This window comes from Engystomops pustulosus, chromosome 4 (genome assembly GCF_040894005.1).
Source record: "Engystomops pustulosus chromosome 4, aEngPut4.maternal, whole genome shotgun sequence".
NCBI classification, from domain to species: Eukaryota; Metazoa; Chordata; class Amphibia; order Anura; family Leptodactylidae; genus Engystomops; species Engystomops pustulosus.
Window position 1 is genome coordinate 191,968,668 of NC_092414.1, and position 59,125 is coordinate 192,027,792.

Here is a 59,125-nt window from a genome sequence, read left to right on the forward strand (position 1 = left end):
CACCATCACCCCTTGGCATGGAGGTGGCGTGGTCGCACAATAATGGCAAGAAAACTGGAGTAGAAGCAGTGATAATTTCCCCCATAGTCTTTATACACCCTATAATATACACATACATACAGTATTAAAACATCATATACTGACATACTGTATATACATACATATAGCATATACACACATACGTACAGTATAAAACCACATTACATACATTATATACATACCTTACATCATATACACACACTTACAGAACATACATACAGTATATAGACATCGTACACACATACTGTAAATATAGTATACACACATCATATACACACTTACACATGTACACACAACATAAATCATATACACACATACAGTATATACACGCACAACATAAATCATATACACTTATACAGCATATAAATAATCACACACATACAGAATATAGACACACACACAGCCAGGGCAAGATTAAGGTTGGTGTTGGTGGGGGCCCCTGGTTGCAAAATCTGGGGGGGGGGGGGGGGCATTGAATGTAGTCCTGACAGGGAATAGAAATTGCTATATACTGCTACCCAGCAATCACTAAATACAGCTCCCCCAGAAATCACTATATACAGTCCCCTATAATAACTACATACAGCTTCCCTATAACTATATACAGCCCCCTATAACTATATATTCCCCTATAACTATATACAGTACCCCTATAACTATATACAGCCCCCTATAACTATATATACAGCCTCAATACAAATATACACAGCCCCCTATAATAACTATATACACCCCCTCTTAAACTATATAACTATATACAGATTCCAATAATAACTATATATAGTACCCTAAGATAACTATATACACCCCCTATAATAATTATATACAGCCCCCCTGTAATAACTATATACACCCACATATATACATATATAGATGCCAGGTCTGTGCCGCCAGTGAGGACCCACAAGGCTGATCCTGCGTGAGAAAGGGGGGAATCGAAAGCGGAGCACACACTACCTCCTCCTCTTCACCGGGCCCCTGTAATAAAGTTGTGACGCAGTGGCACAGTCATGGCCACTCGGGAGCACTGCAATTCGCCCGTGCGCCACAGCCTTTGGTCATTCTATAGGAAACTTCAATGTTTACAATGGTCACACAGGTGCACGGCTCGTTATATAACACGGCTATGATTACTCTCTGTGATATAACGAGCCGTGCACCTGTGTGACCATGGTCAGATATCTGTCCACTGGAAATAAACAAAGAAGCTTCCTATAGAATGACAGCAAGCAGAGATCTAGAAAGCCGTGAGTAATTGATACAGAAAGTATATTGGAAAATTGTATAACTTTTCATTATTCAAACAATAACATTCATTTGTTGAAATCGGAACACTCCTTTAACTGTAATTTGTATGTAAGTCAGAACATGTATATTTTATAATTGTAACTCCAGACATTTTTTTTGTCCGTGTTACAATTGGATTTTCCAAATTTTGTGCTGTCATGGGAACAAGGATTACTAATAAAGCTTTGTTCACCAGAGGTCACGGTGGCTAGAGGGGTCCGTCTGTAACTAGGAGTTTGGTTGTCCCTGTATATAAGACTTTTGCTATAGTGTTGTATACTGTTGTAGATTGCTTTTTTTTATACTGAGGGTTGTTTTGGAGGAGCCGGGTTTCCTGCTCCAGGCCTTTAACATCTGAGGCTGATTTTTAATCCTTTGTCCATTTTATTGCCTTTTTTGTATTGATGATTTATATGCATTAATACAGATACATATTTTTTCTTGTTTTGTTGCTCATCATTGCTCCAGTGTCTGTGATTACTGAGGGCATAGATTGACAACAGCAGAGTCTTGCATCTGGATGAATATATAGAACTTTCCACTGGCCAGGCCCCTAGGTTTTACTAGAAGATAACCTGTGTAAAGTAGCCCTAGATTATCCACAAGCTGGTAACACTGAGCTGGTACAACATCTGACCCATGTCTCATTGCACCTACTGCAGGGGTGTAACTACAGTGGTGGCAGCCATCGCAACTGCTATGGGTCCCGCAGTTTAAGGGGGCCCTGGCATCTGACCTGACACACTCAAGAATGCAAGATGTGCACCATTATATACATATCATACTGCACATTGTACATCATTATACGTATTAAAAAGTGCACATCTTTCACAATACACAACTGAGCCGACAGTACAGATATGAAATGTTGGGGGAAATGGAGAGGACAACAGAACATCAGGATTAGGGATCTCTCATCTCTAATTCCTGCCGTGTATTTCCCCCATGTGATCAGCAGCTACTGCGAAAGATCCGTGTAAGTGTATAAACGTATATATCACTGTATAAATGTGTGAGTATACACATTTATATGTGTCTGCTATGGGGCCCTGACTCTCCTAGTTACGATGCTTACCTACTGTCACTGCCTTAGTATAGATCTTGTGTACTCACAAAAGGCTTTATACATTCAGCCTTCTCTTGATAACATTTGGGGCCTTCCTGTATCTATCTGCAGCACTTTTTTTCTTTTGGAGTGGTCACATTATCTGTCCAGGTCTTATCTGAGCACAGTCACCATCCATAGTGCTGGTCTCTTCATTTTACCACTGTCAGACTTTGTTAGATCTTATGAACATAGTAAATCTATAGGCAGCCATACTGTACAATTTAGATGCTGTTGTCCTAATGCCTATTTGCCCTACCTCTATTTCCCCAGTCCTCACCATATACATACAAACTCATCTCTGAAGCATAATATAGGACTATGATGCATGCAGTCTGGTTCCTGGGGAAAAATTATAGTGAAGTTCCTATGTTTTTCCGTCTGAAAATGTATAATTATTTAGAGAACATCTACCACCAGGATGAAGGATTGTAAACCAAGCACACTGACATACTGGTGTGCGCCTCCTCTGGCAGGATCCACTTTTGTTTTAGCTTGTTATGCCCTTGTTTTTATGAATAAAAGGCTTTAAAATATGCAAATGAGTCTGAGGGGCTCCAGGCTTCATTAAAACCTATAGAGCCTGGAGCCCCTCATGCTGATTTGCATAATTTTAAAAATCCTTTTTGTAAAAACCGGGGAATTAGAAGCTATAAAATGAACTGATCCTGCCAGAGGGGACACACACCAGTATGTCAGTGTGCTTGGTTTACAATCCTTAGTCCTGGTGGTAGATGTCCTTTAAATAACTGTCTGCCTCTATCCTATGCTGACAGCATCAGACACACAACCTATTGACAAAGGGAATGGCAGCATCCAGGTATATATTCCTAATTCATATGGTTACGTGAATAATCCTGATCTGGAACACAACACACATGACCCATTGAAAGCTGTGAAAATGTCAGACAGAGCCTTGGGAATGTGTTAATCCTAAACTAGATCCTATCCAGGGATATTACAGGGAAATTCCACTTTCACTTTTGAGTGGAATTTCCAGAAAAGCGAAACTTAAACCCGACGATCATGCTAGATGCATAAAGGATCAAGTCCGAAGCTGCGGATCCTATGTGTGCCATGCGTTCATTCCAAGAAATCCAGATTTACGGCTAATCACACGTAACAAAGACTCCTTTCATGACCGGCTACCACATCACCGGGACCCAGCCCTGTCAGAGCCTAATAAGAGGGTTTTCACATTAATAAAATGCGATGGACATGATGTCAATAACAGAAAATGATTTAGATCATTGTAAATGTGTTTGTGTTCACAGATGGTGTGCAGAGTTGTGCGCTTCCATGGTAACAGACCACAGACAAACCCTGCGTAGTCTGATACTACACCCATCTGTGCCATACTTTTTGGGAGCCTACCAAATACATTTTAGTGCTGCGAAAGGGCCAGCTGAAAACGGGGAATAACAGCGCAACATTTTAACGAATCCATTAAAATCTAGTACATGCCCTCGTTAGATATGTTTTCACGGATCAATCACTCGTTGACTACAGTTTATGAGGATATTTTTAAAAAAAGACATCAAACTGATGCAAATCGTCCGTTTTTCGTAATGTTTTTGTGCAGGAATCTTAAAACTAAGCTATGACCCCCCGACCCCCCCCCCCACCTCTATATAGGTACATGGGCAGCATTTAAAGGTGCACTTACGTCTCAACACAACATGTGACCCCTAAGTGCCCTCCTGCCATTGCCTACAAACTGATCACATGTCCTAAGGAAAGCGAACGCAAGTATTATGAACTCTCCCGCATTCCATCCCAGAGCGATTCTCCGGCGTGCTCACGTGACCTCCACGTTCCACAACCACGATTGGGCGTGGCCGCGGCTGAAGTTGTAACTTGCCTCGAGCCAATCAGCAGCGCCCATCTCACTTCGGTCTCCTAGGCAGAGGGACGCTGCGCGGACTGGCAGGTAGCCCCGCCCCTACCCCTCCGTGACGTAACCGCGGTGTAGTAGGCTGGAGAGGAGAGTTTGGCTTCAGTCGGCGGGCAGAGCTTGGCCTGCTCGCTACACCGGGGGGGAGGGGCTCACGCGCGCGTGTCTGTCAACTTCATGGAGCTGCGGAGCCCTGGTCTCTCAATGGAAGCAAGGGAGGGAGTTCCCGCCCTGCCCGGGGAAGGGGATGAATACGAGAGCCTGCCGGAGGGAGTCTCGCCGCTGACGCACATGACGGCTGGTGCTGTGGCAGGAGTCCTGGAGCACACGGTCATGTATCCGGTGGACTCGGTCAAGGTGAGAGCCCGGGAGGGGGCGGGGCCGTGTGACAGGTGTCATGGCGCTGTGCATGGAGCATGGTATGGCTCTGATATGGGGACAGAACCATCATTACTGTCGAGTTGCCTCCGCAATGTCACCTCCCAGGGGCCCCATTATCACCCTATTATAGTCTCCAGCCTGTGGCAAGACTACAACTCCCAACGTGCACCACACACAATGCTAAGGGGTCTTGCTGGGAGTTGTAGTTTCACAATAATTTTAGGGGCATAGGTTGTAACCTCTGCAGAACTACAACTCCCAGCTTTCCCCCACGTGATATGATATAATGGCTTGCTGGGAGTTGTAGTGTAGCAACAAGTGGACAGTAACAGGTGATACTGCGCCAGCTTGGGCAGCTGGTGCAATAACTATAGGTCACAGGTTGGAGGTCAGTGCTTCCCTGCCCTTTAGATCTGTAACCTCTGCAGAATTACAGCTCCCAGCTTGCCCTAGTGTCTACAATATAATGGCTTGCTGGGAGTTGTAGTGTCGTAACAGGTGATTAATACTGCTCCAACCTGTGCATCTGCAGCTGTTGCTAAACTACAACTCCCAGCATGCCATATAGTCTATGCTGTCATGACTTTCTGGACAAGCAGACAGTAACAGGCAGGAGTTCAATGGAGTTCAACAAGCTCTGCTACAGGTGAAGAGCCACAGGATAGAGAATGATGCTTCTTGAGAGCCTGCCAATCATGGGTCATGCCGGGTTGTAGTTTTGCAAGAGCTGCAGATCCACTCGTTGGAAAGCAATACTATGATAATTGTGGATTATGAAAACTGCAAATCCTGGTATGCCGCAAGCACCTGACCATATCAAGGAATGCTGGGAGTTGTAGTATCTTAAAAAAAACTCAGGCTGGAGATCAGGGCTTTTGGAACTGAAGCTGCTGCAACACTACCGCTCCTAGGATGTCTTGGGTTATCTGAGACTATAGGAAGAGTGAGAAGGTGCAGACAGGATTGGATTATCATTGGAGATCCAGCTCTAGACCCTATGATTCTTTCTGTTCAGGGGCTGCAATTATAATCCACATTTCCCCTATGTTTCAAACGCATTCACTTGAGTGAATATGAAGCCCGCCCTTACATATTCCCTGGATGACCGATCAGAAAGTGGCACATTGTAAGGACATGTAATAATAACTTTCTATAATTTGTTTTTGTCTGTTGCGGAAGTGGATAGTCCCTGGTAAGGTTGGCATGACACACAGTACCCAGGTGCTGCTCTCACCTGTTAGGTAACTATGCACAGTGCTATCATTGTTCCTGAGCTCAATTGTAGTCTTAAAGGAGTTGACCCAAGTTTCATTTTATCTTTTCTACATGCTGACTGCTGAGAACCCCTCCAACCCTGATAATGGGGTTCCCATTCCTCACATAAATCAGATTTCCACTCATCAGCATGCTATCTCTTAGGTCTGATACACACGAACGTGTAATGGGGATGAGTGATAGCTAAATCATTCATTTCTATGTGCTCATGTCCTGGGTCAATTTTAGACAAAGTGGGGTGGCTCCTTTAGCCCTGCACAATAACAACACTTTGTAGTTTACACACAGTAGTAAGGTAAGGCAATATGGCACTGTAGGAGAATTTTATAGAACAGATGATCGATTATAGACGGATAGATAATAGGAGATAAATACGTAGAAGATATATAAAGAAAAGGCTAGACAGACAGATATATAGATAGGAAATAGACAAATTATAGGAGATGGATAACTAGACATATGTTTATTTTCAACCAAGGGGTATTAAGGGAGCAATACATCCTCTGCCCACAAAAGTCCACATGCAGGGGGCCCTGGGCAAATGCCGAGTTTGCCTCCCCCCCTAATACCGCCCCTGCCCACGCACTGCGATGTAGACAAACTGTCTTCCTGCACAGTAATATTTCTGCCCATCTTTACAGCACAGGCATTCATTTTCTATTGATATTGGCACGTGAGCAGTTCTTGTGGGGCAAGCCGAAAACAATGGATCACAATCCCCTGTTTGCGGCCTGTAAACTGTACACGTTTGTGTGCATGAGGTCTTATGTTGTGGATTGACGTGAACATTGAATGTCAGGAAAACTACTTTAGAGGTGAAGAAACCCCCAGTGTGATTTTGGACACCACTTTTCGATCTACAGTTCTGGAGAATACAGGCGGTCCCCTACTTAAGGACACAATTGACTTACAGACAACCCATAGTTACAGACGAACCCCTCTGCCCACTGTGACCTCTGGTGAAGCTCTCTGGATGCTTTACTATAGTCCCAGACTGCCATTATCAGCTGTAATGTGTCTGTAATGAAGCTTTATTGATAATTCTTGGTCCAATTACACCCAAAATTTTGAAACTCCAATTGTCACTGGGGCAAAAGAAAAAAAATTGTCTAGAACTTCCATTATAAAATATACAGTTTCGACTTGCATACAAATTCAACTTAAGAACAATCCTCCGGACCCTATCTTGTATGTAACACGGGGACTGCCTGTAATTACCCTCACAAGCATTATAGATAGTGTTGTATAAGGGTGTGTCCCACTCAGGGTAAATTAGGATTGGGCATGTTGAATTTAACATGTCCTCTCCTTTCGTTCTCTGGTTAAGTGCCTGCCAGGGGAATAACAGGTCAGAACTCGTGCAAACTAAGAATGCATGTGTGTGGAGGATGCAAGAGGAATAGCTGTGGGTTGGACAAGACAGTGAAGGTGTATGGGCCCTATGTGGAAGTAACAACTTCTTCTGTAACATTTCTCAATTCTTTATTACATAAGTTGAAAAGCTTGAAAAGAAGTCAGTCCATCACGTCTGACCTGTAATCCTACAGTGTTGATCCCCAGGAAGGCCAAAAATTCCTATAAGGTGGAGACCAGTTTACTAGGGGAAATTTCTTCCTTAATTGAATCCTAGCAGAAAGATTTGATGATGGTGAAAGCACTTTCCTGTAGGTGTCATAGTGTAGAGGTATCTCTGCCCAGTCATATCTATACACTATATCATGGCAGCCAGGCTCTTCTGTGTGACCGTATAGCGCCCCCATCTGAGCAGTGCTATATAGTTTCATAATTCTCAGGGTCTTAATACATTTTCTGCATGTCATTTAACGGAGAGTTTATCACATTTGGCGGATTGTGAAGTCTCGTGTGAAGCTTTGTAGGTAGCAGGTCATGGTTGTGCCCTGTGCCCCCTCCCTCCCTCCCTCCCATTGATCTTTGTCCTTAGCTTTCCTCTTTTACTCTTCTATCTGCTGTGACATATATAAAGGTTTGGTATTACACGTGCAGGGGGAGTCCTCTTCTATCACTAGTATATGTACAGTGTAGTATTTGTAGTGGGTGGCACACTAGTATTGTACTGGCAATGCACAATGAATCTGATCACCAGTGCTTTTTTTTTTTTTTTGGTCCCTTGGAAGGTAGCAGAGGTCTATGCTCTGCTTTTTCCGTCTCTCTTAGACCCTTACAGCAAGTATAGATTTCCTGTAAATGATATTGCAACAATTATATCCCTTCTGACATGTCTGGATTCCAGATTGATATATTTTACTACCAATACAATGTAGCAAATTATCAGGGAACAAGATATACTTTGGCTGCGTTCACACAACCTTTGGGGGTTGTATATACGGCCGTCGTATATATGTCCCCCATCGGCTGGCAATGGGTGCACAGAGCTGTACGGAGTGGTGTGCGGCACCTTACCGTTCTATACGCGGGGAAAAGCGAGGACATGTCCTATCTTTTCCCATATTACGGCACCAAGTGCCATGCATCTCTATGGAGAGGGGCGAGCAGAACTCACCACCTCCTCCTCTCCTGTGCGCCGATGTGTGCCCGCCATGTTACGGTACGGCGGGCACACGTTAGTCTGAATGTAGCCTTAGGCCCATTTCACATCTCCGTTAGGTGTTCAGTTGTGAGCCAGAACCTGGACATACACAACACAGAGATAAGTCTTTCCTTTATACATTACCTGTGTGTAGTTGCCGGAAAGACCTGTGCTGTGTATTTGACCACTCCTGGTGTTGAAGTAATTGAAGATCTAACATAGATGTGAACTGGGCCTAAACAATATTCTTTTTTTTTTTTTCCCCTGATGGTTTGCTACATTGTATTGGTTGTAAAGTATATCAATCTGGAATTCATATGGGAAACGACTATAGCAATTTCCGTTAAAGAATAAATCTCCAAGTCAAAGCTTGTTTATTGAATAACACATGGTGCAGGGTCTGAAGGGAGGAGCGCGACTCATTCCTAGAACCTTGCTAGAACCTAGAGTCGTGCTCCTCCCTTCAGGCCCTGCTCAATGGACAATTCAATGAATCGGCTGTGAATGTGGGGTTCCTTTTAAGTGGTGCGGGTAGTTGGGTACCTGTACCAACAGCTATATTGCATGTAACTCAACTTTTCCAGAAACTGATATGACTAAATAGAAGTTAATATGATAAGTCTAGCTGATGTGTATTTATATACTGGAGGGAGGGTCCTGGTGGTCTGCTAGGATTATGACAGGATCTTGCTGACTGTCTGTTCTTTTTACATCCTCCTTCCTTATATGTCTTCTGCCTTTATCATCATTGTAAAACTTGTAATTACATAGCCTGGTGTGGAATACTGAGTGACTACCATCATGGCTTCCCATACGGAACTCTGGTAGTTGTTAGATCTAAGTAAAAACTCTTTTAGCCTTTGTCACTAATAAAATGAAGATCTAAGTTAATAATTTCACAACTCGAGAGAAGAGAACTACTCATGAACACCTCATGTTGTTTTGGTAGTATTAATAGGACTATCCTGGCAGTGTGGCACTAGATGCCAGGCCTTTTGAAATCCCCAAACTTCCTCAGAAGGCTTGTGGTAAATTGCCTGAGTCTTGTAATGCTGAGGATTTCCAGAATTGCAGGGAAAGTATTCATCACGTGGCGGGCACGGTTTATACAAATGATCGCTGGCACACATCTGCCATTCAGTGGTTACATATACAGCGAGTTCATAAACCAGCGGCACTGCCCGGGCGGCACTTCACCTCACAAGTGTCTGATATCAGGATCTTACTAAACGCTCGTATAACTTCCCCACCCTGAATGTCTGAGGTAAAAGTGCCAAGTCATTCCTGGCGCGGACTGATGAATATTGTGAAATGATATCTGTGCGGGGCAGGAGGGCAGCCCCGGGGGTAGAACCTGGTAGACCCTAAGCTGCTTACAGATATGGCAGAGGTGGATTGAACTACTTTCTGAATAAACACATTTGGTACTCCCCGTATCCTATGTAGAAGCACACAAAGATGTTATATTTTACCAATGTTATTATTAACCCCTGTTCCCTTTTCTGTAATTCTTTTTCCATTTTTTTTTTTTTTTTTGCTTCCCTCTTCACAGAATACAGAACTTTTTCTGTTTTTTATTTTGAGTGTTGTATGAGGGCTTGTTAAAGGGAACCTGTCATCAAAAACTGGCCTAATAAACTCCTACCAGTATTTGTCTAGCAACTCATGTTTCTTTCATAGCCCAGGATGGCTCCATCACCCAGAAAATCAACTTTGAAGTCAACTGTAAACTGCTAGTATAAAGTCAAGGAGGTGGAGAGTTTAACAATGAAGTCAAGCTCTCCCTGCCTCACAACACCACTTTCATGAACCAGACTTCACATGATCTGGGTGCAGGACGGTCAGTTACAGTAAAGGGGGCTTTCTGAGACAGGGGACTTTATACAACAAATTTACATTCACTTCACAGTTGATTTTCTGGATGATCACACTGGGCCATGAAAGAAATATGATCTGGAAGGTGTTCAGCTGCTTCACAACATACATGTAGTGGTTTATTAAGTGTATTTCTGCTGACATGTTCCCTTTAAGGGGAACCTGTCACCAGGGAAACTGCTTATAAACCAGCAAATGTATTTTGTAGGTCCTTTTTTTGTGCACATGTGTTTATCAATGCCCAATTCTACCTTTATGGTGAAATAAATAGTTATATCTTTGGACAGTAACCAGTCATGGGGGAGGGGTTCGGGGTACAGTAGTCAAGCATTCATCCACCCTCCCAGCCGGCTTGTCAGGTAAGTCCCACCTCCTTACAAGTGTGGAGCTGGTGCCAGCCCTGCCTCCTTGTTCTTAGTCTCCTCCCCATCCTCCCGCGGTCTTGTCTCAAAACTCGCGCATGCGCAGTGCACATGTCATCTCCCCTTTAGTCTCCCAGAGGGAGAAACCCACAATGTGCATGCAGGTTTTGAGACTAGATCCCAGGAGAACGGGGAGAACAAGGAGACGGGGCTGGTACTAGCAACACGCTTGTAAGGAGGCGGGAATTACCTCACCAAGCGCTGTTCCTACTCCATGCACAACGAGCGTTGGCTGCATAATGTTGGCACTGATTGCGGGGTTTAACCTCTTAAATGCCACCATCAAATGCAATGGCGGCACTTAAGTGATGGTGTCCCTAAAAGCCTGATCTATCAATATATAAAAATGGTTATTACCCGCAGTGAACGCCGTAAGAGAAAAAAAAATGCCCAAATGTCCAAAACGCCACTTTTTGCATTTCATAAATTTTTTTTTTTATAAAACGTGATCATATGGTGCAACGGTCCAAAAAATTGTAGCCATGTAAAATTAAATTGGTTACGGAGAAAACAAGCCCTTGTAAAGCTCTGTACATGGAAAAAGAAAAAAGCAAGCGCAAAATCGAAGGGGTAAAAGAAGATGTGCAGTAATAATAATACATTCCCTTTAGAATGCATTTTGTGTTTTGTATATCTACTGTATACATATATCTCTCCATCCCATAGAGGAAATTATAATACATAGACACAAGGTCTATCGTAGTAGCAGCTCAAAACTTTTACATGTTGGGTAATGGCAAAAATATGTGGCCAATCGCATTAATGCCTAAAAATGGCACTACATTTGTCAGAAGTTTTTTTTTTTTTTTTGCAGAAGGAAGGAATGAGGAAGGAGCCCACGCAATCTTATCTGGGCTCTGATAGGCTGTTTACATAGCCGTGCATAGTTACCACACAGGACGGATTACTTAATCGATACATGTTGCGTCTATGCTTTTTCCCTATGAATGTGCCCACCCGGGTTCATTGGAGGAATATCCCTCATATCTACTGTATTTTTCAGACTATAAGGCGCACCATCAATAAACGCCTGCTAAAATGTCTAGGTTCATATATAGGGCGCACCTGATTATAAGGATGAATGACCAGCAGGTGGCAGACCTGTGCACAGTTCATGGCAGCTGTTGTCTGTAAGTACGGTTCAAATATAAGGTGCACTAGACTACAAGGAGCACCTTTGATTTCTGAGAAAATCAAAGGATTTTTTGTGCGCCTTATAGTCCAAAAAATATGATACCAGTCTCGTGGGCACCATTGTGTCCCTCTTTCACTTTCCCACCTCATGGCCCAGTGCTTGGGGACCGCTGAGTGTGTATGGTCATCTTTTGTGATGTGGCTGACCCCCTTTACTAGTAACAGAAGATGCCTTTAAAATCTAGGGGTAAAAAAGGCAATTGCAGACCTGTTTACAAAGCAGTTTTGCAAAAAGTGTTTGAGTTATGGATTATTTTATGGAGAGGAGCAAATGGTGGAAGAGACGCTCCCAAGTTGTATGCCCTTGGTACATAATGAAAGCTTCAACAATATCATTGTCATGAAGGTCGCTGTATGGTGGTTATATATAGTATCGGATGACATTCATGCGTAGGAAGACGGCACAAGCGCCTATTGTTAGTGACGTGTAGTAAGTGACATTACCTTGTGGATCCATCAACAGGACACAAGTGCAGTAGACGGCATCATTCCTGCAGTCTATGAGCTCTTCCTAAAATGATTTATAGGGAGTGTTCACATTAGTGGAAATTCATTAGACTCCTGCATCTCTGTGATGCCATGCATGGGGTGGTGCTGGGCATTGCCTGGCACGCCTAGTCTGTTTTTCTCCCAGCTGTCACATTGTGTTCTGATGCGTCTCTAGACCGGGTCATGTATGGACACGCCTGGTAGCAGGGTGCTGGCCCGCTGACCCTGTCACTGTCAGTATAATGGTGCCGCTCGCGGATGTGTCCCGGGATTGTGTAGTAATTATTGTCACACCGGGGTTGTGTAATCCTGTTTGTATAATGCACAAGGTTCAGAGATTTATCGACTCGGATTATAGACACATTATCCTATTAAGCATTAGCTGGACTCCAGCCCGGAGCTGTAACCTGCACACAGGGCCCGATTATTTGTGCTGGATAAGCGGTGCTAAGGCCTCTGCGGCACTGCTAATCTCAGTGGGAAACCAAAGATCAGGTATAGGCACTGGCATCTGCCTAATGAAAGATAATTTTTATGCCCTTTTTACACCTCAAAGACCTGCCATAGAAATTTGTGAACTAAAATGCCTTATTAAGGGGGTCTTGTACAATGTTCAGATAGGTGGCACGTGTCACAGTAACATCCGCATAATGCCATCACACTACCTCTACCAGCTGATCATTTATGTGCTGTAATGTGTTTATTTCATTATTATTATTATTTTTTCCAGACCAGAATGCAGAGTTTGCAGCCAGATCCCAACGCCCAGTACCGAGGAGTCATGGAGGCTTTGAGGAGGATGATCCGCAGTGAAGGGCTGCTGACCCCTTTGCGAGGCATCAATGTGACCATGTTGGGAGCGGGCCCGGCACATGCTCTGTACTTCGCCTGCTATGAGAAGATGAAGACCACCATAGGGGGCATGATTAATCACGTCGGCAACAGTCACGTGGCTAACGGTAAGGTTCTGAGTCATTGGTACAGCCCACGATTGTTGGGCTACAATTTTCCAGCCTTGGGCCCCATATACACGGCTGTATTGGGGGAGCAATCTGGCCACACAAATTTTAGTCTATTACACCCGGTCACGGTGCGGTGAGCTCACAGCTTCTGAATGCATCATGACTGAGCCGGGTGTCCGCACCACGAAAGAGAAAGCGGTACCTACCTGCGGTCTGATTTGTAACTTTCCACCCAGCTGTGTGTTTCGCCATGTTGAAGCACATGGTCATGTACATGGAGCCTTCTAAAGAGAACAAACCTGAGAAAGTAGAGATCCGAAATTGACAAGTTATCCAAATTCTAATTTGCTGCAATACTGATCATTTAATATGTGAACATTGATGAGGATGTTTATCACATCATGTCGAATGTTGTAAGCCTAAGACTATTTGTGTTGTCATGAGGATATGGGAGGAGAGGAGTTTCAAGCCTGTACATATTAACCATTAATAGAGGGGTTCTTGTCTTTATAGAGAGAGATTTGGCCAGTTTGAATGAAGGGTAATGCCACTGATAACCAATAGATCCACCAAATTCACAGGATGGACATTTAATATATACTGAAGCCACCACTAGGGGGAGCTTAGTAGCTAGTTGCATACAGAATGGGCTAAGCTCCCTCCAGTGGTGGGTGAAGGTAGCAGAAAAATGCATCTTTAGAGGGATTGGTACTCAAATGACACCATGACCAAAATGCTGTATGTGGATGGAGCAGTGGTGCACATGTTTGACCTCAAGCCCATTCAGTTTTATGGAGTGGGTGTCCCATAGAGGTGCCTGGGACCTCAATTCTTGTGAAAATTCTGGGACCCAAATGATCACATCACCTATATACAGCATCAGAAATATGTATCTGATTGCTGGGGAACTGACCAATGGGTCCTGTAAATCAACCTGAAATTCTCATATAATACAGTTATCAAAGTTGATCCAGTTCTTTTTCCATTAGCTGCATTCCAAATACACATTTTCCCATTTTTTTTAAATCTATTTGGATAAAATAACTAAATTTAGGGGCGTCCAGCATTTTCCTATAAATTGGTCACATCCTCAGCCATGACTAATGCCTAATTTTTGGTTTGTCTGTAGGGGTGGCAGGAAGTCTGGCCACGGTGCTGCACGATGCTGTCATGAACCCTGCGGAAGGTACTGTACATCATCATTTTTTACCTTTTCTAGTCCTTTTTGTTTATTTTATTCAACTTTATTCTATTTGCACAATCTGTAGCTTGTCGCAGGTCGCTCTGGTACTGGGTAAATAACATGTAACCTCTGGTAAGTGATGTAACCTTTTACTGTGCCTAGTATTTACAAAGAGCCTGTCTCCACGTTTACCCCACTAAACTACTAGTCCCCTCGGGTAGGTTATGAAATGTAGAATTCCGTCTCTTACATGAAATCTTTCTCGTTTACCTATTAAAAATTCCCACTCCGGCAAATGTGACTCTTCTCGCCTCATTTTCACATGAGTTGCATCCAGTTCAGTGCTTGCGGTGGTATAAGCCTCTATCTTCTGTTCTGTAGTACCTAGAAGCATGTCATTTTAAAGATAAGAATCTCATATTTCAGGTTTAGGGCTTTGTGAGATACAGAACCAGAGAAACAGACGACTAGAATTTGCATTTGGAAATGCAAGCTGCGGATAAAGATCCAGTTTTCATCTAATTTTTTTTTTTTAAACTGTCCAGTTCTGTAGATTACAGAACCATTTGAAAGATGAAATTCTTATCTTTTAATATGATGCAAAAAGCATGTTTCTAGGTGCTATAGAACAGAAGATGGGGGGGGCTTCTGAAGTGGCATCACACCTAAACTTGACTCGTCTCGTGTGAAAGTGAGGTGAGTAGAGTCAGATTTGCCCGATTTTTCTAGTTAAACGAGTAAGATTTCACATAAAAGAGGGCACATTTCACATAAAAGACGGAATTCTCTACAGATATTGCCTACGCTAACTAAAGGGAACTACTAGCTTAGTGGGCTGAAACAAAGTTCCCTTTATAGGCCTATCCTGTTACCCTTATTATGTCATCAGTATTGGATAGGTAAGCTTCTGTTTGAAGGCTTCAGGGTTACTGTGTGCTACAGTTCTACTGCTTCAGAGACTAGGGATCTTGCGGCTGTCAGCCACATGGTGGAGCTGCAATACCTAGTGCGGCCACTGTACTATGTGTGGTACTGTGCTTGGTAAAGGGTGCAGAAGCTGCAGCATTAGGTTGATTGTCCGTTTTTTAAGCAGTCTGTCCAAAATCGTACGCATTAAAAAAAAGCATGCATTTTTGAAAACGCATCCGTTTTTGATCAGTTTTAATTAAGATAATTGGTAAAACCTGTTTTTATATTTGACTGTTTAAAAACGGACCAAAAACGGGTTCAAAACGCCATGTGTGACATCACCCTTAGGCTTCACACACTTGATCAGTAGTGGTGACTGGTGTTAAATCTTTAAGTGCTGGAACATCCCTTTAATTTCTAGTGTTTAGATGTTTTCTTGCTGCCGGCTGTGTCTGTATTCGTAGGTTGAGAATATTTGTTGACATAAGGTGGGTACACACATTCGGTGAGCACTAGCCAAACCCACAATATCGTCAGGGCTGTTGTACCTGCTACTGTATATGTAGGTGCCATAGCTCGGTGACTTCTATGTAAGGTCATTGTTCACACAGCTGCAGACCATTGCTTGTCAGCAGGGCGACCTCGCTTCTCTAGGACGTGACTCACACGTTGCGTCACTTGGGATTTCATTCTCCGGTGCAGATCAGGACAGGAAGATGTGTAACTCGCTGGTGGCAGAGTCATGGGAGTGAAGAGATCAGTGTGACGGGGAACATGGCTTCTGTGGGGCGTCTTATGGGGTCTATACAACTTGCTACAGCCCACCATACACTGCACTTTACACCTCCCTCTATTTGCATAGATGCCCCCTGCTGGTTGAAAAGCACTGGTCTATACACTTGTCTGTTCTCACCAGTCTTTAACCCCTTGCTGACACGGATACATTGAGACGAAACTGCAGCTGTAGCAAAAAAAAAAAAAATATAAGATTTCTAGACTTTTTCTAGACACTCAAAGCAAAGAGTGATATTAAAGGAACTGAACTCCTATTATCAGGAGGTTGTATTACTCTGCATTATCCTGTCACCTGACCTAGAAATCCGGAATGTAAATTCCTCTCTGAATACATTGACAAGCGAGCGTACCTACATGTGTTACACTAGGGTACTAGGTAAGGGGGTCCTCCAGGGTCAATATATAGATGGGTCTATTGCATGGATTGCTGGAGGTCTAACTTTTGGTGCCTCCAGCTAGAGCTGTGTAATGGGGCTGATGGGTCGCTCAGTCTAACTACCCGAATGTGTGTTCCTAGTACAGACAGGACACAGTAATGCAACTCCCATCTTTGTCCTCTGACTTGTGCTTCCCCTACAAAGCTGCTACTATATCTACAGGCTGCGGGTATACAGACCAAAGGAACCAGCGAAAACCTATAGTTCTTGTCCTACCCCTGCAGATGGTAGGGAAACTGATCTGCGATGACCCCTATTTTGCATGAGTCCCAATAACCCCATTTAAAGCAAAACGCAATAATGCATTCTCCCGTTCTATATATTTCTATATATTATATTTATTTTTTTTATAATAACCACCTCTAAAATAAATTGTGTCCAGGCTTCTGTGAAGCATTTTGCACTCCTTAGTTGAGATTCATAGAAAAATGTCCTTGTACAATATTTGCAGAAGAGACCTTGTAAAAAACCGCTAGAAGTTTTCTATCTGACCTCTGCGGCCGCATGGAGTCGGGAAAATGCTGCAAGTTTTTATGTAGTATTTTATTACACATGAAGCGTGTGACACATGTCCTGGACGTCCGGATCCACCTCAAACTGTGTAAATGTTGTGGCTCCACGGTTTCCATTATGTTGCATGTCACGTACCGCCACCTAGTGCCTATTGCCGCCTATAGGAATATATATATATATGCCCCCACGACAGTCGGGTGAATGTAGCCTAAATCGGCTACCCGAACTCATAGATTCAGACACAGGGACTGTGGTAATGTTATCCCTGGCCTCCTTTCTTCTAAAATCAACTTTTGTGCTGTAGCTTCACAGCCTGTTACACTGTGGAGGAGCCCTTCCTCTCTCCCACTTTGTGATATTACAACAAGCAAAGGGAAGTGCTGATGGAGCAGGTGGAGGGGAGACAGTATAACTGAATGTGAAGCTACAGCACAGCGGGGCTCTTGTAAGACGTCTAGAGCCCTTCTGGCTCCGTAGCATAATTTTAATAGTTGATTTTAGAAGGAAGGAGGCCATGGATAACAAATATAAGAAGATTACCACAGTCACAGTGCCTGGATCTATCAGTAAGTGTCCCTGGTTTATCAGGATGGATTTTGATGATAGATGTAGAAGCGGTGATAAATCTCCCCCATAAACTTTGCCTAAACTGAAGAAGATAATACCCGTATGAGTGTCTTAACTTTATAAACGTAATATTGTGCAGTGCATTACAGGTCCTGGGGTACATATACAAACACAACAAGGCGTAGCGATAACAATGGGCATGAGGGCCCCGCTCACAAGAGCTTACAATCTATGTACAGTAACGCTGTCCTGTTTCTACAGTTCTTCTCATGTTGTACACATTATGGATTGCAGACAATAATTTTTTTACTTTTTTTTGTTTCCCCCTATCCCTAGTGGTGAAGCAGAGGATGCAGATGTACAACTCCCCCTACAGGAGCATGCTGCATTGCATCCGCACTGTGAGCAGGACGGAGGGTGTGGGGGCCTTCTATCGGAGTTACAGCACCCAGCTCTTCATGAACATCCCCTTTCAAGCCATTCACTTCATCATGTATGAGTTCACCCAAGAACAGCTGAACCCGCAGCGGCAGTACCACCCCGGCTCTCACATAGTGTCCGGAGCCATCGCCGGGGCCGTGGCCGCCGCAGCCACCACTCCCCTGGACGTGTGCAAGACCTTACTAAACACGCAAGAGAACATGGCCCTCAGCTCCGTCAACATCAGCGGACATCTATCGGGCATGGCCAACGCCATCAGGACGGTCTACCAACTTGGGGGCATGGCGGGCTATTTCAAGGGTGTACAAGCCCGGGTCATATACCAGATGCCTTCCACGGCCATTGCGTGGTCCGTGTATGAATTCTTCAAGTACTTTCTGAGCAAGAACAAACATTAGAGTATATATAGATATATACACGCCGCTCACAGAGGAGAGGAAGCCATTGGAGACGGATCCGGAAATGATTATTTTTAAATCTGCAAAAAATTCCCTTTATATTTGATTATTCCGATTCCAAATGACAAGCAGTAAGTGTCTCCTACCTGGTGGGGGCGCCCTTGTATAGACTGGTGACCAGCAATGCTGGGTTGTAGTTTTGCTGTAGCAGCATACAAGTGTATATATGATACAGATCTATAGAGAGTATGATCACTGCCCACAAGTGCTATATATCCACCTATATTATATAATATCTATTTATTTATGATACTCTACTAGAACGCGATGACGCACAATCCAGAGAAAGAATGAATATATATATATATGTGTCAGGTTTTCTGTGGCCTTTGAGAATGTAAATAATTTTTATGCCATGTTTTTCTATAGTGGAACAGACAGGGTTAATATTCCGGGCGTGAATGTTTTTTATGATGCAGATGGTAAGCTTCTCGCTTTTAACCCCTTCCCGCACCCTGACGTGATACTACGTCATAGGATGCGGGTCGTTCCCGCACCTTGACGTAGTATCACGTCATGGCGATCACCCGGGCTCAGAAGCTGAGCCCGGGCGATCGCCGCGGGATCCCGGCGGTACGCGGTAGCCGGGATCCCGCAGTAACAGCCAGGATCGCGACTATCGCGATCCCGGCTGTTTAACCCTATAGACGCCGCGGTCATTGTGACCGCAGCGTCTATAGTGAATCGCCGCGACGATCGGCACCCTCCGTGCATGGCACGGAGGTGCCGATCGTTGCCATGGCAACCCTGAAGCCCGATAAGGCCCCCAGGGTTGCCTTCACTAGAAGCCTGTTAGGATCGTGCTTACAGCACGATCCTAACAGTGCTGATATCAGCCTATGCAGAATGCATAGGCTGACTATGTAATATGCTGCAATACATTAGTATTGCAGTATATTACAATGAACAAGTGATCAAATGATCACTTGTTCATGTCCCACCCTGGGACAAAATAAAACAGTAAAAAAAAGTTAAAAAAAAAAAAGTGCAATTAAAAAAAATTATTAAAAAAGAATAAAAGTCCCTTGAAGTCCCATCCCATGCAATAATACAATAAAACATAAAAAAGTGAAAATCACAAAAAAAAGACAACATATTGGGCATCACAACGTCCGTTACAACCCGTACAATAGAATAAAATCGTCACTGAACCCGTACGGTGAACGGCGTAAAAAAAAACACAAAAAAACTTGCAAAAATTATGAAATTTTCACATCTGACCTCATAAAAAGCGCATAAAAAGTAATCAAAAAGTAAAATTTACCCCAACATGATACCAAGAATAAGTACAGCTTGTCCCGCAAAAAATAAGCTATAAACCAACTCTGTAAACCAAAAAATATAAATGTTCTGCCCATTGTTACACGGCAAGCAAAAACAAGCAAATTTCTCACAAAATTAGTTCTATATTCTGCAAAACAAGTTAACCATAAAAAAGCCATATAAATGGGGTATCGCTGTAATCGTGATGACCCGTAGAATAAATATAACACATTATTTTTATGGTATGGTGAACGTCCGGCGAAAAAAATGCTAAAAACCATAAACAAGAATTGATTTTTTTAACCACCACCAAGAAAGAGTTAATAAAATCTGATTATTGGCTATTGAGCCCCACCGTAAATGATGTCCCTGAAAAGTGGATTTCATCCACAAAAAAAATAATCCCCCATATGTCCAAATTACAAAAAAATAAACATTTTATAGCCTGTAAGATGTGACATTGCAGATCTGTTCTGAATGGCGCAGCTTCCCTTCTATGCCCGGCCGTGCGGCCGTACAGCAGTCACCACCACATATGGGGCATCCTTATACTCGGGAGAAATTGGGTATCAAACTTTGTGGAGTTTTTTGTCATTTAATACTTTGTGACGGTTTAATTTTTGGCCAAAATTAATATATTGTCTAAAAAAAATGACAGCTTGTAAATTAGACCTCCATTTTGTTTTAACCACTGTGAAGCATCTAAAGGGTTAACATACTTCTTAAAGTTGATTTTTTACACATTGAGGGGTGTAGTTTCTAAAATGGCGTGATACATGGGGTTTTACTGCTGTTTAGGCCTCTCAAAGTCACTTAGACCTGAGCATGTGCCTCTAAATAAGGGTTTTGGCGATTTTCATAAAAATGAGAAAAATTGCACCCAAAATTCTGAACCTCCTAACAACCTAGAAAAGAGAGAAGATGCATAAAACCCTGCGCCAATATAAAGCAGACATTCGGGAAATGTTAGTTATAAAGTTACTTGGGTGCTATGACTATCTGCCTGAAAAGCAGAAAATTTTGAACTTTGAAAATGAAAAATTTTCAGAAATTTTAGCCAAATTTCAATTTTATTCATAACTAAACACAAAAGATATCATCAAAATTTTTCTATTACTTTGAAGTACAATGTGTGACGGTAAAACAATCTCAAAATCCCCTGGATATGTTAAAGCGTCACAAAGTTATAACCACCTATAATGACACAGGGCAAATTTAAAAAATCAGGCCTGGTCCTGAAGGTCTAAAATGGCATAGACGCGAAGGGGTTAAAGGGATGGTCTACCCATTATGTTCAACGTCCTGCTGATTGTGATGTGTGGGCTGCTTGTTATAGAGCAGGAGGTGCTGAGCAGATTTGTATATTGTTTAGTGGGTAAAATTTTTTTACGTTTTTTAATCATTTTATCCTTGGGAGTCCAGTGGGCGGTCTACCTAGGTGGTTTATAGCCATCTCTGTATGCTTAGTCATATGGGAGAAGCATGCAATGCTGTTTCTCTGCTCGGGAGTCCAATGGGGGGTCTACCTAGGTGGATTAAGGTGGTCTCTGTATGCGCAGGCATATGGGAGAAGCATGCTGTTTCTCTGCTCGGGAGTCCAGTGGGCGGTCCCTCAATTCTTTCTGTATGCAGGTTCATACAGATAAAGCTTATATTGCTGTTTGGAGTCCAGTGGGAGGTCCGCTGCAGTCTTTGTTTGCATTCCAAACTCACTATGTATAGGGGTCCAATGAGAAATCGTCAGCCCGCTCTTAGTGTGCTTATAGAAATAGATGTCAGTTACTAAGTAGCACCGCCCACTGGACCCCTGAAGCTAAGATTTACCAAAATCTCTATTCATATCTCTTCCAGAAAGCTGTAATGGTCTATTCTGCTCATCCTGCTCTATAACCGCATGCACAAGGGACATTATACACCATATGATCGGTAGGGATCTATATAGGTCCGAAGCTATAGGTGTATGCATGGAGCTACTGCTGATGATGGTAGTTGAAGGATCAAACACGCACACTTTGCTCTTCTTGTATGAGCAGTAGGGGGCGCTCTAGGGCTGCTGCATATCATTAGATTGATAAGTAATTGCCTTAAAACAGAATAGCGTTCCCCTCTCCCTTTTTGGACATAAGCCTATCGCCTCCCCCTGCCACCATGGACTAGAACAGTCTAATGTCTATGAACAGCGCAAAAATATCCTACACACTTAAAAGTTAAAACCCGCTAAAAAGAACATGATCAATCACATTGTGCCTATGTGGTCACCTGACCACTAAGCTCCGCCTATTATCTACAGTAACACTTGTATGTAATTGCATCCGTATGGACATAGTGGAGATGCTGCCCCCTACTGGTGTAGTTTACCTACTATAATGTAATTAGTCAGGTGGGTGGCACTTAGAGCTTTTATCCCGCTCAGGACCGCCCACTTGAATCCTGAAAGCCTTATTAGCATATTGTGAGGTCACTTCTAACAAAAATAATTCGTAACAATGGGAACTACAGAAAATTCCATCAGTGGAGGTGGATAAAGGATCCCTTTAAAAAGTAAATTTAGCAGGAATCTGTATTTTTAAAATGTTTTTAAAGCGAAAATGGCACAAAAAAAAGCAAAAAGTCTAAAAATAATCCCAAACTTCTCTTCCACTTGGGAAAGTGTAATTTCGGGGGGGGGGGGGGGGGGGGTGGATTACATATGCAGGAGCGGATAAGGCTGTTACCCTGGCGCCATCTGCAGGGGGGCTGTGTTACTGCAGGAGAAGTGATTTTTATTTAATTTATAATAATAATCTTATATATATATAGCGCCATCATATTCCGTAGCTTTACACATCAATTTATTATTTTTACTTTAATTTATCGATGCGGATGAGTATGTTAGATGCAGTAGACCTTGATGTGATACTGCCCCCTGCTGGTTACTGTATGTATTACAGTAAAGTTGTAGATTCTTGCAAGTTTTATCTCTATTTTTGCCCTTTCATTTTGGGAGAGTTGTATTAGGAGCTTTGTAGATGTGGCCAGTATATTCCATACCTGCGGTATGGATCAGCGGCAGATCTGACGCCGCTTATCTCCTAGTTTTAGTAATGACTGACAGGCAGGAAAATTTATTATTCATAGATTTATGACTTGCTTCCCACCTTGCATCTAATATATAGGACTACCCAATAATACCCATTATACATTGTGTTGCTAATGTGTTGTTTTATTTTTCCCCCAATTTTTTTTTTTTTTTGTTAATTTTTTTTTTTATTTGTCTAAAGCTGCCCCCCACTATTAGATGCCATATGTTATGTAGTGCCATGCACCCCACTATATGACATATCATGCCCCCTTCTGTCTATGCATCCTGTCTATAGCGGGTGGTCCAGGATCGGTAAAATACGTCCACTTTCACCCCCCAAAATGTTGCCACTGCTCGCCATGGCTAGTTCCTTGGTTGCATACAGTATTGCAGCTCTATTCTACTGCAGTGAATAGGATGGAGCTGCAATACCACAAAAGACCTTGTAGACATGTGTGGCGCTGTTTGGGAAAGACAGCAGCCATGTTTTTATAACCTCTTTAAAAAAAAAATGCCATAATTTTGTATTAATCCATAAAAAAACTCTATAGAACAAGTGTAGGTACATACAGGGTACAGAATAGCCCCAAACTTATGGGACCGACTAATGTTTAAAGGGGACACCCAATCCTCCCTGATAGCAGGGGTCTGAGGTTTAGCCATAATGATTGGGTATGTGTCCCATGGAGGAGACCTGTGACAGATGAGCGCCATGGTGGCTTTATGGCTTCCATCTACATTGGTCGTGAAGTGTTATGTGAGAATCTTATTACGTGCCTTACAGCTGAGATTTTTTTTCCCTTGCCTTTTATTTTTAATATTTATTTTTTAATAATGAAAATATATTTTTAAAACACTGCTTGAGTTTTTAGCCAAATGTCACGATGTCATATGGAAGATGTCGTCTTGTATTTCCATTGCTTTGTACATAAGTAGAACTGGGCTGCAATACCAGGTACCTCCATTGGAGAGGTGTGGCGCTGTTCCTCAAATGTTTTTGTCATCTTGGACAATCCCTTTAATATTTTATTTTTTTCACATGCCTTGCTTTCCTTATTCAGGGACCAGTCATTGCCTGTAATGGTAGAGGGGAGCGAGGTTGCTGGTCTGTATATTTTGTTAGTGAAGAATGTGCTGCTAATATTGGACACTGGAGCTTTAAAATAAATGGCAATTGTGGAAACGTAGTTGTGTCTTTTTGTTTTGCTTCTGTCCACCATTTGTCGGGAGGGTAAAGTCCCCCCCTTTCCCATTATGAGGGCTGTTTATTTGCCTTGCTGTATTTACTCATATACCCCTCCTGACCACAAGGTGGCGCTGTTATCCTGTATGACTCCTGCATTGTCTCTTCATTCCCACATTGCAAAAATAAACACCCCCTTCCCAGTGTGGACGTTGCCCGTTTACATGCAAATGATTTGTGTATTCAGAAAATAAAGGGTAGTTTGGGTTTGGCAGGAAGGTTATGGGGAAAACGCCCCTCCGACCAGATGTTTTGTCCATCTGGAGCACACCATTCCAGCCAGACCTGGGAAAACACAGTATTTTAGGAGAAAAGAAACTTGAGCTGGAGCTTTCTCTTTCAATAGTTTTCTCACATAGGTTGTAAATCTACCACCAAAATCCATTGAGATAAAAACTTACCCATAGACCCCAGCACCGTGATTGTGGTAATCCTCTTATATGTGTTATCTATGGCCTCCTTCCTTCTAAAATCAAATTTTAAAATTATTCCAATGAGCCAGACGGGCTCTGGTAATGCCCCACAGCCCTTTTTGCTCATTAGCATCATTTTAAAAGTTGATTTTAGAAGGAAGGCCATAGATTATCACAAGATTATCACAGTCGCGGTGCATGGATCTATGATCTCAATGGATTTTGATGGTAGATTTTCTTAAAAGGGATGTCTGGAGGTCCAAAAAAGTTGGAACTTGGGACCAGAGCAGATTAAGTACTTTTATTGGGTCATGCCTGTCCATTTATTTTTTGGGTTCTGACATCTATGGCTCCCAATGATCCTTGGAAGCCCCCCTAGTCAGTCGGTTTTGATTATTTACTAAGGGTATGTTCACATGGAGCGTTTGCATTTCATTTTGAAACACAATTCAAAGGCTGAGGGGAGGAGCTTGGCCTTGATTGCATCCCATTTACGTACATGCAGGGTTAGTTCTATGTAAATGCAATGTTAACCCTATGCAGTTGGGCTAATAACTGCTTTCCAACAATCAAATGCTATGTGTGAACACAGCTTAAGTTCTTTCACTCTGTATGAGACATAGGAAATACAAAGTGTATCCACATAACCCATTGAACGCAGACTTACAAGGCATACCTTTAAAGGTGTCCACCGTTTTGGATATCTACTTATAAGAAGGTCCCTTGGCAATAAGTGGATGACTGGGGGTTGTCATCTATCTGCCATGGAATCCAGAAGCAAGTTGTGTCCCTGCAGCACCCCCAGAGGGGAAACTAAGCATTACAAGGGTCAGATTCTAATTGATAGAAAGTGTGTTTTAGAGGAGGTCATTGTGACTGCTCTCCACTCTAGCCAAGTGGTGATCCTAAATCCAGGAATTCACAGGTTATGTTTACACCATGTTTGTTTACACCAGGTTAACAATGCAGTTACATGGTATTAACAAACATGTTAAAATGTTACTGTCAATAGCATGTTGACGTGATGTAAATGCAATACAATTTAGTTTACAATGCCTTAACAAACACAATCTATAAACGCTCCCTCGCAGTGACTAATTCACTATCTTCTAGACAATGGGGGAAGCCTCTAACCATTTTAAAATATGGTATATCTGTGATTTGGTGCTGTTATTGCTGTAGTGTGTGGCATGGAGAGCGTTAAACGCTGTGGTCACCTGTTCTTTCACATGGCTCCATGTTTAAAGGGCATCTATCACCAGGAAGACTGTATTCAAATGAGCCTGAGGGGCTCCAGGCTCCATTTAACACCTATGGACCCTGGAGCCCCTCAGGCTCATTTGAATACAGTCTTCCTGGTGATAGATGCCCTTTAAACATGGAGCCATCACCAGGAAGACTGTATTCAAATGAGCCTGAGGGGCTCCAGGGTCCATAGGTGTTAATGGAGCCTGGAGCCCCTCAGGCTCATTTGCATACAGTCTTCCATCCTGCTGGTAGATGTCCTTTAATATTCACTGTGCGGTCCAGTAGTGCATTATTATATTGGCATTTTGGGTGGCAGCCTGAGGAACAAGCCTTCCCATTGCCACTGAAACCACCAAGCAAATTTTATACTGAGAAAGACCTTCACCCATGAAATCCTAGTACATCTGTTCCTGCTCTAAACACACATGCACACAAGCCATTTCAGGACCTTTGAGGGTCCTCCAAAGGTCCTAAAACAGAAGATAAGATTGAAAGCAGGTAGAAGGGACACATCCTGTATTTCCCCAAGAGGCTGATTCTAGTACTAGATGTAGGAAGTGATTCCAGACTTTTAGGGGTCATAACATAAGTACAGTCTTAATCCACCCCTGGTTAGGTAACAGGCAAAATGGCAGAAGTCATGGGGGAGAGGCATTTATCTTTCTGTTTTTGGATTCTTCGGCTGTGGTTGGTGTACCCTGCTCAAGCTAATCATGCGGCTACTACTGCTATATATATATATATATATATATATATATATATATATATGATCTGCCTGGCTATACGTTTTAACAATGAAGGTGGCCCAATCTTTGGGCACTACATGTGCTCCTAAAAATATAGCCCCCTAAGGAGATGCCAGGGTACATGATGGCGGGAAGTCATTGCCATATCCAGCCCGGCGTTACCAGGAGCACATAGTCACTCACCCTCTTTGTGAGGTAACTGGTTGTCATAACAACAGGCGGCCATAGCATCTGAAGGAAATTGAATGTTAAAGAGAAATTTTCTTCATGTTTTACACAATATTTGGGGGGGAGAGGCAGTAGTCGTTACTGCTGTGAGACGTTTGTGTTACAGATGAGGTCTGTGTGTGGTGCCCGTACATTTCACACCTCAGTGACAGGCGGATGAGAAGGAAGCCGGCTGCCAACTGTAGAGAGCGAGCGCCAGGCCCGACCGCGGCTCTGAGTGTTTGCTCTGGGAGTCCAGGCTTTTCATGCTGAGATAAAGCCGTCAATCCTGAGCTCACAAAATGTTACATCTGAAAAAGAAAACCTATCCCCTTACACAGAACAAAGGCCACCATGTTATTTGCATGAACCAATAAACAGAATAAAACAGTTTATGGATTTCCTCACGGAAAATTGTAGATCGGGGAATGAAGCCATAGGGCTTTGATGAAAACCAGAAATAAGCATTTGTAGGACCAGTGGCAAACTAAGTTTCTTGAGGTTCACCACATGACATTAACTAACCATCAATGATATGTGATATGAGAGAACATGGCAGCACCAGCGTCACATCTAAAAATCCCTCCTCAGGTGGCAGATCACCGGTAGTACAGACTTACCACAACAATGGCAAGTCTGAACTACCAAAAAATTCAATTAAATTTGCGTCTTAAAGACACCGAGTGCCACTTTCTCGGGTGACACAGGAGTTCAATGACGCCACCTGCTTCAGCAAAAACAGAAATTGGCCCCAGGTTTCAGTAGGCCCCTGGGCTACAGAGCCTCTGGGGGCCCCTTTGCAGTGAACTCACATGGCGGCTTTAAACATTAAGAAACTAGAACAGTCTCCTGTTTCCTAAAATATTCCCTAGGTTATCAGAGCAAACAGCCCTCTCATGGTTACTTTATATAAGCCCCACCCTTCACACCCTATGGATTCATTAGATACAACCCCCCTCAACCGCATTGATTTCTTGTGTACAGCCTTATGTGGGCCCCCAAGCAACTCTGAGCCCAGGTATGCCCAGTGCTGTTGACGGCCCTGAGCTGATAGGAAGAAGGATTGGATCACAGGAAGGTAAGTAGTGGGGGAGCAGTATGCTGTATTATTATAGGAAATGCTGTGTAATAATTCATTGGAACACCATAAAATATTATTTTTTTTCAGGAATTTATGTGCTGTATCTATTTTAAGTTAGGCTGTAAAAATTATGATGATTTAGGAGAGATCACAGTGATTCTCTTAAATATGCTAGGAGCACAGTGCTGTTAGTTATATTGTGAGGGGTTTATATATTATTTAGTAGCACAGTGTGGGACACAGCTGTTATCCAGGGGAGACTATACATTAAGTTCCTCTGTTCTGTTCTTGGGCACAGTGCAGTGAAACTGTACAAATAACCAAATATGTACTGATAAGTTACATCCAGAAGTTGTAGTAACGTTCTGTACCTGATGGAGCACAGATGTCACCTGTGATTTGATAGATCTGTCAGAAATTCCTGATGGCAGTTCTGCCCATAACACATAGTTTTAGTAAATTTGTCCCAACAAAGGAGCATAATAGTTTCTAGAGCTGCCTTATGTGAAGCTCATATGTATATGCAACCTATGGGACCTATTTTTGTGGCCCTAAAAATCATAGTATGTACAAATACTTGCCGATTAAGAAGCTACCACTCAATGGCCTACCACTCAATGGCCTGTTAAGGGGGCACTGTGTTGTTGGCATTGGTGGGAGTTAGTACCATTTGTCATCCTTTGATAGCTTCAGCCTTTTCCTGTTCTCACAATGCTGCACTCTGCATATATACACAAATCCCCCTCTCTTTCTAATGAGGCCTCTCCTGCTACAGCTCATCCTAATAATCAGATCTCAGACATGTAAAGAATGATCTATGGATGGTCTGCACACAGTACAGAAGTAAGTAACAGGACTGCTGAATCACTTGATGAGCATTCAGGGATAATCCACAAGGCAGTAAAGGCACATGGCCAATTTATGTAAAACAGTGGCCAACCCCTTTAATCTAGTTATAGCGTATGAAGAATATATTTTCAATATGCCATAACCATCTCACATTAGACCACTCATAATGTTAGAATATTTCTAAGAATATTTGATGGTCACAGCCCGTACCTTTGGCGGCTTCCCAGGATCTGTGTGGGTGAGTGACACGGCTGATTAGTACATTGTTCTCGTTTTATGCTTGGCAGGATTCTCTCATCACAGTTGAGCTTTGTTTGCATTGCACAACATACGGTAATGGATCTTCAACCAAGGTAATGCTGCTTTTCCCTGGCATCTTCACTTACCCTCTTCCTGTGAGAATGTGCATCAATTAGTAATACAAGTGTTCTCTTAGTATGGATCCTACAAATAGTCAGCCGGCTTCATGAGAACATTAGTGATCTTTGTGACTGACTTTTGTATCACCCAACTGGGCTCCAAAAAAATGATGGGGACAAATGTAAACATTGACCTGTAGATCTTATTCATGGGGGGCAGCCGTACAATTCAGATTTCTTCATATACACCAGATTAAAGGGGTTGGTCACTCTTTCACATAAATTGCCAGTGTGCCTTTATTGCCTGGTCGACAATCCTTCAAAATTTATTGAGTAATTCAGCAGCCCTACTACTTCTGTCTTGTGTGCAGACCATTCGGCTTCTTTGTTTACATGTCTGAACACTGATGAATAGGAGGAGCTGCAGCAGGAAAGTTATGACTCTTCTTGCCTGGTGGATAAACCCGGAATATTCATCAAATGTTTCAGCAGTCTTACTACTTACTCCTGTGCTGTGTGTAGGATTAAATTGGCTCCAAACAAGTGCTGTCCACAGGGCATGGCGCTGCAAAATGGAACGAAAGCCTTCCTTATTCAAAATCCCTTTGACCTTGTACAAATCTCCCACTTTCCTCCCAGACCATGACATGACCTCCACCATGAGGACAGATGGCGTCAGGTATCTTCCCGCATCTTTCCAGTTGTTCTGCGTGTCACAAATGTTCTTCTGTCTGATCCTCCAACTTTGATTTGTCTGTGTATAACACTTTTCTTCAATCTTCCTCTGTCCAATATCTGTGATCTTTTGCCCATATCAATCTTTTCCTTTTATTAGCCAGTCTCAGTCTATGGCTTATTCTTTGTCTCTCTGCCCTGAAGGCCATTATCTTGGAGTCACCTCTTAACTGCAGAGGGTGACACTGGCATTTGGTGGGTGCTATTTAATGAAGCTGCTAGTTGAGGACCTGTGAGGTGTCAGTTTCTCAAACTAGAAGCTGTAATGTACCTGTCTTGAGGCTTAGTTGTGCAGCAGGGCCTCCCACCTGGTTAGAGCCTGTTTGTGTTCTCCTCTGATGGGAGTAGCACAAACCGTAGGAAATCTTCAGTTTCTTGTCAATTTGTCGCTTGGAATGCCCTTAATTTTTAAGAACAAGAATAGACTGTTGAGTTTGACATGTTGAGTTTTTTCTGGCCATTGAGAGAGTATCGTAGAACAAATAAATGTGATGCTCTAGATTCTCAACCAGCTCAAAGGTAGGTCAGTTTTATAGCTTCTCTAATCAGCCAAACTGTTTTCAGCTGTGCTAGCATACTTGAACAAGGGTTTTCAACGTTTTTTTTTTAAAACATCCATTAGCCTTCTAACGCAGGTAGCAAACACAATTTCTCATTAAACCACTGGAGTGATGGGTGTTAGAAATGGATGTTTGCATCTAGAATAGTCATTTGCCACATTAACAATGTATAGACTGTATTTATAATTCAATTAATGTTAACTTCATTGAAAGAAAATGTGATTTTCTTTCATAAAATAAGGACATTTCAAAGTGACCCCAAACTTTTGACCGGTAGTGTACATGACTTGTCTAAAGAAGGAGAGTTATTGAAAAGTCAAACCTGAAATGTACGATCCAAGACTCAATTTTCCATTTTGCTAAATTTTATCAAATAAGTCTAGTGATGAAGGCTCCCACTACATGTTCATCCATGCCCACCCTATGGTTTGCATTTATCTTCAGCTGGAAAGTTTTGATCACCCAGTGAGGATACAGGTGGCATCCAATGCGTGGAAAATTGTTAAAAAATAAAATGGCTACCAACCAAAAACTGCTAAAACACGTCTTAAACGACCTCCACTGTATGCCATGTGGTTGGCACATGCCAAGGGTTCATCGCCTTGATGTATGGGAGTAATTCTAGAACATTGCCCTGTACGCGTCTTGTCTTTCTATAGATTTTTGAGACGTGCCTATTTGCAGGTTTTGTTATTGAAACGTAATACCTTCTCACGCTGCGGTGATCATTGCTAGAAACATAGCTTTTCCCTTACGGTAAGCCTGGTCTTCTGTCAGTTTCCCCACATACAGCTTGGCACATGTCATGTGAAGTGACAGAAGTAACGGGTATTTCTGTCCTGCTGGGAAATGAGGCCTGTGAATAAATAAACACTTGGTGGTGGGGACTTGTAATTCATCTGTATCATAGTTACCCTCTCAGGAAACACAACAGCCATTCTGGCCCTGTCACCCACATCATAACAGTGAGGAGATCTCCAGTGGAGCATGTAGCTTGCACTCCACACTTTTCCCATTGTTCTTCATGGCCCGGTCGCCAGCGATGGAGGCGTAATGTGGTGGCGGATCCTCTGGCAGTATTTGTAGATGTTACACTTTCTTTGGCTATTGATAAATGATAAAAGCCCTTTATTCTTCTATTAAGTACCAAGCTAAGTGATGGCACTCTAACCTATTACCACTGTTTGATTTCCTCCATACGTTTATTTAACACTTTCCCTATTGTTGTATAGATGCCGTTACCTGTCTGTACTCTGTCACTGAATTTTCCCCCACTAAACTACCAGACAGGTAGAGTATGAAATGTCCTTTCTAGAATTCCCTCTTTTATGTGATGTCATACATACTCACCTATAAAAAAAAAAATCTCCTTTAGAATGAGATTTTGCCTGAGATGAGTCAAGTTTAGAGAATGCAGGAGGAGTTTTAATGTTGACGCTCCGTCTTCTGTAGTACCTAGAAACATGCTGTTGGTCTCTTATCTCTTGGAACTGGATCTATGTATTTCACTGCCTGTGTCTCTAGTTCTGTAGCTCACTGAACCCCAAGTGATCTAAAAGATGAGATTTTTATCTTTCATATGACACCAGCAGTGTGTTTTTAGGTAATACAGATCAGAAGATAGGGGCATCTGCAGTGACCCTCCCCCTGAAGCCGTCAAACTATGACTCTTCTCTGCTTATTATCACATGACCTTACAGGGGATTGGTAAATGGGCAAAATGTCACATAAAAGAGAACGTTCTAGAAAGGGCATTCCATATCTGAGGGGCCTGCTAGTTTAATGGTAAAATCCAGTGACAGTGTCCCTTTAACATGTTTTTTCGAGAGATTTCACATTGTCTTGTCTCAGACAATCTTCTTAGTGACAACGATTATGGGTCCAAACTGGGTCCCATGTAATTGGCTTGAAGACATGATTGCACTGAATGGGGCTCATTTACTATGGGTCCGCGGACCACACTATCATCGGATATTCCAACGATTTCCGTTTTGGGACGCATTTAGCAGGGGTTTTTGGTGCATGCGATCGGATTGTGTCGCAATCACGCCGACTTTCATGCAGCACAAATCGGGGGCGGGCCGTAGGACGATCCGATTTATTTTGGACAAACCGCAGGACTTAACTTTAAATTTGTGTCACAAGATCAAGCACTTGATGGAAAAGGTGAACTCCGGCGGACCTGATCGGGGAAGCGACACATGCAGGATATTGGGGGCACGCTCGTAGTGAATCACTGCAGCTGTGCATTATCGTCGGGGTACGCACCTCAGGGATTGCGCAGGGACGGGTAAGTAAATCTGCCCCAATTTGTTTGCAGCATTTATTTGCTTCCTGGATGTAAAATTAAGTAACTTTCTCTAAATTTCTGTAATTTCCTCTAATTATGTCTCTGTAGAATCTGGGTAACACCTTCACTTAGCTGGTTATCCTGCTGCTTCTGGTTACCTCAAGGCTGAAATAAATAAATAAAGATACATTGGATTAAGAAACTCACTACACACTTTTCTTAAACTAAAGGAAACATCTAGTTCATGAAAAATATATAATTTTGCCATGGTATGCATAGCTTTTCTTCCAAAGGCCCTTGACAGTAGAGTAACTAGAAGCTGATGGACCCCAGTGCAAAGTCTGTGCCAGGCCCCCGACTATAATGTATGTTTTATAGTACTATTCTTCTCATATTGGAAAGTGACATCTTATGGGCCCCCTAAACCTCCTGGGCCCGGTTGCGATCGCATTCTCTGCACCCCCTCAAGTTACACCCCTTGTCCTTGATGTACTATTACGTCAAGGTGTATTAAGGGGTTAAAGGCATTGTAAACCCCAAAGTAAAAACTAACTCAATGTCAGCGTGTCACCTAAGAAAGCAATCCTTTTACTGCTGTGTGGCTGGGACATCGGAGATTCACACCTTGTCACTCACAAATGACTCTGCTGCCTGCATACCATAGATGAAGGTAATGATGAGCCGGAGGCTAGCCCGGATAGCCCTGTCATGGACGCACACAGTCCCAAATATTCCCATACTGTGATGACATTGAGCTGTATTTCAGTAAGTACAGCTGGAAGCACTGTCATCTTTAACAGCCGCGGACTATAACTCCCAACATATTTGTGCAATGTCACTTCACACCAGGATTCATGTTGGCACGTGTCCTTTCCATATCTCGTGAAGACTCCGGAACACATTCGTCCACATGGTGTTGATTAAATTTTCCATAGAGAAATAATTGGTACTATAGACTGGTCTGTGATTTTGGGGCATATACAATTTGGGGGCACACAGAGACTATAAGGGTCAAAGTAGCATGGGGTATGACCAGAGGTGTAACTTAAGGGATACAGAGGATGCCGCCACAACCGGGCCCAGGAGGCTTAGGGGGCCCATAAGGTGTCACTTTCCAATATGAAAAGACTAGTGCCATAAAGCATACATTATAGTTGGAGGCCTGGCCCATCAGTTTCAAGATACACGACTGGGAAAAATCAATTACAGTCCAGCTTTCATTTATCCGAGTATCTTATTAAAGCTGTACTGTCATTGGTTGCCACAGTTACGATGATATCACAACTACTGCGGAATGTGGGCATTTACCAGTTGGTGCCATCTTGTGCCAGTTAGGTGAGACATCTTGAAGGGGACAAGTGCAGGTGTGTACAGGCAGTCCCCGAGTTATGTACAAGATGGGGGTCCATAGGTTTGTTCTTAAGTTGAATTTGTATGTAAGTCGAAACTGTATATTTTATAATTGTCTATCCAGACAAAAAAAAATTTGTGTCCCTGTGAAAATTGGAGTTTCAAACTGCTGTAATTGGACAAAGGATTATCAATAAAGCTTCATTAGAGACACCTTACAGCTGATCATTGCAGTTTTGGACTATAGTAAAGCTTTCAGAGAGCTTCATAAGAGGTCACAGTGGGCAGAGGGGTCCGTCTGTAACTAGGGGTCATCTGTAAGTCGGGTGTCCTTAAGTAGGGGATTGCCTGTATAGCCCTTCACTCACTGCTAATGTCACATTCACACACTGGGGCTCATTTACTTACCCGTTGGCTGGAGTTCACAGAAAGTGCATTGTCCGTGTATAATGCACTGTTTCATGATTCACTAAGATCGTGCACCCGATATCCTGCAGGTGTCACTTCCCCGCTCAGGTCCGCCGGAGTTCACCTTCTTCTTCCTGGTGCATGTAAGTGCATTGTCTTGCGAGACAATTTGAAAGTTAAATGCGCTCAGTCCGAAACGTCCTTTGTGTTAGATTAGAGCCAGTGCAGCTCCGCCACAATCCGATCGTGTGCGACACAATTCCAGCACAGACACCTGTTAAATACCCCTCCAAGCCGTGCAATCTCTGAAAAAGGCGAACAGACTGACAAAAGTGAGTAACGTGACCCTTACTAAATGAGCACCACTGTGTAGCTGTGGCATAAATATGGCCCAGGAGATTCCCTCTCTCCTGATTGCCCCTTAATGTCGTCCCCTCAGTTAGTCCGAGGGAAATTGGGAATTTGCAGGTATTCTTAAAGGGGTTGTCTGGGTGTTTAAAAATGCCTGGCACCTACCTCCTGCCACCGCACCGAGTATCAGGTACGATGGCCGGAAGTTGCCGCATCTGTATACAAAGAGGATCACGGCACAGATGGATCCCGGCGCAGGACAATGGGATCACTGGAGAAGGGGAATATAAGTTTTTGGTTTTTTACAGTAAGTGTAAGAGAAGTGGATACTGAAATATTTATTTAAACATTAGCATGAAAATAATAAAAGAATGTGAAACACTCTCTTGTTTGTTAATTCTTTGTTGAAATTTAATAAACCAATACCAAAATATCTAAAAAATTTACTTTGCTTTGTTCAGTTTATGTAGATTTATAGCTGCACACTGCAGTTTACTTACAGGGGTATAAGGATCGTGGTCGCCGGGGCTGCAAATGCATCGAGGCCTGGGGATGGAAGTGCCCGCATCTGCCGTCCAGAAGATGACACACTGCGGGTCCATGAGAGGGAAATATAATCAATTGTATGCATGTAAAAGGCTGCTGAGCATTTCATTAGTTAGGGAAGGTTGCTGGACACTTCAGTAGTGAGGGGAGGCTGCTGGACACTTCAGTAGTGAGGGGAGGCTGCTGGACACTTCAGTAGTGAGGGGAGGCTGCTGGACACTTCAGTAGTGAGGGGAAGCTGCTGGACACTTCTGTAGTGAGGGGAAGCTGCTGGACACTTCAGTAGTGAGGGGAAGCTGCTGGACACTTCAGTAGTGAGGGGAAGCTGCTGGACACTTCAGTAGTGAGGGGAAGCTGCTGGACACTTCAGAAGTGAGGGGAAGCTGCTGAACACTTCTGTAGTGAGGGGAAGCTGCTGGACACTTCTGTAGTGAGGGGAAGCTGCTGGACACTTCAGAAGTGAGGGGAAGCTGCTGGACACTTCAGTAGTGAGGGGCGGCTGCTGGACATTCCATTAGTGAGGGGAGGCGGCTGCTACACATTTTGTGGAGGTGAGTGGTGGTTGGCAGCTGCTTGAGTTGATGGAGCAGGCACAGAGGCATTTGTCCAGCGCCTGCTCTGCAAAAGATTCTGGGGGGCAGATCCAGGTGGAGTGATGGCCCCCGCTGCCGTACCTGAGTCAGCAGAGCACAGGAGCTCTCAGCTCCTGTACTTCGCTGCTCAATACCAATCACACAGGCCACAAGCCCCCGGCGCAGGCGGCGTTTTATGCCGGGTCCAAGGCCTATGGCTGGAACTGACCCGGCACAGGCTGATGTAATTATACATTGCCTTCACTGTAGCTATGAAGAAGGTGTCAGGAGCAAGGTGAGTATGTTTTTTTTATATCGGCATGGGGGCATCACTGTGACTACAGCGGGAAGGGGGCAGCACTGGCTACTTAGGGGCAGCATTTGCTACTTTGGGGCAGCATTGTCTACTGAAGGGCAGAACTGGCAACTTGAGGACAGCAATGGCTACTAGGGCGGCAGCACTGGCTACTTGGGGGCAGGACGAGCTTCTAAGAACAGCATTGGCTATTGGGGGCAATACTGGCTACTAAGAACAGCATTTGCTACTTGGGGGCAGCACTGGGTACTGAGTGTAGCACTGGCTACTTTGGGGCATGTGCCATAAATCTAGGTGTAACACCCCCAACCTCACCAGATGCACTACGCATGCGCCGGTGGTTCATCTTAGTAGGAAGTTGAGGACAATATTCCTAACTTTACTGTACATCCTCTGGATCTTGGGGTCACTTTGTAGTAAGTTAGTACAGCTCTAAACCCATCAGATGCACTCGCATGCGCTGGAGGCTCAGATGCATCATTCTCAGTTGACCAATGTTAAAAAATGGACCCAGAGCCCTCTACCAACCTCACTCCAACCATTTCTTTGCCCAAGAGCTTACATTCCTATGCTGTGCTATGAGCATACACGTATACCCTGCCTGTTATGGACGGGTTTTAACATTCTTAATCTTCTAATTTGCTCTAAGACAAACAATATGACTTTTTTTTTGTGTAGCTTAAATCTGTTTTAACCTTTTCATGGGTCACCTAATGAGCCGCGGAATGACAGCGCTCTCAAGGCAAGTCATGGTGGAATGGAAATGACAGCAGTTTATGGAGTATTAATCCGCTTAGCGTAAGAAATAGTCAAACAATGTGCAAATCTCAAGTTCAGAGCAGAAGCATGTGAAACGCGTCCTCTTCTCCTCCTCTAGTGAACCATTTAACATGTTAGAGACATGAGGTCATGCGGGAGGACCTGAGCTATGTGCTTTACCACAGAGGAGAAACTTGACAGTAGTATCTAGCCTGAAAGGGCAATTATCACTTTGACCCTATAATTTAGTAAAAGTGATGTGAGGTAATGCGCTTTAAGGCACGATAATTGGTGCTATCCATTACTGTACCTTAGGCTCCTGTGTAATAGATATACCTCATCACTTCACATAATGTAGAACTAATAGCCAGGTAATCGCTAGAACACCCTCCCAGCTCTGGACACATCACATCCATGTACAACCATCTATATGGCAGTATTATTCACTGTGGTGCTATTACTATTTATATGGCAGTATTATGCAGTGATCCACATGGCGGTATTATTCATGGATCAGATGACCCCAAAGATAAAAGTCTAAGGGGGTCAGATCTGGAGACCTTGGTGGCCATTCAACTGGCACACGATGACCAATTCACCATACTACAGTATGGCAGTATATGGGGATTTAAAGGGGTTAAAACGAGACAGCCTCAGGTCTCCGGAAGACCCGAGGCTGTCATGGTGTTGACGTCACGGGGAGCGACGATTCTTGGCAAGATGGCGGCAATATGCAGCAAAGACTTACCGGCTATGGAGAGGGCTCAGCCCGTGAGCCCTTTCCATGCACCTGCACCCGTCATGTGACAAAATACTACGTCACATGTCGGTAAGGGGTTAAGGCAATATTACGCACTGATCTATGTGGCGGCATTGTACAACTTAAAGGGGTATTCCGGGAATATGAATGTCTGACACAAAAACCCATGATGCTATAAATAAACGAATATAACAAAACTCAATGTCATTGGTCACAAAATGGATCTTAAATAGTTTAATTTTATGATTCACAAAATGTTATGGCCTCTCTAGAGGAGGCGGAGTTATCACGAAGATGGCCGCCACTGGAAACTACTAGTCCCATTAACCTTTAGTTCTGAGTAACTCCTCCTCCCTCTTATACTCAATCTCAGTGATAATGTAACAGACGGTCCTGCTGTTACCATAGTAATGATGCGTAACTGCCATCACTGAACATTACCTCACTGAGATGACATCTCACCATAACACTGACTATACTGCATGCACTGCAACCAACCGACTACAGCCAAACATAGTGGTGATCACATGACCTGCCCAGGCAGGTGCAGAACATATGATGTGGACATGTGACCAGCGGCCATCTTCTGTCCTATGTCTGCTGCCCACAGAGGAAATCAACGGACTGATTAGGGCCAGTAGCATTTTAAAGGAAACCTACCACCACGGATCTACCTATTAAGATAGATCCGGTGGCAGGTTCCTCTCATGTAGAGTTGTATAGCCCTTTTAGGGCTAATTCTTTGGTGCCCATAACTTTTGTAAATTTTAATTCACACAATATTTAAATTTTCTAAAGAGGCTACTGGGGCTTGGAGTAGCCGGAGCTGAGGCTACACGGCGCTGCTTCTCCACGCCCAAGTAGCCTTTTGTGTTCCGCCTACCCTGACATCTTCACTTGTATGCGCATGCGAAGTATCTCCAACTTTAGAGCCGAGACTGCGTTCTGTGCATGCGCAGAACCCAGCTTCTCAGATGAGTGCGCGCAGCTACCTGGAGCTGCGCACTGAAGATGTCAGGATAGGTGGAACACAAGAGGCTACTGGGGCGTGGAGTAGCTCCATGCCCCAGTAGCCTCTTTTGAAAATTTGAAGATTGTGTGAATTAAAATTTACAAAAGTTATGGGCCACCAAAGAATAAGCCCTAAAAGGACTATACAACTCTACATGAGAGGAACCTGCCACCAGATCTATCTTAATAGGTAGATCCGTGGTGGTAGGTTTCCTTTAATTCTCCAATATTGTGTATGTCACCAGCATTTTCTGCTAAATAACAACTAATTACACATTACCTTATATTTTAAGGACCCATTTGTATATGAATTATGCTTATTCCTGGAATGAACTATAAGGCAGCATTATGTAATATCTACAGATCTATATGGCACTGTAATGTACCTATCTATTAAACTGTATTTTGCCACTATGTATATGGCATATATATGGAGCCATTGCCATGTAACTTAGGCACTGACATTGTCCTATAAAGAACTGGAGTTGATATTCTTCAGTAGAAGGACAGAAGACGGGTGTAGAGTGAGAGGATTGCTAGGCTATAGACCCTGGGTGATCGGTGGTATGGTGGCACCAACCAGCCAGAGTATCTGAGAGGCTCAGAATAAAAACTTTTCATTATGGTTCTCATCACACATCTATAACATCATGCAGGAAACGTGTCCCTTATGGAATTCAGGTCTCCAGCATTTCTGGTCGTGTGTTTATCTTCATGATAGGTTTCGACAATCATCTTGGGTTTTGGGGTGTGGGTTAAGCCTTGTGCAGGTCACAGAAGTGCTTGTCCTTAAAATGGTTCAAATACCTGGCAATTAGAAAAAAAACTGTTGTGTAACCACATTTTATCCCTGTGATTTGCTGCCCAGAGGAGAGACTCTGAGACCTTTCAAGAGCTTAGCTGGAATTAGGATTTTCACAGCAGAACGACACAGCCTACCTACCTGGTTTTCATGTTATGTGGTATATCACTATGCCATAAAGCATGCAGATCATACAGGGAAGCCAATGTACAGTTTTGCAACAAAGAATTTCGGGACCCCTGACTGACAAATTTTGTACCCTCCCCCAACCTCCTTCTATGCACCTCCTCTACTACACCACATCACAAGCATAAGTTGAAAACTACCATGGTCTTTAAAGAGACTGCTCCCTTCTATCCAGTCTAGATGTTTAGAGCATAAAAACAGTAATATAACAAAACATATTGTAAAGAAACTATAAAATAAGTAAACATGTTACATTTTACAGTAGCAAAACCAATCATAGTTCACAGATACATCTCTAGAACCAAGCTTCCACATAGATATGTTACCAGAACCAAGATAACTACGTAGATATTGTACCATAACCAAGATAACTACATAGATACGGTATCAGAACAAAAATGACTACATAGATATGATAAAAGAACTAAGATTGCTACATAGCTACATTACCAGAAACAAGATTACTACATAGAAACAGGGCCAGAACAAAGCTTACTACATAAATACAGTGCCAGTACCAAGCTGATAACATAGAAACAGTACCAGAACCAAGATTACTACATAACTAAATTGCCAGAACCAAAATTACTACATATATATAGTACCAGAACCAAGATTACTACATACTGTACAGCAAAAAAGTTATCATCCTCCAGCACAGCAGGTCTCCTTTATAAAACTTCAAGTTTACTTAGATAATAGTTAAGATCAGCATATACAGTCAATGGCTGACATATTTTGAGCCAAAGCTTTTAATCATAGTCCAGATTACCACATAGCTGCGTTACCAGAACCAAGCCTGTTATATAGATACAGTACCAGAACCAAAACTGATACATAGATACAGTACCAGAACCAAGATTATTACATCGCTACATCACTAGACCCAAGTTTACTACATAGATACAGTACCAGAACCTTTCTAAATAGATATGGTACAAAAATATGAAAAGATATGCCTAGGCACAAAAACTCCTGAGAACAGCTTAATAGTAAAGAAAAAACGTACATTTTAAGGATGCTAGAATAAAGTCCGAAACCTGTCATCTGCCTTTCTGTTGTTTGTTTGTTTTTAATGAGTAATTTTTTACTATTAAGCTGTTCACATGGAGTGAGAGAGTTTTGTTCCTAGGTGGCCATGTCAGCTTCTTCCAGCATGGACTCCTCTCTGCACATTTAGCAACACAAAAATTTTAGGTTCCTCATTTGATTATCATCTCCCTCACCTTCTTTATACAAACGTAATATTGTTCTATTGCTACCCCAGAGATCAATGTTATACCCTCAAAGTAGCAGTGTTATGCCCCCATAGTAACAGTACCCCCACAGTAGCCAATACTGGGCCACTAGTAGCCAATATAGTTACAGGGGCCTCACTGTAGCCTAAACAGTAACAGAGCTCCCACAGTCACCAATATAGCTACAGGTACCTCACTGTAGACAATATAGAAGCAGTGCTACCACAGTAGCCTATAGTCACAGTGCCCTCACTGTAGCCAAGTTACAGTGCTCAACGGCAACCACAAAAATAAGTAAATATTTAAGTATGTTTAAAAACAACTAAAAGCTTCTACCAATAAAGTAAAACCATATCATTTCTGCTATATGTTATATATATTATATATAAAGGATTTCTTAGCTCCCCTTCACTTTTTTCTTTTTATATGTGCTTTATTGATCAAATGACAATAAAGGCATATTTATATGCACCCACAGTGCTCATAGGTAGCAATGAAACACAATTTACAAGGAAAATTGGCAGCAGCGAAAACAAAACAATCCCTTCATCACCCCCCCCCCCCCAAACCCTAACAAAACAGTCAAGTGATGGGGAGACAGTGGTGGTCCGAACATCCTAGGAACCATAGATATGATATATAGTACAAGTGTTAACGTAAAGTACATAGTATTAAATAGAGGCAAATTGATCTAGTAGGGCCTCATGTAGCCTTCTGCCAAAGAAGACGAGCACCAGAGGCCCAAAACTTTTGAAAGTTGACTGGGCAGCCCCTATGTTTGAAGAGTATATTTTCAAATAGAAGAGTCAACTTCCTTTCCTCTACCTTAAAACAAACTTTATACTATTCTCTTGCTCTCCTAGATCATGATTTGTCCCCCACAGAAGTTAGTATCTTCATAGGACCCCTACAGTAGCCAATATAGCCACAGGTGCCCCACAGTAGCCAATATAGTCACAGGGACCTCACTGTAGCCAAAATAGTCAGAGTGCTCCCACAGAAGCCAATATTTACAGTGCTTCAGAGTAGCCAGTGGTCACAATTCTTTACAGTAGCCAATAGTTACTGGGCCCCCCCACTAGCAACAGTACTACCAACATTAGCCCATAGACACTGTGGCCCACATTTATTAAAAACAGTGCATACTGCACTATGCGTGCAGTGTGCAGAGATCGCCAGATTCAGGATTTCTGCCACACGTTCTTCATGAAACTGTAATAGTAAAAAATAAAAAAAATAAAAAACATTTTAAAAAATACAAATGATTTTATCAAAATATTAAAACTTGTACATTTTTTTTTAGAGTTAATGAAATATAACACAGCTATATAAATGTAATCTTTCTTTAATCATATTGCCCTTAAAAATAAATGCCATGTGTTATTTAAGAGCCATGAATACAAAGCCTGGTAGAAAATAAAGTTTTATTTGTCCACTCCACTGTATTTGGATTTTTTTCCAGCTCCCCTGTACAATATACAGAATATCAAATGATGCAACGTTGAAGTACGGTATATTTTGCCTCTCACATCACAAGCCAAAATGGAAACACAAGAACTTAAAAAGCAAGGAGACCCCCACGATCAGATTTTGATGATATATTCTGCAAACCAATGGGTACATAGAGTCAGGAGTCATTTTGTTTTTACCCATGTCCTGGCACCCATGGACTTTCCCAGGGTTCTCAGAGAGTCTCTTTACGGATAAATAGCGGATCTACTCTCACAGTCTCCGTAGCCACTCCCCATTATATCCATGTCGATAATTTCCCATCTGGTCCTTGGGGACGCCAGTTTGAGGTTGATTATATTAACCCATCCCATGTGTGAGCTGTCAAAAGGAAATATTACGCTACCTTGTATTTCCCTCTTGCCAATATTTGCCTTCAGGTTAATATTCAAATCCTATTTAATGTAGGAGTTGTGCTTGGCAGCCCTCGCTGGCGGAGTAACTCAACCCAAGACGCTATGAATGTGCAATTAGCAGCCACATTTACCAGAGAATGACTTCCTAATCCTCGAGACAGGGGGGTCAATATTTATTCCTTGCAGGAGATGTGATGCTATTTACACAGGATATGTACTTATACCCTCTAATTAGGTCCTTGTAAGGCTATTAATACAATAGGATGCCATTAAGTTAACACCAGCGTACAATGGTAACGTTAAACATGACATGTACTCTGAGTACAGAACGCTACACTGTGAATGTGAACCACACAGCTTACACTCTAGTATCAGGCAGATTACCACCATGGTCATTGCAACATTTACAACGGATGGGGGATACATTTTGTGGGCCCGTAAATTACACATACATGTGATATTCCCTCATTTGGTGGGCAAAATTTTTCCAGGACTTCCTGGAAAGACTTGTCATTGTTGCCTATAGAAATTAGAAATCTAAAGCTGCTCTGCCATTGGCTTCTTTGGGAAACATAGGAAGTTTTATTAATCTCCACCATGTTCTAAGAGACATGTCCAACATACTCAAAAGGAGGAGTGCCATATTGTTATACTCCCTATATAGGAGAAGAGAGGTGCTAGGTATAATGGGGCGTGCAGAGCCCCAAAATTATGAATGCTACATGTGACCCAAAATAGACTTGGCAAGTATGAGGTAGGGCGTTGGGAGCATTGCTTGTATAAGAAGCAGTTTAGTTTAAAAAGTTTTATGAACTCTATGCCTTTTACCTCTTGGCCAATGGGGCAACAGTCTGTGTTGGTCAAGAAGCGGATCTTGTTTCACAATGGAGAACTATGGCTATATTATTTTAAGGCAATTTCATGGCTAACACAGGTAAGTCCCCCCTCAAAATATCTTGCCGCTTTGTGCTAAAAGTTTATTCAGATTTTGGTGTGTGGTTTTGGGAATACGGCAATAGATGCACAATGTCCACTATGTCCGAATACAAGGACATCAGTCAATTCTGAGAACCTTTCCTATGTAATTCTTCTTGTCTCCTGTGGTGGCGCTGCAGAAAAATGGAAGACTTAGGGGCTCATTTACTAAGGGTCGCGCTTCTCAGTTTAGTCGGACTGTGCACCATTTTCGGGGATTACATGGCTTGGACAGGTATTTAAGAAGTGTTTGCGATGGGATTTTGGCACATGTGATCCTCTTTTGGTGTTTTTATAATTAAAAGTTATACAATTTTCCAACCTGACCGGACAATTCACTTTTGGGGAACTCCAGCGGCCAGGTAAGTAAATGTGCCCCTTACTGTGCACAGATTGCAGGTGATCGCTGGGGGTCATAGTTATGGAGAATCCCTCCAAGCACAATTGATTCTAAGCAGTGGGTAACTTGAAGGTGATCGGCCCCATTGCAAAGTCTGTGCCAGGCCCCTGACTATAATGTATGTTTATAGTAATAGTCTTCTCATATGGGAAAGTAACACCATAAGGGCCCCCTAAACCTCTTGGGCCCAGGTGCGACCGCAACCTCTGTACCCCCTCAAGTTACGCCCCTGATGCTAAAACTTTATGGAGCTTTTTTCTACCATTTTAACATAATATTAACATTCCCCATCCCTGAAATAGTCCTTTATAATTACATGTGCACAGGCCTCGCTGTAATCCTGTGGTACATGGAGGGATCACTATAATAGAGGGAAGAATGGGAGAAAGTGCAGTGTAGATGTCATTACCCTGACCTCAGGTCCACGGAGTGAGCGCTCATGTTATTAAGTGGATAAGACGCAGGGTAAAACCATTGCTTACTATAATGATCAGCTAAACTGGAGTCAATGTGTAAAGCAAGAAAGGTGTGGACTAATCTCCGGCCCATTATCTGCTGGAGATGGTATCACCCGAGTGACAATTATGACAGGTAAGAGGACGGAGCACTCTGTGACATGGCACTTCTACATGTACGATTGCCTTCACATTTGTAGTAAATTCTCTCTTTCCAATGCTCATTTCCCAGTAGATTGTTGTTTGGGACATGTACTTCTATTCCATGTTCTGAACCCTATCTCCTCATTATAATAATAATAATCTTTCTTTATATAGCGCCATCATATTCCATAGCACTTAATATATCATAGGGGATTCTCATTACAATGTCACATAATTTGGTCAACTGCATCCTAGTCCTTCTCCTGGGCATGATAGGGAATGTTACTACTACTACTTCTACTACTACTACTACTACTACTATTACTACTACTACTATTACTACTACTAATATTACTACTACTACATCACCAGTCAGAGACTTTACTGGGGACTTCCAGCTTGGAATTCATCCAAAAATGTCTATATTCTGTTTTTAGGCATTAAAAATTTAATATGGAGCCATTTTTTAGACTACCCCTGGTCTACCCAATGCTAAACCAATTATGATATAGAGAATCCATAGCTATGATGACATGTCTATGAACATGTGAGTATCAAAACTAATGCCAAGACTTTAGAGATGCTTAAATTTACTAACCCTTCCTGACAGATCCTAAACCATCTTGACCGATCATTATCCTTTCTAACCAATCCTGGCAGATCCTAACCCTACCTGCTAGATCCTACACAATGACATAACCTAATCAATGCTGATGAATTCTGACCATTTTTGACAGATTATTATCCATCCCAACAGAACTTTACCCTTCCTAAACCATCCTCATATTCTACCACTTTTGACCAATCTATATGCAACCCCTATCAGGGCCTAGCCTTTTCTTGGGACCTGGAGGCAGCCGGGGCCCAGAATACCGGAGTGGCTGGCGGTTTCGGCCTAGGCATGCTGATGTCGCGGTGCTTGGTACGGGGACCTAAGGGCTCTCCTGCAGCCTGGCAGGTCTCCAGCAGGTGGTGTGTGCAAGAAAGATGGAGGGAGAGGCTTATGTATTGGTTTTCCCTGGGGCAACCCCTCAGTGTCCGTAATATATTTCTCTGGGTGATGAATGGGGAGCCCTTGGTGGTGACAGCCTTATCCAGGGATCAGACGGAGGCAACGTTGTGCAAAATAACTCACAGTTCTTTATTAGAACAACTGCAGACAACGGCCTGAACGATTTTGGAACTGGAGATTCCAGATTACTGGAGTGGTCATGGAGAGTGTTCCTCAGGAATTGGATCACCAGCGTGGTAGCAGATGCAGGCTGGGATGGAGCTGTGTCCAATTGTGGAAGCTGCAGCTTTTATCCTGGTATTCTTTTCTGTGTGCAGCACTAATGCTGTGCTACACACTATGTCTCTCCTCTATGACAGGGTGTGCTCTATAATGAGAGCTGAGGCCTGGGAGGCCTGTTTTAAGAGCATGTGCTCTTAGTGGTTTCTGGAACTCAAGTGACCTAGATCCTAAGAGACCTAGCCCCTCCCTGTCCAGGGGTTTTATTAACCTGGACAGGTGGTGACTAACTCTCCAATCACACTCCAGCTTACAAATGGGAATACAATTGGATGACAGTTCACATATACTTAACCCTTGCCTAATCAGGCAGAATCTACCGCTGCTAATACCTAATACCCAGAGTCTGGAACCTTCTTGGAGGGTTCGCGACTCCCTCTGTCAGCTCCTAACCTGGAGAGAGCGCTGTTCCCAACTACTCCTCTGTTCATGTATTGGCAGGGGTGTTTCATATATCTCTCCAGATAGTATAACGTACATTCCCTCTTATGTCATTACATTCCACTATTGAAGGGATGAAGTAATTGAAGTAATTATCTTATTATTCTTCATCTTTGTTTTACTAACCACTTTCTTGCAGTCATGGAGTCACATAGCAGGTGAACAGTATAAGAAGGACAGTGTCATGGGTGTCCAATGCGATCCATGTCTCAGATCTCTGTGGCGGCGCTGCTCCAGTCCCCGGCCTGCTCTTACCTTTCCGCGATACTGCTCTTCTCCTGGCTAGGCCATGCGAGCGTCCTGCCCTCTAGGAGCGTCAGCACTCAGAAAATTTAAAGGGCCAGTGCACCACTGATTGGCGCTGGTCACTTCTGGGGTTTCTATATAATCCGGCGGTTCCCATCACCCCTGCCGGATCTTCAAGCCATTTCCTGAAGTGAAAGCCCCTCTGTGTTCCTGCGCTCCAGTTCCTGTTCCCGCGTTCCGTGTTCCTGTATTCCATCCCTGCGTTCCTGTTCCCATGTTCCAGTGCGTTCCTGTGTTCCTGTTCCTGTGTTCCTGCTCCTGTGTTCCCGTTTCCATTTGCCTGACCTCCCGTTGCTGACCTCGGATTGGACATTGACCTCACATCTCGTCTGCCTGTCATGACTGCCCGCTTGCTTGACCACGAAACTGTCACCTCCTACGGTACCTCAACCTTGGCTGCCACCGCAGGTTTGTCGCACCTGTGGAACGACCTGGTGGCACCTGGCCGCAGCAAGACCATCCCGCTTTGCGGCGAGCTCTGGTGAAGACCAGGTGCCACTTAGATTCAGATAGACCTTGTCTTCTACAGCAATGTTAGTGATTAAAAAGTGTCTTGATTAAAAAATCTGATTGTATATCCAGCACCAATGCAGCTCCTATGTGCTTCCATGGTTACACACAGGCAGTCTAATCCTACTGTCAAGTGATACTCCATTCCTTATGTATCTTAGCTAGATGTAGGAGGCAAATATAATGGAAGAATATATGACTGCAGTATCAGACTACTAGGAGTTTGTTAGTAGTCTGTTTCCATGGAGACACATAGGTATTCATAGTAGCTGTAGAAGCATATAGCTATTTGCTTCTATTTTATTATTATTATTATTATATCAGAATAATAAAATTGTATTAGACACAGACACCACTCAAGTGCCAAACTCATTTCTGCTACATCTGTGTGCTGTATAGATCACTATAACTCCCACCATTGTAACTATGAATTCTGTTCTCTGTGAATCCAGAGATGGCATAATGTTATTTTCCCGATGGACACACCCTTGTTCTGCCATCGCTGTCAGCAAGTATTGCCTACAAAAATATGACCGGATTAGTCTACAGAGGTCTATGTAAATTCTGACCTTTTCCTCTTATTTAGCTTTCCTTGTATTTAGCTCCACAAATACAGAGTACATTGCCAACAGGCAGCAGACTGGATTCAAAGGATTCAAAGAGCCAGATGATTGATCCCCCATGTTGTATGATGTAGTCTCAGACTGGCGCTGGGGACCCAAGCTTCTTGGGTTCCAACCTTCATTTCCCCTACGAAATAAATACTAGTAACTTCCAAGGTTAGCTTCTCCTGTATCTTTAGGTTACAGTACTTGGAAAGTGAACCACCGGTGGATCCTATGATTCTACAGTGGGCCAGTCTGACCCTGTGTATAGGATGAAGTGGTTTTGGAAGAAGAAGGTTTTCGGCTGAAATGGAGCTCTAGAATTGAGAGTCATGCTGCCATTTTGTCAGTTCCTTTGTCAGTTTTCTTTCTGCTACCACTTCATCCTATACACATGGTCAGACTGGCCCACCGTAGAATCATAGGATCCACCAGTGGGCCAGTCCGACCCTGTGTATAGGATGCAGTGTTAGCCGATGGCAGATGCCATGTCTCAGTCTCCTCCATTGGTGAAGGAGACTGGTGAAGAAGAGGGGTGTATGATACATATCCAAGACCCCATGAATTTAGACTTTGATTATATTTCTGACAAAAAAAACTGACAAAATGGCAGCATGACTTTCAATTGTAGAGTTCCAGTGCAGCTGAAACCTTCTCCATCATAGGAGCTCTAAGTAATCTTCAAGATGACAGCTTTTCATATGAATGCCACCATACAGGTTGTGTCTGCAAATCCACCATTCACAGTATGGTCATGACCTGCCGGACCATGGTCATGGTATCACAGGTGGCCCAATCCAATCCTAGGGAGACAGGAGTTATGGCATTTTATCTATGGCCTTATCTTTGGCTGTAGTACTAACACCTTCTTAAACAATCCCTGGATCCCAGAAGGCAGAGCTGCAGCTGGAATTAACCTCTGGTGCCCCTGGTGCTCTACACAGTGATAAGAGCCTTTCCCATACCGAGATCTTCATCTGTCTTTTATCAGACCCATAGATGATGGAGGGGAGCAAGGCTTCAGTGTAAACAGCACTCAGACCTGATGGGAAACCAGAAGTGAATGGGGCTCCGGATTTAACCACATCAGTGCTGCACTTTTAATGTGCTCGGCCTCTGAGACGGGAAAAACTGTTCAAATTTTACTTAGATTTTTTTACTATTATAGGAACTTATAATAATCTACGTTCCCTTGAAGTGAAGCCCATCTCCCCATTATGTAGACGAGATTTCCAGATTTTTAGTTCCATCATATATTATACTTCTTCAGACTTCTATGCTGTTCGAAGGCAAAATTTTGGTCGTTTCTATTAAAGGTGTTTCAATTTAATAGCAAATTTGTTTTGTGTAGTGATAATTCATCAATCAATGACAGATTTTCTTTTTTTTACAGATTTGCTAATTTATACTGACATAGAAGCCACACTAAGAAAAGTTTATCCTAAAACTATACTTTTGTATTATGCTTGTTTTTTGCAGGATGAGTTGTATTCCTTACAGCCACATTTTAGGGATGAATAGATATGACAAAGTGTTTAATAATGTAATTAACTCATTTTAATCAAATTCTTGTAATTATTGTGTGTAGTCACTTTATTTTGTAGACCATTTTGATACTAAATCTACATAATCTTGTTCTGTTTGACTTATTTTGCAAAATAGAATCTTTTGAAAAAGAAATTTACCGTATATACTCGAGTATAAGCCAACCCAAGTATAAGCCGAGGCCCCTTATTTTACCACAAAAACCTGGTAAAACCAAATTTTTTTTTTACTTGAGTATAAGCTGAGTTTGGGTTTTCAGCACATTTTTTTGTGCTGAAAAAATAGGCTTATACTCGAGTATATATGGTATTTTGCGTTACCACACAACATTCTAAAATCCATACATATTGTTTTTTGAGATGTAAATAGAGATACTTTAAATTTATAGTTTTTGTTGCTTTGAAAATATTGATACTAAATTAGTTTTTTTTCAGTATTTCTAGTAAAGAACTTGATAAAAAAAAACCATGCTTTGATTTTTTTCTTTTTCGATAGTCTTTTTACTTACTTGTTTTTATCCCGCTCTGGTGCATGAACATTTGCTCTGGTGCTGAGTGCACCAAGTATGATGTTGCCCCCGTCGCCTGCTGAATCTATTAGGAGGCTTCACGCGTTGCGATGCGACGGCAGAGCACCTCTATAACAGGTCCGGCCTGGTGTAGAATTGTGCCATAGCCTGTGCCTGAACCTCTGCCAACTTCACACCCTATTTGGCGTAAGGGGAGAAATAGTGGCAATTTCTGGCCATATACTCCAGAAAGCTGGCGCACAAGGCCTAATGAATGTGGCCATCTCTGATTGCTTTTGGAAGGGGCTGGGGGAATTATCTATCTACATCTATAAAGTCTATAAAGCTATCAATGTCTAGCGACTAAATGCAATCCTGAAATACCGTATATCTTCCGAGAAAGGGTTAATATCACGATTCATTTCCATTTTATGCCTCGGCATATTTTCCTTATCTAAGAATGTCTCTGGATTCCTCCAGGGTATCCCCATGTCTCGGCTGCCAGATCCTCTATCCATAGAGAGCATCCCATCCTCAGATAAACAGACACATCTCCCCTCTCTCATCTCCACTCCATTATCTGATGATCCCTACACTTGATGGATCATATCTTCAGCCTCCAGATGCCACTTATTTATATTTTACCTTGTTCCCAGAAAAAAAATGTTTGATGTTTATGGCAATTTGTAAATACGTGCAGCCGCCAAATTGTGATTTATTGTCAGAGGTGGACAATGGGGAGTGTGTAAACCCCTGGAGACCATACTGAGGAGCCACAGGAGAGGCCATGCCATGAAATAAGCCCCGAAACAGAGTTATTTTCTATATTGAGGGGTGGCCCTACATTGGATGGTGCTTGGTGTGGTGCCAGGGGTGTAAGGTGAAGTGGGATCAGGAGCCTTAGGGGTACATATGTTGTCTCTACCTAATACAAATAGAAATAATACCTTGTACAGGCGTTCCCCTACTTAAGAACACCCGACTTACAGACGACCCCTAGTTACAAATGGACCTCTGGTTATTGGTAATTTACTGTACTTTAGCCTTAGGCTACAATAAACAGCTGTAACAGTTATCACAGGTGTCTGTAATGAAGATTTATTGTTAATCCTGGTTCTTATGACAAACCAATATTTTTAAAATACAATTGTCACAGAGACCAAAAAAAATTTTGTCTGGAGCTTCAATTATAAAATATACAGTTCCGACTTACAAATTCAACTTAAGAACAAACCTACAGAACCTATCTTATACGTAACCCGGGGACTGACTGTGGTTGGAACCTGGAACAGATTTTGCTATGGAGCCCAGTAACTCCTAGAATTTAGTTTCCCATATATAGTATAAATACAGTAATATAGTGCACACAGTGGCGTAACTAGAAGCTGATGGGCCCCAGTGCAAAGTCTGTGCCAGGCCCCGACTATAATGTATGGTTTATAGTAATAGTCTTCTCTTATGGGAATGTGACACCATAAGGGCCCCCTTGGGCCCAGGGGCGATCGCAACCTCTGCACCCACTAAAGTTACGCCCCTGAATGCACATATAATCAACCCATATAAACCCATATAAAATGGCGCAGACTTACAGATTAGCAACATGGATTTATAGTTGCATATTTATCACTCTGTAGCAGCACATGATGGCGCCACATAATCTGTTTGGGCAGCTGCATTGTGCTGCACCGTGCGGGCACTTTTACGCCAGGTCCAGCCGGGCATACAATTAACCATAGCCTGCCCCTAAAAGGGCACAGGTTATAGTAAGTAAACAGGTGCAGGGCCGGACCGCGGCCGGCTGTACCCCCTTCACGCCCCTTTATACCCACTTGGTGTCGATGTGCCGTAAGGGGGGGAAATAGGTGCAATTTCTGGCTGTATGCTGGGAATTGTGGCTATTTCAGAGCTCGTACCCCAGAAAATACAGGACGCACAATCCATGATAAATGTGCCACACAATGCATTAATGCCATTTTCCAATGATGTACTGAATGCTATCCACTAAGGACAGGTTTACAGGGGTTGTATAGACTCCATGTCACTTCTATAGGATTTCTGGTATATTCCTCTCCATTAGACCCATAGAAGTGATATAAGAGCTGGCTGAGCATGCACCACACTGCTCCCATTATATAGACACTTGTGGACCCCTGTTCTTGTGACTACTGTGGATAGAGGATGAGTTTATATAGAGGATCCGGCTTCAAGGCTTCTCTACATGACCTGAAGTGGGTGAATGACTGTCTGTTTCTGAATATTGCCCCATATAAGTAATAGATTGTCTTGTGTTCAGTCACATACAGTACCTGTTATTGCTCCAATGTGAGGACTTCTAGTACATATATAGGGACAGATTTATCTCAGTCTGATGCGCCTTTTTTGGTTGTATTTTAGTGATTGGGGTATTTGTGCAATTTTTTGCAACTTTTTTCCAGCAGTTCGCTGTATAGCATTAATACTGGTTTGCGCCTAATTTGTCCTTGTATTTCTCCTGCTTTCAGTTGTGCCTTAATTTACATTGATTTGCGCCTAATAAAACATTATTTGCGCCAAAAAAACTTTATTTGACAAAGACAAATCAGGTGTAAAAAATAGACTCCCAAAAGGTGCAAAAAGAGCTCAGGGAAGAGGGAAATAAGATAAAGGACCCCCAAAGAGTATCAGGTCTATACATATAGTAAATTAATAAATATAGAATTATTATAATGTCTAACAAGACCTCCATTCATGGGTTTTTTTTCTTAGTTCATCTGTGGCGCCCCATGTGGTAGAGGTGTATAATGCACTTTGTCCTGTACTTGCCATATTTCTCAGGCCCCTGGTGCCATTTGTGCATTTTTCTTGCTTCGGTTCGTTTTTTCCAAAAATGTATAATAATGATATTGGTGCAAAATTGTCATTGTCCAAGAGAGGATGTTTTGGAATCTGGGAAAGCTGGGTGACAACTCCTGATGCTTTCACCAAAAGAAGTTATCACTGAGAGAGTTTTACCACTTTTTTCATGTCATATCAGGTATTAAACTTTCTAAAACTTAGGTAGAATTAATAAGGTAGAAGCCAGGGCATGCTGGGAGTTGTAGTTTGGATACAAGTGGAGAGTGACAGGCTATAAAGCACACATAAAATTATAGATCTGTGTAAGTTACTTACTTAAAAAAAACTTTTTGTGGACCCTTTGACATACAAGCCTGTGCTCATGTTTTGCACCAATTTTACAGAAAAATCGAATGAATAACCTATGCAGAGATACACAATTAACACAAGCTGTGCGCCGTGTATGTGTTGGCCACACAGATGTAGCAGAGCCGGGTCTAATTCTACTTCTTAGAACCACAATTTACTTGACTGCATATTATTTTGGCGCGCAGTCAGCTATGCTGCATTTATATCTAATTGCCTCTATTTGGGGGTAATATGACGGGACTATGCAGATATAAAGCACGTCTCGTAGTTCCCAGGCTTCTTTGGTGGGAACTTTAGGGTCTGGGGGGCATTAAGATTTATAGCAGTGATAGGAGCGTGTTGTTGTTGTCAGACTCTAATGAGCTTATTAGTGCAGAGCAGATAGAGAAGGCCTGGTCTGTAGATAATGGGGGTAAGATCCGCATATTCATCTGCTTAGTATCTTGAATTCACGGTTTAGCAAAGTAAAAGCCCCGGATACGGTAAGTTAAAAAGCGGTGGCAACATTTTGAGTTGACAATTTTTATTTCCAATCCGATCAGGGAAGTATATAATTTACTGGATGGTCACTTCTGGCCAAAATAGATTGATAAATATATATAAGATAGATGGATGGATAGAAAGATAGATAGAAGATAGATAGATAGATAGATAGATAGATAGATAGATAGATAGATAGATAGATAGATAAATAGATACAAGATAGATAGATAGATACAAGATAGATAGATAGATAAATAAATACAAGATAGATAGATAGATAGACAGACAGATAGATAGATAGAAAGATAGATGGATAGATAGATAGAAAAATAGATATGAGATAGCTAGATATAAGATAGATAGATACATACATACATAGATAAGAGATAGAAAGATAGATATGTGATAGATAGATAGATAGATAGATAGATAGATAGATAGATAGATAGATAGATAGAAAAATAGATATGAAATAGATAGATAGATAGATAGATAGATAGATAGATAGATAGATACTGTAGTGTAGACAGATAGATAGATAGATAGATAGATAGATAGATAGATAGATAGACATGACATAGATAGATAGATAGATAGATAGATAGATAGATAGATAGATAGATATGATATAGATAGATAATATAGATATATAGATACCATAGATAGATAGATAGATAGATAGATATGATAGATAGATAGATAGATATGAGATAGATAGATAGATAGATAGATAGATAGATAGATAAACAGACAGATAGATAAAATCCAAAACATGAAGCAGCACTCCAAATCCAAGCAGGTAAAAGTGAAGAAGAGTTTATTCCAAAACTGCCGACCTTTCGGTGTGTTACCACCTTTCTCAAGCCCAGATAGATAGATAGATAGATAGATAGATAGAAAAAAAGAAAAAAAGAAAAAAAGAAAAATCCGGAGCAGCACTACTGGTTTAAATGGTAAGGTGGTGCAAAGCCGTAAGTTCCGTGGCAAACGGCTGCCTATTTTTTGGACTTAGATAGATAGATAGATAGATAGATAGATAGATAAGATAGATAGATAGATAGATAGATAGATAGATAAGATAGATAAGATAGATAGATAGATAGATAGATAGATAAGATAGATAGATAAGATAGATAGATAAGATAGATAGATAGATAGATAGATAGATAGATACAAGATAGATAGATAGATACAAGATAGATAGATAGATAGATAGATAGATACAAGATAGATAGATAGATACAAGATAGATAGATAGATAGATAGATAAATACAAGATAGATAGATAGATAGACAGACAGATAGATAGATAGATAGATAGATAGATAGATAGATAGATAGATAGAAAGATAGATGGATAGATAGATAGAAAAATAGATATGAGATAGCTAGATATAAGATAGATAGATACATACATACATAGATAAGAGATAGAAAGATAGATATGTGATAGATAGATGTGAAATAGATAGATAGATAGATAGATAGATAGATAGATAGATAGATAGATACTGTAGTGTAGACAGATAGATAGATAGATAGATAGATAGATAGATAGATAGACATGACATAGATAGATAGATAGATAGATAGATAGATAGATAGATAGATAGATATGATATAGATAGATAATATAGATATATAGATACCATAGATAGATAGATAGATAGATAGATAGATAGATAGATAGATATGAGATAGATAGATAGATAGATAGATAGATAGATAGATAGATAAACAGACAGATAGATAAAATCCAAAACATGAAGCAGCACTCCAAATCCAAGCAGGTAAAAGTGAAGAAGAGTTTATTCCAAAACTGCCGACCTTTCGGTGTGTTACCACCTTTCTCAAGCCCAGATAGATAGTTAGATAGATAGAAAAAAAGAAAAAAAGAAAAAAAGAAAAATCTGGAGCAGCACTACTGGTTTAAATGGTAAGGTGGTGCAAAGCCGTAAGTTCCGTGGCAAACGGCTGCCTATTTTTTGGACTTTTTTTTCGATCTAGAAAACATACTCAGATAAATCTCTTTAAAGTGTTCTAGTCACATGGTCACAGTGAGAATAGTGATTGGCTCGGAGAGCCTCCCTGTAGGCTATATCACTGACGTATTTCTGGGAAAAAATCCCACAAACCAATTTTTACCAATATTTTTTATCGTAAAACAAAATGTTCGAAATATAGGGATATTCTAACTTCTATGTTGATGGTATAATGCTAATGTTTAGGTGTGATAGTGTGTGCGTGTAGGCGGGGAGGTCCTCAATATTTAGCAGTATCAATGTCCTATAAGTAGAACCCCGGGATGGCATTATATATGTCTATGATGATATTGGGGGAACACAAGTGTCCATATTGGATTTGAACTGTTCTGATGATATAATGTGGGCATGTGTGTAGCAGGAGGTACAGTAAGTAGCTGTCATTGACCACTCCTGCCCATGTTATTGAGATCTGGGGAGCACCCGAATAAGCGATGACACCCCTTGTATACCCCACCTACATAATAAGGAGACTCTGGTCAGTGGAAGAGCCATACATTGGAGTCACTTTTGCTTTAATAGATTATAAGTGCACTTCTTACATAAAATGACATAAAAGGCAAAATTTCAAATAGAAACAGAAATATTAAATAAGTACCTGATACAGGCCAGTGCCTCTCACCATGAGAGTAGTAGTCTCCGTTCCACATTTTACCCCCACCTTTTACATTATGCCAGCCCTCTTCATATATCTAAGCAGGATCTACCCTCAAGCCAATGGGGTGATATCCACAGGTGCAGTGCTCTAAAGTTTGGCACTGACCACCGTACCAGCTGTGCCACCCATGCCCTTAAGCTGGACACCAAAGAAACACCCACAATGTTATGGTATCTATCAAAAGACAATATCCCATCTGGAATCATTATATGAAAAGTAATTATTAATAAAAAATATATTATGATTTCATGGTCCATATGCCTGGTCGCTGAGATCACCACAGAGGTGGGTGCCACCCTGCCAGGTAGTACAGGTATGGGTAGTAGTGGTAGTTCTGATAGAGGCTCATCAGAGAGCTCCGGCTTAGTTCTCCATCCCGACACAGCACAGGGAGAGAAGAAGTCTTATCCAGGTCCTCCAGGTCAGTAGCCAGTTGCTTTCGCTTGGTTTTGTATCTACGATTCTGGAACCAGATCTTCACTTGGGTCTCCGTTAGCTTGAGGCTCTTGGCCAGCTGGGCTCTTTCTGGGGCAGAGAGGTATTTTTGGCTGGAGAACTTTCTCTCCAACTCTATGACTTGGGAATGCGAGAAGGCGGCTCGTGACCTCTTCGGAGGCTGTTTGGCTGTCTTGTCCTCTTCACTTGAAGGTTGTGGAGATGTGGCATTGTCCAGCTGCTCAACCTCAAGATCCTCTGTAAGGGGAATAGGTGGGAAATCACATTAAATATCTTAGAGTAGATAAGTCATTTTTAGTCATTCCAAAACTTGAACCTCCGTCACCACCACTATGACGTGTCACATCATAGATGGACTTGATAGACCTGTGTCTTTTTCCAACCTTATATTCTATGAAACTATGATGTGTCCACCAAAGGGCCTTCAAGGAATAAGGAAGGATCTATATCTATTATCTTTCATCCCATAAGACAGTAGATGATGGTTCAATGTTGGGCTAAGTTGCATTCATTAGATCCTATAAAATTGGTCAAATTTGACAGAATGTTCACTACTGTGTGGTGGATGCCTTGGAACCTCCATATACCCATCTATTTCACTACAAACATTGGCTAAAGATGCCCAACATGATAAGTAATAGCCAGCAGTCATCTATGATAGATAATGGAACCCAGTAGTCAAAACTTTTAGCAATTTCCAGCTCTATTTATTTTAAGTTACGAATTTTTAACAAATATTTGTCCTTTTTGATTACTTTCATATGCAAATATAAAACCAGCCTGTGTGTAACATGTGTCTGTGTGTGGTATGGCGGGTGTGAACACAGCCACTAGTGAATTAGCAATGACCCCTCTGCCCTGTTCAGGTTCATTTAACTTGTAAAAACAGAGAGGAGCTGGGGAATACATGGCGATGGGGGGTGCGCTGTATATGGAGATAGATAGAGGAGTAAGACAGTAGCTTCTCCATGATGTCCTGCACTGCAGACTATTACATATTACTGCATAACTCCACAATGTAAGGAGAACTACAAGTCCCACCATAAACAATCCTACTAAGAATACAGAAAGAAGTATATAACCCTACCTGTCATGAGATGAGTCTCCACTGAGTAAGGAGCTTTTTTGCTGTCATCATCTGAGGTCTCTGTCTTGGGGATGATGTCTCCTGAGGAGTTCTTCCCATGGTCTTCAGGTTGGGCTTCTAAGTGTCTCTCTTTAGCTTTGCATCCCAGGTCTGAGAGGATGTCCTGGATGAGGAAGGATGTGAGAGGTCTGGTGGAGAGAGACATGTCTCCTGAGGGTGACTGTGACATCCAGGTGGTGGTGGGATTGTACAGAGGAATATATGGGGTCCAGCAAAAGGTGTCCTCAGATTACTGCATCCCAGATACACAGGTCATGCAGTGATCTCCCTCTTCTTCTTACTTGTCTCTGTATATAGCCCTACAGTGCTCATCTTCTGCCCTCGGATTGGCTGAGCTGACACCCCTGTGTAACTTCTCATTGGCTGAGCTGGCACCCCTGCACTTCTGATCTGCAGAGCCACCACCCCTCTCCTGACAGTGGATGGAGCAGACAGGTAAAGCAACTCCTGCTGTGTCACACCCATCCCCTGCTATTCCTGTGCCCTGCATGTAATATACTGAATGTTTTGCAGATGTTTGCATGGCATCTTTCATTATTTTGCGCCTAGAAAGTCGCAAAAAAGTGCAAAAACTTGCCTGCTCTGAGCAGCTGCACCTGAAAAAAAACCTCCCTTTTTATTACTGGAAACAAAGTTCTTTGTGGGATTATTGTCAGTCTTAATGTGCAGATCTGTAATATTATCAGACTCCATTTCTATACATTGTAATAAAAAAGACTCATTTGATAAAATGTATTTTTATTTTTTTACATATCTGTAACTTTTAGTCTCTGCTCTTACAGCAATATGTAGTCTGGGCGTTGTACAAGCAGTTAGTTCTTTGTGCAAAAATGGAGCTAAGAATGTCCTGTCACCTTTTCTCAATCTTATTCGTCACTTTGTAAGGGAATAATTTGTGACAAATTAGGTGCAAAGAATAGATACAAGACAAGAATAGATAGATGGATAGATATGATATAGATGTATAGATAGATATTACAAAA

The 59,125-nt window shown here is 42.2% G+C and overlaps 2 protein-coding genes and 1 long non-coding RNA gene across 4 annotated transcripts; 1 reads left to right on the forward strand and 2 right to left on the reverse strand.

Moving 5' to 3' along the window:
* The first annotated feature begins 4,279 nt into the window (after nucleotides 1-4,279).
* On the forward strand, nucleotides 4,280-22,692 carry SLC25A37 (solute carrier family 25 member 37). Of its 2 annotated transcripts, none has more exons than XM_072149093.1 (4): nucleotides 4,280-4,361; nucleotides 13,240-13,468; nucleotides 14,601-14,657; nucleotides 18,212-22,692. In XM_072149093.1, the coding sequence occupies exons 2-4, from the start codon at nucleotides 13,246-13,248 to the stop codon at nucleotides 18,712-18,714; spliced, it is 783 nt and encodes a 260-aa protein (XP_072005194.1). In that variant the 5' UTR covers nucleotides 4,280-4,361; nucleotides 13,240-13,245; the 3' UTR covers nucleotides 18,715-22,692. The 2 variants fall into 2 exon arrangements, with proteins under 2 accessions (XP_072005194.1, XP_072005193.1); XM_072149092.1 differs by lacking the exon at nucleotides 4,280-4,361 and adding an exon at nucleotides 4,372-4,682.
* A 10,169-nt stretch (nucleotides 22,693-32,861) lies between these two features.
* On the reverse strand, nucleotides 32,862-38,398 carry LOC140125734 (uncharacterized). The gene is made up of 3 exons (XR_011854717.1): nucleotides 38,333-38,398; nucleotides 35,439-35,528; nucleotides 32,862-32,994 (listed from the first exon to the last, which is right to left on the reverse strand). It is a non-coding gene; the product is annotated as an uncharacterized lncRNA (long non-coding RNA).
* Nucleotides 38,399-55,837: 17,439 nt separating this feature from the next.
* On the reverse strand, nucleotides 55,838-58,449 carry NKX3-1 (NK3 homeobox 1). The gene is made up of 2 exons (XM_072144591.1): nucleotides 58,083-58,449; nucleotides 55,838-57,232 (listed from the first exon to the last, which is right to left on the reverse strand). The coding sequence occupies exons 1-2, from the start codon at nucleotides 58,309-58,311 to the stop codon at nucleotides 56,814-56,816; spliced, it is 648 nt and encodes a 215-aa protein (XP_072000692.1). The 5' UTR covers nucleotides 58,312-58,449; the 3' UTR covers nucleotides 55,838-56,813.
* Nucleotides 58,450-59,125: the final 676 nt, after the last annotated feature.

Coding starts and splice junctions, on each gene's coding strand:
- SLC25A37 (XM_072149092.1), top strand. CDS start 4,503: ATGGAGCTGCGGAGCCCTGGTCTCTCAATGGAAGCAAGGGAGGGAGTT. Junction 13,469..14,600: donor CAACAGTCACGTGGCTAACG/GTAAGGTTCTGA, acceptor GTTTGTCTGTAG/GGGTGGCAGGAAGTCTGGCC. Junction 14,658..18,211: donor TGTCATGAACCCTGCGGAAG/GTACTGTACATC, acceptor CCCTATCCCTAG/TGGTGAAGCAGAGGATGCAG.
- NKX3-1 (XM_072144591.1), bottom strand. CDS start 58,311: ATGTCACAGTCACCCTCAGGAGACATGTCTCTCTCCACCAGACCTCTC. Junction 57,233..58,082: donor GGAGACTCATCTCATGACAG/GTAGGGTTATAT, acceptor TTCCCCTTACAG/AGGATCTTGAGGTTGAGCAG.